This window comes from Larimichthys crocea, chromosome X (assembly GCF_000972845.2).
Source record: "Larimichthys crocea isolate SSNF chromosome X, L_crocea_2.0, whole genome shotgun sequence".
In the NCBI taxonomy this organism is placed as follows: domain Eukaryota; kingdom Metazoa; phylum Chordata; class Actinopteri; family Sciaenidae; genus Larimichthys; species Larimichthys crocea.
In genome coordinates this window covers 27076403-27148491 of record NC_040020.1, presented here as the reverse complement: position 1 = coordinate 27148491, position 72089 = coordinate 27076403, and the positions used below count along the sequence as shown (strand labels likewise).

At 37.1% G+C, this 72089-nt stretch overlaps 1 long non-coding RNA gene across 1 annotated transcript; it reads right to left on the bottom strand.

Annotated features, from left to right (window-relative positions):
* Positions 1–44171: 44171 nt before the first annotated feature.
* LOC113746553 (uncharacterized) lies at positions 44172–46244 on the bottom strand. Its single transcript, XR_003462953.1, has 3 exons — positions 46148–46244; positions 44916–45065; positions 44172–44335 (listed from the first exon to the last, which is right to left on the bottom strand). It is a non-coding gene; the product is annotated as an uncharacterized LOC113746553 (long non-coding RNA).
* Positions 46245–72089: the final 25845 nt, after the last annotated feature.

The window sequence follows — 72089 nt, the reverse complement described above, 5'->3', positions numbered from 1 at the left end:
TCTTCCGTCAGTGTGATTGACAGTAAACAGAGCACAACATACAACACTGTGCAGGCAGTTAAATAACTCCAGCATGGCAAAATGAAAGAGAAGCAAAGCCAGACTTTCTGCTTATTGTGATGCATTATATAAGCTCTGGCAGTATTAAAGTCATAAGAAGGTTCTTGCACCAGACTTAGAGAGAGCAGGCCCTGATTCGTCTGCTCAATACTGACAGTGTGCAAACACAGCTGGGAATAGTATGAAGGAGAGGAGCAACCTAGATGACTAAGCAAAATCTCCAGCAATTTAAGAACAAGTTTAAGTTCAAATTCATGTGTCAGTCCAAAAATAAAATGACAGTTAGAGTTCAGTTCAATGTTGTTTCTTCAGGACAAAACTGACAAAACAAAAGACGAATCATCAAGACAAAAACATTAAAAGTTCTTGGATTGCATAAAACCCGATGTTCAAAGTGTATATAACAGACAGAACAGAGAAAAGTTACAAGATGCAGAATATATACACATATATAAAGATCATCTGCAAAGCATACATATGTACTACAATGTGTTTTCCTACTCTACAGTTTTCCCCTTATTAAAACATGATCATACACAAATGTATTCCAAACCTTTTAAACAGACAGATAATAAGTCATTACAGATGCTGGTAAGACAACGTGTTAGAAAAGCAGGCAGCTTACTGGATCAAAGCTGTGTGTCTGCACTACACCCAGTATTATACTGAATGTCACTGCTCACATCTTCAACACCATAAACATTGATGAGACTACGCTAAAAATCATTTCACAGTTTGCAGTTTCCATCAAACCCTTTCTGTAATTTGCCCCCAGTCATGTACATCTCCATCAGGATAATGTGTTAATCTACTCTACAGGGAGGACGGACTCTCTGGAGATCACTTGTCTATTTCATGGGTAGTTTCCCACCGAAACTAAAAGGGAAGCACAGTAACTTAATTATTCTCAACACTTCAAGTTAGATATCACATGACTCTATATACAGTATGTAATAAAACATATTGTCAAATCAAAAAGTAGTGGTGTGTTATAGATACAAAGTGATCCAGTATGAGCATCTAAATAAAACCAAATCTAAAGCAATACTACATGAAAACTACAGATTCTTGTTATGGCTAAATAAGATGTAGAGATATGAGACAAACTATCACTGATTTGTCTTTCAAAAGCTGACTCTTTCAATATCACACTACTCGTGCATTAGTATTCAATTGTAACTCCAAGGCCTGCTGTCTTTTTGATGGGGCTATGTTCACACATGTTCACTGTGATGATTAAGCAAGACTGCATCATCAAACACAAACAAAATATAAACCTAAATACTATTGCTGATATGGACGATTAGTCTTAAAGAAAGTCTGTATACAATAAAAGGGTAGAAGGCCAAGTTTTGAGCCTTGGGGAACACCACATGTAATAAAAAAAATAAAGCAATAAATCTCGTTCGTAGGAGAAGCTACATTGCATCTTGATCTAGATTTATATATGTTACTATTGAAGGAGACTGTAATGTCAGTAGTGTCACTTGAAGTCTTTCAGTTTAGTAGAAACAAGCAAAAGCTCTCTCGTTAGGATATCATCTTGTTTTCATTCGTTTATAATCACCTGAAAATAAGAATCGTTATGTTTTTATTACCTTAGAATGAGCCTTTTATATTTACAGTCACAGGTCGTCATCCACAGTGTCCGCCATGTTGCACTGCCATGTTTCTACAGTAGCCCAGAAAAGACAAACCAAATGCTGGGTCTGGATAGGGCATTTTGCATTTTCCACCATAGTTTCTTCCTCCTTTACTTCACATACATAATTTGGGGACCTCACAGAAACTTCATTAACTTTATGTAAGACTTTAGATGGACCATCTCTGAATAAAACAAACGTTGATTACATAACCTCGCTCACTGCAGCCCTTAGAGTCCCCATATTCCTTTGGTTCCTAAGTCTCGGCAGCATAGCTTAACCAAACATATTTTATCAGTAGCTTTACTGTCCTTTTTTTGTTGTGCAGCATAAACAGGTTCAAGAATGCAAAGGATGTTTACCACCACCATCCTGCCCCTGCTGGGATTTATTTAAGAGGATTAACTCTTCAGTGGTTGATCAGGTTTACAAATTTGAAAAACTGGCAAAAAGTACATAAATCAGTTAATGTAACTGAATGATGTATAAAAACACAGAATGTGGACCTAAGAGATATGGGATATGAAGAAGGGTTGAACAGAGGAATAGATAAATGAGAGTGCAAAGAATAAAAAGGAGAGTCGGTTTGTTAGCGGTGGTGACTGCATGTCTCTGGACTTGTGTATTCTCCACTTTGGGGATTTGGCTGGGAAGTGGAGCGAAAAAGACAATAATGAAGAAAAGCAATGAGGAATGGTACGGTACTCTTCTGAAATTTCAACCAACTGACGACCATGCATTTGTCTGCAGTCACAGAGAGAAACAATATATTTAGAAACCAGAGTCCGATTATATTAAATCTGATTTATGTCATTTTATGGTCTGTTTACATTTAGTCAGTTTATTTTAATTTGTGTTCTCCCTGTTCATGCCTACTTACAGTTTCTTTGCAGAGAAGAGTGACATTATGGTATAAGAAACAAAGAGTTTCTGTTTTTCATACTCTTTTTGTCTCCCCTGGGATGTTTTTGTGGGATCATATTGTCACACTGCTGTGTTCATCCCTGGGTACTTTAGTTTTAGAGTGACAGCTCAATGCCTTATTCTTCAAACTGCAAAACAGTCAATCGTAAACAGTGACTGTGGAGGTTCACAAATGCCTCCACCTGAATGGTTTGTGTTCTACACAACTACTTTCTTACAGTGTGTTTATACCAAACACACTCCACAAGTATTTGTGATAAATATAATGAACACAAGCTCCACTTACAGCGATTTCAAGAGCTTTCACCAAATCCTGAGGCCTTTTTCAGCAAATGGAACTGGCTCAGGTGTCATCACACAGCATGAGGACAGGATGTTTTCACATGTTGAAGAGGTGAGCACATTATGTGAGGAGAGAAAAGGAAAGGAGTTTGTTACCTCAGATCTTGTGCACCTCAAGGAAAGAATCGTTCTCCCCAAGAGGAAAACAGGGGGTTACATCACAAAGACACTGAGAAAAGGAAACAATACTAAAAGCACATCAGCTGTGTGTGAACACCGGAGACTGATCACACCACCAACTGGGAAGGGGTCAAGGTAATCAATCAGGAGTATATATTTACATCGCAGGTTATGATCTCTTCTCGCATATACAACCACCTCTTAACATGTGACAAAGGCTCCATCCTTAGATAAGAGTCTTCAAGGTTGGGTATGAGTCTATACCAGAAGTGCTAAGTCAAATGCAACGGGGCTTATTTTAATTTTAAAAAGCATTTCTCTTCTCATCTAAGAGGCTTCTTCATTTAACCTCTGTAGAGTTTTAAATGAATCCAGTTGCCTTTGAGCTTTTCTAGATATACCATGACCATAATGATGAGCCAGTTCTTTTTTTCTGTGACGGTTGAAAGGACACAGAAAGGAGACTCCAGTTTCTGGTCAATGCCAATCACTCTGTATGCCCTTGCATCCCATCTTTCAACACTGACTTTGTATGTCGTCAATCTGCACATGCTTATATTTTAAATCAATACAGCTGTCTACACTGGCCACTTAGTGGACTGATTGACATTTACTGGGAAGGTGTGCAAGTTTCAGAATCAGAATCAGAAATACTTTAATAATCCCAGGGGGAAATTATTAAATAATTAAGTTATTATAATTATTTATTTATTTATGCATCAAAACATGTTTACAGTTGATGTGAAAAAAGTTTTTGATGCAGCTAGTGCAGAGGGTCAGATTTTTGCAGCAGCATAACAACATGTGGGTGGTTTCACACTTATTGTAGAAATAGTCTTTTTGCTGCATGCTCTTTCCATTGGCCTTACATGCAATCATTGAGAAACTGGAATTTTTTCTGATACGGTATGTTTTTCCACAAGGTCATATGCATACAGTAGTAGCAACTTAAAAGTTCCCGTTCAAGCTGAACGCTTGCATCTCTCTTAATCCAGATTTTTAGACATATATTTCCCTGTGGACTGTTTTTCTACCATTTGTTACAGCCAAGCTACTATCTTAAGTCTTTTTTTCTTTGTGTATTCCTTTCTCTCACTATATACCTTTTGTTTTGTACGCAATCCACAGATAATATGAAATTAGTGTACATTAGGTAGCAGGTGCTTTGAGATTCTGAAATAAACTGAGAAAATATGTGAGTGATAAAAAAGGTTTGGAGCAAAAAGGAAGTGTAGTAATTTAAACAAGGCAAAGTACTTTTTTATTCTGTTGTGTTCAACAGCTTCCTTATTTTCAGCTTCATAAAGGTCAGTGATAATTAATCATTGATATCTTCACATAAATCTCATGAATTTCTTTGATATGCCATGATTTACATGAAACTCAGACAAACAGAAATGTGTCCAGAACTCATTAAAATTGGATAGACATTATGTTAAAATTAAAGTGAGTGCATTATGTATAATTCATTACAGTATTTTCTGGTAGAAAATATTATTATAATTCACAAATAATATAATTTATGAACCTCTAAACTTAAGTTATGGCTGAATATTGGCTTTGAATACTTTGTTTCAGTGTTTAAATGCATTTCTGGTATTGTTGGAGAGATTTCCAGTGTAACAAAATGCTTATGGACACTTCAGACATCCAATGTTACATACGACCTAATGCTGGCTGCCTCTTGTCCTTTCCCTGAAAATGAACATGTACGGTATAAAGATAAAAGATGGAACATCATAATCTCTTGTACCATAATCAAAATGGGCATTCAAACAGAAAGTCAGTTCAGATGTCAAAAGGATGATGTACTAAACCCATAAATGGAGACCAGAGCGGAGATTAGATTCTAGGATGCAATGAATCTACAGGACCATCAGATCAGCAGCACAGAGGCCACCAAATGTAAATATTACTTTTGAGTGTAAGAACGCAGGTATGTCACTGGGGTTATCAACTGGACTGAACTGTTAAATTGAAAAATGCCCACATCAGATCAACCTTAATGCTCTCCTCAGAGGGCTTGATGGTAACTATTCTGCCACCAGGAGTTAGTTTCTGTTGAGCATTTTGTTGTTGTCGCAACCACTACTGACACAGCGCCATGACACTCTGACATCAGATCTTGGAAGAAGCAGATTAGTCCACAAATGCTACCTAGCTGTTTGCTATCTAAGACTAATGTGTTGCTCATACAACATTCTTAGTGACTTGTTAATTTAAGGTTAAAAAGTATGTGAATTCAGTTTTCTCGTTGTACAAACTCATTGTATCCATGCAATGGTTGTGCCCCAATGGATGGCCATGTCATTCTGTCAGTTAATTAGTTAAGGACATCACTAATATGTCAACAGGATTTATGTTACCTCAGGTATAGCTTCAATGATCCCCCAACCTTTATGGTGTCACTGCAGTATATTGTTCAATACATTTGTTAATAACCAAATACCTGACATCAATCTCAGCCATACTTTGTGTTTAGCCACTGCCACTGTAGGCTGTTAAAACCTTTGGTCTAACTCTTGTTTATGGTTTTATTGTTTTTCTTATTTGTAATCACTATCATTGAATGTGCTGTCCAGTATTATTTACACAAAAACTGTAGTAAAATTATACTTTACTACATTCATGTTTTTCAAACACGCATATGCTTGACAAACGTTTTTCTCCTGGCATCCTTCTCCTCTGAAGCTGGAAGAATTTTCTGCCTCCACCATTTTTTGGCAAATGAAACACTGCATAGTCTTCCACCTCCTTGTTGTGCTATGACTCAACAGACCTACTTTTCTTGTTAGTAATGTATTCCTCATTCCCACAAGTGCTTTCCTCAACCTCACTACTGGACTCCTCTTCAACTTGGTGATCTGCACCACATTGTGCTTGGTACAGCATTTTCTCAGTCAGTAGCAGCTTTAAAAGCAACATACTGCAACCTCTTCTTTGCAGGTCTCTGGTTTAGACCTGTACTAGATTTGGCTGTTTGTGGCAGTCAGATCAAAGAAATGCAGGCTGCTGTGGACAGGCCACTTCTTTGTGTTGCTTGACCTTGGATATAGGCTGATCATGTGGTCACACAGATCAAAATCTTTTCAGTCTCACTCGGTGCTCTGTTTCTATGGACAAAATGAGAAGATCCCACTGTCCAGACAGACCATGATGTGCTTTTCACAGTACATTAGGACTCAAATAGACTGCATACATAGTGTTTGAAATAAAGGTCTCAGTGTCATGTCCCCCCAGAGGAATAATAGGAATTTCCACTGTGCAATTAGCTGTGCACCTACACAGATGAGGGCATGTGCCTTCATCACAGAACCATACCCCTCTTTTTCGAAATAAAATTATATCATCTGGATATCTATATCACACAGTGAATAGTGTCTATCTCAGTTGTGATACAGTGCCAGCCAAAGCAGTCATGCTGACAGGCAATATAACATGAAGCAAGTCAACAAATGCTGACAAACAAACATATTAACAGGTTAATAGATCAATAAAAGACATGCTCTGATGGCAAACAATGCACCAGCGAGTTTCACACAGCCATTCATACTTAATAACTGTTCAGGGTATCTACCTGAGCAACTTTGTGCCCCAGTTAGAGAATCTCCTCCTCAGTTAATCTGTCCCACACCGCTGCTGCTGAATGCCCAATCCACCTTCTAGTGTTAATGTGGACTACGGATCTATTGAAACTGGCTCCCACAGGGCCCAGCCGGGCCTTTCAAGTGAGCCAATCCAACCCCAGCAACGACTCAGCATACTAAAGTGTTTTCCTTTCATATGCCTTATCTATCGCACTCCTTATCACTCACACTCCCATATTAAAACATAGCCTACAAACTGCTAAGCCGCTGACCACAAGCTTGCTTCATGAATTAAATCATGAAGTAAATGACTGTAAGATACAGTAAGTCCAGCTTGGTGATGAAGCTTGCTTTGCGATATACCCCAAGTGGAGGTCAGTGGTGTTGAAAGTTTGTGTAGTTTAGTAGTTAGAGCAAAGATTTAGGCGGTTAAACACTAAGCGTGTGTTTATAGACTATAACTCTGATCTAGTGTACGACTGGTCAGACAGTCTGGCAGTCTGCTGGCAGTGACGTATAGTTTTAAATGAAGTTCAATAATCTCTGATGTTTTTCCTTTATTCGTCTAAGGGTGAATATCTACTGTTTCTATCTGCACTAATCTTCTCCATCACTTCCCCTTCCACTCTGTCCCCTCAACCAAAATGGACTAATGATTTCTCTGTCTGCATTGTTTTGGCCGATCGTTTGAGATTGTATGCTCATGCTGCGTGCTGCCAGCTTGTTTGCTGTTGTCTTAAAAGTTTAAAACAAAACTTTTCTTTCAGTGTTTTATCTAGTATTATCAAGTATTTATCTGTTGGATTAAATATATGACACATAAGCAACAATTGACGTTATCCATAGTTATAGTATAACACTCAAGTCAGTAGCCTGGAAACATAACTCCACTATTATTACTTTTTTTTAATTATCTATCATGACTGACATCTTTTTCCAACTGGGCTCCACCCTCTTCAATCCATTGAGAAGAATACAGAGATACAGAAATCTTGTATACAATAGCTGCTCCAACTTTGGGAGAATATTATGTGTTCATGTACTGTAGCACCACATTGCCCATAATAAGAAATATAGAAAAAATATATATAATAGGGTCTTTTAATCACCACAAACCTGTCTTTTAGACCCAACCAATTGACAGGATTTTCCACATGGGGATCCTCTCTCCTCGTGTGTTCATTAGCCTTCATCTAATAAAGCGGCTTTCCTTGATGAGGTCTAATTGCCCAAGTCTTTCTCTGTTGCTAACCTCTAAAAATATTGTTATACACTTTCAAATGATAGTCTTTATCCTGCTGTTAATTACAGAATTAAAATGGTGCTGTAACCTTACTGTAATTCAAATCTTTGGATAATCAGATTGGAGGAGTTTAATAGTAATGTAATGTAGTCATTTAACTAATGGGAGCTTCATTAGTGCTGCACTGGTCAGGGAATATTTTATTAAACAAGATTAGAGATGCAGTACCTGTGAATTTAATTTTGCTGAATGATGATGAAACATGTTTGATTATTTAAACCAAATTTAAAACAACCTTTAGGAACTTGTGTGTGCTAACTATTTCTAAAACTGAACCAAGGAAAAAATATTATCATCACATCTGCAAGACAAGAGAATTAAAGACTATAACTGGGCTCACATCTCTATACACTACATCTCATAATAGCTTGTCTGTGTATTATTAAGGAATGTCATTTAAATCTGAATTTGTCATTTTGACATTAAGATAAACACAATGTATTACTGACTATGTATGCAAAACGTCACTTCAGAGGGCAGAGTGTGTGGCCATTAGAGGTTTGAAAATTACTGGTGGGCTGAACCACTTTGAACACAGTGTGAGTCTATTGTTGCTGGTAATTGTCTTGATGCTCCACATCCTGTATGGAGTTACTGTATTGCAGGTGGTCGCTTTTAATTTGACATGTAAATCAACTTGTCAATGGCATTGTTCTGCTTAATTGCTACATGTTATTATGTGATTAACAAGCAGCTCTGTGTGCAGAACAATCACTTATGGCTTTCTTATGACTAAGAATTCATTGTTTGATGTGAATATTTTGCATTCCAACATTTTCTGTTGTGAAATTCTTCCGGTGACATAATTCAGCATTTTAACGAGGAACGCATAAAGTATTCATCTAGCGTGTGCATATGTACTGTCAGATTTTTTTTCAGTGTATCTGGTTGAAAAGGACAGCGAGAGTGTGCCGAAAAGATAAGGATTGACCTCATAGGGCTGACGTGAACGAGCTCTGTCAAAGAGCCAACCATGTGGAGAAGAAAGTTGCTACTATTTCTAGGTCACAGAGACCATGTGAGTGTGCTCCAAGCTTCTTAAACTGGACTGAATGATTTATTACTCAGTCAAGAGTCAAGAACAGAGAGAAAGGAGGGAAGCAAAGGAAAAAAATGTGGGAGGAAATAAAGAAAATGGAAAAAGGGAAGATAAAAATAAATGAAATTTATTCATATACAGTAATATCTTTAATACATGTTATAATGTGGTGTGCAGAAAGGGGATTAAAATGAAAGAAAATTCAATAACAACAAAATGTGTGTGTGTGTACGTGTGTGAAAGAGAGAGAGAGAGAGAGAGAGAGAGACATCACAAAAGAGCATAAATTGGCCAATCAGAGCAATAAAATAAAGGAAATAAAACAGATAAAAACTTCAAAGTAAGACAAAACAAACAAAATCCCAAACAGAAAAGGAATTAATGAAATAGTGCAAAAATAACACGTAACATACTTTCAAATTAAAGCTTTAATAAACTTGATGCCATGTTTAACTGTTACTTATAGCGATTCAGGTATAATCTTAGTTAAATTGCTGTGAGCTCTTAATAAAGAAGAGAAAACATAGGAAATAAAAATGGTTATATATAATTAGGTTAAAAATGCCAACTGCTCGATTTAATCTGCCTTCCACTGACTCACATCTAGCGGAGGTGGACAGCATTTTGTTTTATCTTCAAGTGTAAAATGCAAAAGCAGTTCAAAAAAACTGCATAAAACAGAATGAAGTATTTGAAAGTAAAACTCAAAGTGTCTGATTCCTTTTATAACAAGCATTAAAGCCCACCATGTGGGTGGTTTTGTCAAAATGCCCAGAAATAATTGCATTAACACTCACCCTGCAGGCTAAACCTATTAAACCAGTCAGGACCATAGCATTATTTTATTAATCCAATGTAATATATTTCATAAAAACACTTAGTGTACATGATTATACACACTGACAAAAACAAATAATATTCTCCAATAAATCTGATCAAGAGACAAGCGTACTTACTACCACTTGCTAAAAATATAACTTCAGTCTTGATGAGTTGCATTCTGCTGATGCATCTCTGTCAACATAGCTCATGGACAAGCCATGACAAGTACCTATTCATTTTGATGTGCTTCCATGTTTCATTAAACTGTTCTCATTCCTTATATTATCATTATAATATTTTATTAATTAAAACTAGCTTTCTTTAATTTGTTCTGTCAAAATTGTCGAATTGTATGATTTCAGTTAATTTTCTTTCATTTTTTGGTATGTAAATGCTCTTCAGTGATATATATTATTATTATTTTTGTATTTATTTAAAAGTCCACACTTGATTTAAGAAGTAGGAAAAGCATAATTGCAATGACCTATATGGATTGAAAGGTATAAGTAAGTCTCTTGAACCCCCAACTTTCATCATTGAAGTTGGGTCTGGTTACGTGTGGTCTGTGGTATTTGTAACCAAGCGTACGTAGCATGGTCCACTGGTGCCACACTGCTGCACAAGATGTGGAAAAAAACAACAACTTACTAGCAGCTTAGTCACATTGTTGGATAAATTACGTGGATATACCTGGTGAAATGAATGCCAACACTCTGTAAACGTGTTGTTATACTTTGACTGCATTGTTATAGGACCAGGCCTCTGAAATGGGACACAGCTTTACACCTTGAACACCTTCTTAGTGAACAGAATAAGCACTAGATGTTTTCTTAGATATTTCCAGCTGGGTAATTTATGTTTTTTTATTTCAACTAGTCCCTGTAAGTCCAGAGCCATAAATACACAGAGTTGGCAATTAAATATATAAGTGACTGTCAGAGTATCTGTTGCTAGGTAACCAGTAGCCAAACTTTGTCAGACTACTTTTAATACATAAGTGACTGCCTTATCCGAATGACATCATTTAGTATCTCATTAATTTTTATAATTATTTTCTCCTCCAATTATTTGTTCCATAAATACATCTTGGCAAGGGCTGAGTCATGTGACTCTAACCACATTATAGATATACTGGGAGCAGACTTGCAGAACAATTAACCCAGTGTTAATTAGAACACACCTCTAAATTGAATGGGCCAAAGATAAAAAGGCACTGGAGTGGATGGACGGGCTTAGTAACAACACAGACCGGACTATAACACAGCTCTTTATTCAAAAACAAAAACATCAAACCATATCTACCTATCACTGATAGTACTGGTCTCTTTTTTTTTGAGAGTTCCTCATCCATGTAGTTCATTTATCAGTGAAATGAACCACATCCAATTAATGAATCAGATTTTTAGCTAAGATCCACTTGAGTATCATTGGAACATACACACAAAAACACACACAGAATATATAGGGGGGAAAAAGGCAATTAATTCATCACAAAGTCGAAATATTTTGAGACTATGAGGTTAAAAACTACATGTAAAATTCTGCATGTACTCAAAGTGTAAAAACGTCAAAACTTTGTTGGCAGACTGACACGTTTTTCACTTGTGGTCATTTAAGTTCTTCTTCATACTACAGTACAAATAGAGTTTTTGACCTTTGCAAACTTTTTTCTCTTCTCCTTGCACCTTGGAAATGGGTGAAGTTGTGCTAGAAATCCTTGCTCTGCTATTATGGTGCTTAAAGTGTACATACTTTCAGAGACAGCTCCTTGCACTTTTGCCCTTACTTTATTTTCAGGTATTTTGTCTGCTCTAGTTTCTAATAATGTCATAATTCATCCTTTGCTGGTTTAGTTCAAGGCCTAAAACCCTTTTTAAAGACATTTTTTAGGACGTTTTAAAACCTGCATTGTTTGGTTCTCATTGCTTGATACACAGCAAATGTAGTTAGGGCTGTACTAAACCGAATGCACCAAAACCCTTTAAAGGATTTGGTCTTGGTGTGGTCACAAACAATCCTAGTTCAGTTCATTCATACAGTTCATTTTGTGGTGGAAATGTGATCCAACCCAGTCTAATCCTAACTACAGGATATACACTGCAAGTCAGAGCTGAACAGCTCTTGTTGATAAAACCATTGTCAGGACCTTCTTCCTGTGTTTTCCTTCTCTTTCCTTATTCAGACACATCTAACCAATGCTTACTCTCATGTGTTTGCTTGCCTATAAACAAAGAGACAAAATAGAATTACCGGTAGTTGGAAACTCTACATCATGCATTAGGCTATAGACAATTTTTACATTCAGAAAAACACATTATTCTATTTTTATGCTGAATGTAGCTCGGATCTCCATTCATTTGGCAAAATCCAACTAAATGATTATCTCCAAACATCCTGTCCCTGCTTTTTATTAAGCACAATAGCCAGTTACCCAAAAAGCCCCATTGGAGTGGTTAAGTAATGTCTGTAATTTCGTTAATTATTAAGCACAGTGTGTACTCATGCCGGAAAAAAAATATTGGCTAGAGCTCCATTTATACATTACCCAGTGATTTCATCTTGTGTGGTGAAGGTATGTCTCCACTTTTTGTCGCCATACTCCAAAAGAATAGCCTCAGGCTTTCTGATAATTCATGTCCAGGTAGACATTTTGTGTATATTTCAATAAAGAGCTTCAGTCACTGCATTTCAACTGCATTTTCACAGACCATGAAAAATAAAAAAATAAAAAACTTATGGCCAGTGTGACCACCACCTCTCCTGAAAGAGTTATTTGGGCAGAAGAGGTATCTGGAACCATGTTGCCCACCCTGAACTTGGATTATACTGTGAAAGATGAAATTTCTATGCACCATTCTGCCTTAAATGCATCTGCATGGAGGAAAGAGATGCACTTCAATGACTTGATGCAAGGTGTGCATCAGCTGACAGCCAAACTAGCTTCCAGGTTGGTGCTCCTGTTTTATAAATAACATAGGTCTCTAGGTGCAAGATACATCTGAAAGGAGGTAAGACAGGTTTAGTGAATCTGATCCTCTGTGTTCTTTCTCACCCTGCCTCCTTTGTTCCTTCCTCATTTAGTGCTTTTGTTGCCACCCACCACATCTCCCCTCTCATTCATTTAAAAAAAAAAATCCTTTTCATTACCTGTGTTTCCCCAACATATGACATCCTTACTGGCTTTGGTCTCTGTCAGATCACCCTGTCAGATCTTTTTTTTTTCTTGCAAAGGCTACTGCTGCAGAATTAAGGCAGTTGGGACTATAGGGGGTCTGTACACTAACATATCATCCATATAGCCTCTGCGTGTATAGTCTCATGACACATAACTGTTGCAGCAATTGTCTGGGGATTTCTAAATGAGAGGTAGTTGTTTGAATGGTGGACAGTTCGGCCACTAACAAACCTAACAAACCTATGTGCCTTCGGGCCTATCAATTGGGGCTTATCATACCCCAGAGGGTTAAGGACAAGAAATAATGTTCTCCTCCCATTTTGTCTTCATAGTTACAAGCACACAACTTCTGCATGTCATAGCTCCAATATGAAGGGCCAACCTAAAGATTTTAGATTGGTTCTGCAAAGTTGTTTTTTCTCTAATTATTATTATTTTTTACCCAGTTTTAACAATGAAAGCTGCGAGTTTGTCCACAGTCTCTACTGAGTCTACTCATACAGTTGACGAATCTTGAATCTATAAACTGTCTGTGTCCACAATATGTGTCCATGCTTTATATTTGTTTGCAGTGACTCATGTATAAGCCTTGACGATTTTTCAAATCTAGCCAGTAATAACTGTTGTGGTTTGGGGAACACAGCTTTCATTTAGACTAAATCACAGTTTGCACAGAACTGAAGAGAGAGAGAGAGAACTGAAGAGAACAAGAACAAATCCTTCAAGTATAAGGTGATAGAAATCCATTCTTGACCTTGGAAATAGCTTCTCCAGAGCTTTTCTACAGCCTAATGTAAAGGGGACGCAGAGCTTGAAAAAACTTGGCATAAACAAATAAATAAGAGGCTTATGAATGTGGAAGACCTCATTTGCAGTAATATGAGTTACACAGGGTTTATAAGTTGAAACAGCCACCAGTGCTATCACTTTATGTGGTGCAGCACGAGGCTGGTCTCCAACACTTTGACGTCAACACCGCTCTCTTTCTCCGACTTCCATCTGTACTGCCGGAGGAAAATAAATAGGTACAGAATACAGAGCAGAGGAAGTAAGGTAATAAAAACTGGCGAACACTGATAAGACACATCTGTGGGATTAAACAAGACTTTTTCCCGCTGCTAAATGAGCACCCTCACCCCCATTAGTGGAGTTCACCAAAACATTTCTGAGTTGGCTGGGACGCGCGTCAGGTTGTTAAACACAGACACACAAACTCATACATGTTCCTTTCAATGCTCCCAATAGATTCAGACACCAAAACAAAAATGTATTTAATATGTAATAACATTACTGTGGTTAAGTTTTTTAAAAGTGGAAACAATCCGTCCCATGTGTTTCCAAGTAGTATTATTATTTGTGGCGCTGTTACAAAGATTGGCTTACTTTTATTATTCCTTTAAGCCAAGCTTTGTGCAGAAATGATCAACACCACTTTGGAAATGAGAAGAAATTGTCACAGTTTTATACTGAAGTTTTAAATAATGATGTGCATTGCATAGTATTATCTCATAACATCTGAGTAACGTTATTGCTTCACACAAACAAGTAAGCAGGCATGGCATTCGGGTGGAGGAGAGAGTTAATGTTAGAATTAAAACATTAGGAAAAAAAGTTTGTTCATTCGTTTATTCCATGTCTGATTATATGTGTTAATTAAACCGAAATATAATTGAAATTTAATTCATGAAAATCAAAACCTTCATTCAACATCATGTCTGGTGGCAAACAGAAAGCAAGGCTTATGTGGAAAAAATCCAAACTTGGATGGTGTCATAAGTTCTTGGCCATTTCTTCTTGATGATAAGTCTGAGCAAAAAAACATTGTCCATTTTAATTTGAAAGCGATACATGCAATCATTATTACAGTTATAACCTCTGGTAATACAAGTGATTAAATATGCAGCTCTTTGATGTGAACACTGGCACATACAGGATTAAAACGTTTTAGTGAATTAGTGAATTAGTGATGCTGGGTAACTGGGTAAGCCTGAGATAAGTAATAGTTTGACATTTTGGAAAATAAACTTAAGTAAATTAGCTTATAGCACACAGAGTGGAAACAGCTAGTTTGCTGTTTTCCAAAGTTTATTTTTACTGTACAGACGTGAAGGTGGTATTAATCTAGAAAATTAGTGCATTGGGGAACCATCTGGATGTCCAAGCACAAGCTTCTTTAAAATGGCTGTGAAAAAAAGTTAAAACAGCAAAAGTTTGCAAGACAAAAAGCCCTTAGTATGCCACCCAACATAGTTTTTTTTTTATGTTGGTGAAAGCAAGAAGAAGAATCTGAGTCAGACCAAAATAATTTAAACTAACGCTGAGTCAGCCATTTTTCTCCAAGACAGGTGAACATAATTTATGTGACACTTCTTAGTCTTTTGATCAATTGCTAATGGAAAAACTAGTCAACCCCTGCTTTTGTAGAACTTCACTTCTTTGGGGCTTACAGTATGTGCATTGTATAATAATGTTCTCTGTTTGTTATGTACTGTATTATATATGATTAAAAAAGGGCCTTGTGGTGGTCAGTGTGGTCATCCCCTCAAGCTATCACACCTCTCACTTAACTACAAGACAGTCAATCATTAATCTCCACCCCTTTATCAGTCCAATTAGTTGCACCTGGGTCACACCACTTTCCGCTTCGGACCCTGACATAAGCGGCCAACCATCAGCAACATCAAGGCATAACATCAGAGTGGAGGTGTTATACTGACCCTAAATTTGATTATAATTTATATCTGTCAGTAAATTAGTCTATCCTGAGTATTAGTTTAACATTTTGGAAAACAAAAAGCAATACCAATCTAATTGGTGAAGCTCACCATAAAGATCAGGCTTCTATTCACTGTTACAAACTCTGCTCCCCAGCACCTCTAAAGCTAGGAAACATATCATTTCTCTTTTATTTATACCCATACAGCAACGAAGTAACAACAATTCACCATTTTATGCGGCTTTATTTGCCAGACTATTACTGATTGGAAGCATATCCACCTGAACAATGAAGTAAGTGCAGAAAAAGCATCCCCATTAATAAAACAGGGGGAGCAAAGTTATGTTTTTGCTACTCCACTTTGTCTAAAAAAGAAACAAACTAAACAAACCTCACACATCTGACAGATTACTGATTACAGATTGAGTGAGATACAATGAATAAATGACAGATAAGTCTGCTTTAGAGTGAAAGTATCACCTCTGTTTACTATACAGTATGATGAACATCTGACCTTTTGGACCCAAGGCCTTACTAATTCATAGGAATATATAGTGTGACTTTGTGCAAAGTGCTCACTGATGCATTTTTCTGGGACAGAAACGCTGAAGATTTGCAAATGCTTAACTGAAACAGTTCTAACTCTTTAATCTAAATCCTTTTAAAAATTGCATTTCTCTTTTTTTCGCTGATAATGGGACAATTTCTTATCCAAACGCAGTAAAAATTTCATAAGTGGAATTACATTCACTTGAAACACATATCCATTTTCTGTATGTAGAGCTGCTTCAAGTGAGAGTGATTTAAATTCAGACCGATGTGACAAAACGTCCCTATGAATTCTAATAGACTTGTGGGCTGTGATGTAATTATAACTGTGTATGAAGTTTTTATATTTTTAAATTTTCTCTATTATTTCTGTTAAGATTAGAACACACATCTTTTTGGACGTGTTCTCCTCTTGACAGATACAGTAAATCACTTCCCCTCAAAACTTAAAATAACCACTTCAACTCAAGTTTCTGTTCATTTATAGCATCTTTTATAAGTTCTTACATCCTAGACCTCGTGACATCGAGTAATGGTGGCTGCTTCACAGCCGGTACTGATTACAGCTCAGCATGACTGCAAAAATTGCTCAGGTTTTGTAAGACTCCTACACGTTTCTGGCTGATCATTGCCGCTGATCTACACTAAACTCTGCCTTGATATAAAATATAACTGTCAGCAAAAAAATCGAAAACTGCCCTAGGGCACTGAAGTGACTCTGAAAGGACACTTCCTGCTGAGAGACCCACTTCAAAGACCATTTCAACCTTAAATCAAATATAAAAAGAAAGACAGCTGGATCAGTGAAGAAAAAGCAACAAACTTAGCAAGCACTTCAGAAACTTCCCCCTTTAATGAAGGGAACAAGTGTACAAGAGATGCGTGAAACCAGCACTTGAATTTGATTAGCTGAAGTAAAAGGAATTTCTCTACTCTAGATTACTTTTGCTTAGTGGCTATATAGGATCTTCAGCTATAATAACTGTAGTCATCATACCGTTTGAGGCTGGAAGCTGTTTGTTCAGTTTCTGGTAGAATCTTCTAATCAATGTTCAAAGGAATAGTAAGATAAAGCCGTAAGGAGGAGAGTCTTCAAATAGGCTATTCCAGTATCAGCTCCACGAGGATATGGAGAGAGGTTTAGAGTTATGACCTGATAGCTTAACACTTGGAAGCTTGAGATCTGTTTTTTTTAGAGCTGTTAAAATCAATATTTTTATATTAGCAATTGAACAAATGTGTATGGAAGGGTCACTCATAGTAACAAACCCACAGAGAACTAACTCTGCAGTTCCCCTCAGGCTTACAGAGCTTTCTTTCAGCTCATTGTTTTGGTTTTATGACCGCAACTTTACTGTTTTGATCTAGTCTCAGTGCTCTCATCAGCCGCTTCCAGATGCAGCAGGGACTGTAGCAAAAAAGCTCTGAAAAATCCACTGTACGCTACCTGCCCAGCAACATGACAGACACAGTTAGTGACTAACTGGTAACATAGTGACAGAAACAGATCCAGAAAGAGTGAGTATTGCATTTGCATTTATGCAGTAGCCAGAAACAAGAGTCCAAATGTTGCTCTGCATCTGCTGGATGTTTTGTCTTGCAAGGGGAAGGCTAGGTCACTTATGTGAAGCCCCTTAGGTCTGATTATGTATTCAAAGATAAATGATCGTGTAAGGGAAATTATCACTCCCTAATTGTTTACTGTTCATGGCTTTATTATTTTCTTAAAGAAAAATTCAGGACTTGTAACATACCTGTAACAACATAACACTGTACCATGTCTGAAATGCAAAATCCAAAAGGTGTTTGGTGCAGGTTGTGATATAGGTTTGTGTTATTAACTTAAAAGGTGATAATACAGTCAGTGTTTTATTCCAAGCTTCTTTCTGCTGCCGCCTGCAAGTTTAAAGTTAAGAAACTATCATGGACATGGTTTCAAAGAGTTGTGTTGACTATTGGTAGGAAACAGGAAGTGAACAGCTCCCTCCTGCTGTCAAAGTCTGAGATTTTGTTGACCCATCCCACCCTGTGCATTTAGTGGCTCTATGACATGACACCGTTTCCTCTTTTGCTCTCATCGGACAGGAATCTAATGAGAGCTGCTTGAGGGCTTTTTCATTTAAATGTAAACACACTACATGGTTGTAAACATTTACATTTACCATAGGCCTATTTCTGGCAGAATCTTAAAAGAAAATCATTACACATCACTAGTTTAAAGGTCCACAGGGATGAAAAAACAGAATTCTTCAATATGACACTTGTATATTTAGAGATCAAGAACATGTAATCTTTAAATACAAATCACGAAGCAATAAAAATATATGATCTTGGTGCTTTGTTCACATGGAATTTGCTTAATAAAGAGCTGTATCTGTTGAGCAGCCACATTCATTCCAACAACTCCATTAGGGAGCGTTTTAACGGTGCATACAGCATGTATAATTACCAGCTTTTTGCAAAACTTCACATGTTCACAGCCAATATGCTAATGTGTCACTTTTACATTCAATACTAACATCTATATTTTTTTGCATAAACGCGTGTCCTCTTACATCTAACGTATCTAACATCAACACATATTTCCCTCACACTAATAAAACACACTCTCTCAGCATTTGATTCAGGAGTGAAAATTAGTTGGTTGCTATTTTAGGTCCAATAAAATTTCTTTTGCATTATGCATTATGCATTATGCATTTGGATTAAGTTAATAATTGAAAAACATGAAGCATTTGATTTGCACCCATGCAAACCGATATTTTACCTTTCGAAAACAAAAATGAAAAGGATAGGTTTAAAAAAATAATATAAAAATAAAAAAATAAAAAAAGTTAAAAACATCTTTAAAGCTTTGTAACCAGGAGGACATTTTTGCACAAGGCGCTGGCAGTCAATTTGGTTAAAACAAACAAACCTTTTCACTGGAAACTGACAGTCCAGTATTTTAAGGATTATATTAATGTCCTTTCAGTGTACATCCATTGCCAACCTTAAAGGAGACTGCAGGAGGTAGTGAACCCTTTATGTTGTGAGGTAGAAAATAATGTGAGATATAACATAGAAATGAGTGATTATTTTGTTTTAGAGGCAGTCTGGGTGGCTGCTTCTCCATTTCCAGTCTTCATGCAGTGACTATCAGTCTTCTCATGTAACTCTCTGCCAGAAATGTTTAGCATCAAAGATCATATTTGATCTTTGGGATCTTTGTCTTCTTCAGGGAATGGAAGCAACTCAAGAGATCACCTCTGACAGACTGTAAATATGATTTGGCTTTCCTGATAATATTAACTGACGCCTCCCAACCAATCCAATCAAACACTTATAACTGGAAAGGACAGAGAACGGCATTATTTTGACAGGTAACAAGGAGTAATCAACAATAAGAGTGCCACAGTCTCCCTGTTGACTGTATCATTAAATGAGCCCAGGAGTCTTTTTAACAGCTTCAGGGTTAATCAAAGAGAACATGGACCTCCCATTTCTCATAGTTCATCAGTCCATCACCTGTGAAAAAGCATACAAGCTTTGGTAGGACTCTGTATTCCCATGGCTTCACTTGACTGACACTTTGTGGAGGCCAGGCAAAGATCACTGTTGGCTAAATCAAGCTGTGTTTTCACTCCATTTCACATAAAAACACTCTACAAAGGGACTGCTGGGAGGTTGTGGTTAATGGGTTAGACATGAGACAAGGAAGTCGAGGAATTCCACTTGAAATCACGCCTGTAATTTTCTGTTACTCTGATGTTTTAAGTAGGGGCATGAACAGCTATGCAGTTTAATACTTTAGGGTGATGCACATATTGTATGTACTCATTATGTGAACAATTAAATATGTCATTGTGTCACATTCCAGATTTTATTAAAAAGGAGCAAGAATTATGGGTGCAAAAAACAAAAACATGAACTATGAACCTAATTTACATATACACTACCACAATAACAAGCAAAGAAAAAACTCCCAAACAAATGAATGAAATGTACAGTACCTCAAAATTTTACATGAATACAGTTTCTGACTAAATTATTACTTCTACCCGTGTGGTCATGGTTTTGGTTCTGCTTGTCTGTCTGTTACTGTACGAAACAAGATATCTTAATTACATATAATTACTTAAATAATTGGAAGATTTGAATAAAAATATGGTGCAGCATTAAAACCGAGGCCAAAAGGAAAAAAAAAACATATAGCTGCAGATCTGGATCGGGGACATGCAATCCATGATCACTACATGTATTGATGATACAGATCATGCTGTCTTTACGATTTCTAGATATTTTTAGAGCAGGTATGTATTCTGGTTCTCCTTCTGCTGTCTACACTCAGTTAAGCAATTTCATTTTGTAATTTAATTTAAGCATCAAGTATGTTTTGTTGTTAGGAACAGGCAGTCCTAAAATGTGGCAGCATAATGTCACCAAACACCTTTGCTCCTGTGGGGAAGTGAAGCACCAGGTTGGAGAGAATGACATTTCATGGTCCAGTAGCATTATTGAAATCTAAAAACAAAACACCCTTGACTTTTGTGAGAGAAGTGAAGGCGTCATGGAGCGATGGAGGCAGAAAGAGAGCCAGCTGCTGTCTCAAATTCTTAACAGTTCATTGAAATCAGTAAATGTGGTAGGAAGAAATATGATTGAAGTAATGAATGTACATGTGATTGTTGGATAGAAAATAAATGTGTCACCTAGTGAATTGTTTAGTGACTATTAATTATAAATATTTACCTATAATCATTCCATACATCTTGAATAGTCACATGAAATAAAGCAAAGATATGTGTTTAACTAAATTCCCATAGCAGAGGTTTTCAAAATCATGTTGCATTTCCTGTAGCAAGCTATTTTCTCCACTAAGTAGAGGTGTAGCACAAACACCCTTTAATTAATTTAATGACATACTGATGCTTAAAAGTAATTTAACTGGCTTGAAAGGGAGAAAGAGAGAAAGAAAGGAGCATGTGATTACAGACAGAAGGAGTAAAAAACGAAACTTGACAATTCCATGCAATTTATTGATTGCCAAAGTGAATGGAAACACACTGCAGGCTTGAGTTACACCACAAAGTATTGAGTGGATTTGTTCATCAGTAGCCTGGTTTTGATATGAATTACCTTGAATGTGAAAGCCTGTAGGGTAGCTTTAAATAAATAATAATCAATAAAATACAGACGAAGGGTAACATCTCGAGCTCCAGTTTCAAAGTAGTGTCCCGAATGTTAAATTCAGAATATTACATGATTCTGTAATATAGGTGAGGTGAGAAACTCTGCAACCAAACATCCTTTGATAAATGTATGTATGCAGAGAAATAAAAACACAGCAAGTTCAGCCAGCGGCTGCCTTAGCTTAGCATAAAAAGTGAAAGCAGCAGGAAACAGCTGGCCTGTCCAAAACAAAAATCCACCTCCCAGCACATCTAAAGCTGCCCAAGTAGAGCTTCATATGCTGTTTGTTTGATGTATAAAAACTGAAATATAAGAAATGACAGGTTGTGGTTTCATAGTGAGTTACGTGCTATTTCCTGACTGGAAGCTGTGACGTCCTAATGTCATCGTTGCTGCTAGGCAACCAGCAGAACCCCCCCATGTTTCCAGTCTATATGTGAAGCCTCTTGGCTGTAGCTCCACATTTAATGGACAGACAAGAGAGTGGTATCAATCTTCTTACCTAACTCTTGGCATGAAAGCAAAATTTTCTCAAAATCAAACTATTTATTAACTATTCCTTTAAGGAGAGGCCCCGTGAGGAAAAGTGGAACGAAATAAACTATGATGACGTTTAAAAAAAAAGGTTTACATATAGAAAAACATGGGTAGAAAAGAGAAACTCTCTAATAACCAAACCCCATCCAGACCACATTCTTCCTAGGAAGCAGACTGCCCAGTTCTCTGCCTCTGTGGTGAACGATTTATGACTGTGGCACTGAAGTGGGTGGCACAGCATGGTGGCAGATGCAGAGAGTTTAATTTAGACTCACCAGATCAAAGTCAGTGAGGAGCACAGGAAGGTGTAGAAAAAAGCAGTGGAAGAATGGGCTGAGTGTACCTTTACTTCACCAAGCACAATATCTCATAGCTGCTTTTTGTCTTGTTTTTGGACCCCCCTCTTTGTTTCCACTCTGCTGCTAGCGCTGACTTTAAATTACATCATTCTGACCTGTTCTTGCCTATTTGTAATTGACAAGACTTCGTGTATTAATCATGTTGTGTGGTTAGGTGAGTTCCAAATTAAACAGACCCACTGTTTGCTGTGATTTTATTGAAAGGAGTGTGGGATGCTGGAAATCTATCTTTCCAGCCAACTGAGCTAAGCCATTGGGAGACAGTCTGGGGTTGGCTGCTCCCACTTCCTCTTGGTAATGGAAAAACCCACATTGAGAGTCAAGATAAAGAATGGGGAGCAGACTTCACATACTGTATCTCAATCCCTGCTGGATTTGGGCCCCAGTGTACATGAGGCATTTTTTGGTGCATGCATATCTATTTAATTTTCAGGGAATGTATTAATTTAATTTACAATACTTTTGAAAGTGTAAGAGCTTTTTTTGATCTTTCATCCAATCCATATTAGCTGCATGTTCTCATTGCTATTTGTCTTCAAAGCAAACTGATTGAAACATCTTAATGCCAGTGTAGTTTGCCTTGAATAAGAAAGAGGAAGGCTTCAATCTTCCACACGTTGTCAAGAGAAAAGGGGAGGAAATGGGATTCCTCTGGGACTTCAATGCATTATTCTAGTCAATATATTGATGTATGTTTGAGAAGGATCCAAGGGTAAAATCCCCTCAGAGACAAAAGGTAAGAAGAGAAGGAGAGATGGTGATGTTTATATTCATTTGTCCTCTACTTGGTGAGACGTGCACACTTCCTCTCACCCACTCATGAATAATAAATGCTCACACCAGCCTAAACTGACCTCTTTGCTATTACGTCAGATGATGGATTTGTTTGAAAGCCATTTGACCTTGTCTTAAACATCATCATTTTGCTGTGTCACTGATACTTAAGTACAAGGGTGCCAAGTCACAGCCTGGCAGCAGCAGCTGGGTTGCAGGGACTGTGTGTCCTGCAGGTCAAACAGATATTTAGTGATAACCTTTTTGTCTGATTTGTTTGCTTTCTGCCAAATGTCATACTTTGTTTACAGCAATTTAACTGAAGATGTCTTAATTATTTCTCAAACGTCTCTTCACCAATCTCTTTTGTTTGTATCTAATTAACAGAAATCTGAGGGCGACTAATTTAAATACAGTGAATGCAATTTTCTAAATTAATTGTTGACTGACTTTTTCCCCAGTGCTGCTACATGCACTTAATTAAACCTGCTGTGTGTGCACAGGTACGTGTATAGAAAGCATTCATAGTTGCCGTATGCTGCTTTAATGTATGCCTCTTCAAGAAAAATCTCCACAGTGATAAATTTGTATGTTGGTCCTGTTTCACACAGGCTCATGTGAAAACAACTGCCAAGACAGCAGTATGTAAAACATACAAACCATACGAATGTTGTTGATTTAAACCTCCTGTGAGGCGATGGAGGCAACATCTCAACTGCAACTGAACAAAGCATTTAAAAGCTCTTGACGTCAAGGTTGACCTTAACTGTTTTATTTCACAAAGGTTTTGTGCTCTAATGAGGCCCTGCTGGATTTTGCCAATCATGTCCACATCACTGGGCACTGAAATTTAAATGTGCGTGCTATGATTGAATTAATAAACCTCTTGCACACTTTAGGGCATGTGTAGATGAATATTTCGATGTATGAAAAGATAGTTATATATACTACATTTATATAATTGTACAAATATAAAAATACAATTTTACCACCAAATAAACAGACACTAATCTGGAGAAATACCTTCAACCAATGAAGCTCAGGCACCTGCAGTTACCTATATCAACAGAAAATGTTATTAACTATTGTTACTATAACTATATGTGTTATGTCATTACAGCATAATACGAGTAAATCTTTTTCCTGAAAATAAAACTGGGTAATGTATGACTCTACAATATAATTGGGGACAGATTGAGCATGGACAGTTACGGGAGTGATGGATATGAAGCACCTGAGAATAACAGAGCACACAAGGATAAATCTGTCATGCTAGAAGGGGTGAACATCATGGATAAAAGATGGTACAAAACACACCATGCTGTCATTGCTAGAGGATTACTAGGCAACCAATGCAGTGACTTTAAAATAGGAGTTATATGTACTCTCTGCCTGATCTGTCAGTAATTGGGCAGCAAAGTGTAATCCAATTGAATTATACTGAAAAATAAATTGTAACATCCCTGATGAACCAATACGTGACAGTTAACAGAAGGATATATTGAAATAATGAACAAAAAATCTTGACCTCTCTCTCTCTCACACACACACACACACACACACACACACACACACACACACACACACACACAGTTATTTGAGATTTGTTTTGAAATATCAACTGTGCACAAAACTATCTCACTGGGGGTGAACATGAACAAACAAATCAGTCAAAGTTTGACATTTACTTTATACTTGGTGAGTCAGTAAAGCAGCTGTGAAGAGTTTTTACTGTTAATTTACCAGTCATTGCCTGTAAGGATGGTGTCGACAGTTGTGGTCTGGATGAATGGAAATGGGAAAAAAAAACCACATAACAAAAGCACTACTTGGCAGTGGGTGGAAATCATTTTGATTGACCGGAAGATGTGGATTAACTTTTAGCAACCAGACAGTATAACTGAGCTGGACGCCTATGATATACTGTAGGTGTCAGGTTGTTTGCAGTTCTAAATTATTAATGTAGGTATGGACAAAAAAACAACATAAATAGCTTCTCATTGAGAGCCACATAAATCTAATTCACGCAGATGTGAAGATGAACATCCAAATCAACAAGAAGAAAGAGACTTACTTTTGAAGTAACTTTAAATGTACAGGGGCTGTGAGCCGAGCAGGCTGCTACAGTGAAAACATGAAAAAGACAAGAGAGGACATCTGAACAAAAGTGAACGGAAAATAAACGCATGAGGGGAAGTCTTAGTCAAAAGTGTGAGCGAAGAAGAGAAACAGTGGTAAAAGACTGAAGTATCAGTGTGTCTGTGATAGAGAGAGTAAAAAGAGAGAGGCGGGCCTGAATCCCGAGACACACAGCAGGCGGAAGCGCCGTGATACGTCAACTCTCACGTGACACTGCTCTTGTTACTGTTCCTCTGCTAATCACACATAGCTAATAACCTCAAGAACCTCATGGATTTTGCAGTAATGAAGTTAAAAGGACCATTGCCTTGTCTGCTGCATGTGTCTGCGTGTCTCTCTTTTGCTCTCTGTTTAGACAAAACTGACAAATAGGTGGAATAAGTATGTCATTTAACAAACACAATCACAAACAGCAGCGATAATGTATTAAATGAATATAGTGGATGGTCGGATTTTAATGGTGCGTGGGGGAAAACAGCAGAGAATAGCAGGTTGCGACATCAAAAGGGTTGGCAAGCATGGGATACATATTTAATCAATTATCCGAAACAGATCATTTATATCATATATAATATATCATATTGTTTATCAGTGTGTTTTCTTGGCAGATTGTCTCAGGGCGCATTTTAAAAGTCCTGCCTCAGCCTTCCTGTCTAGTTAGTTTGTCTAACAAGCAGGAACCCTAGAGCCCAGGAAGGTATTTTATTTATTTAGAGCAGAAAAGAGAAATCAAAATTTGTATATGAGTAAGTGAACAATTTAACACTAGATTTGTTACGTAGTATGTACATATTTTGCTGGCAAATGCTCAACAAAATACCATACCTGTGCCATCCTGGCAATTGCAGGTCAAGACAGGTCTCTGGCATCATCAGTGTTTTGTTCAGCACAGAATGTAAAACATCGAGAGAGGTAAACAATCCTCCTCACTGGGGCTGTCTACTTTCTTACAGTATCACCTGGGGAAAAAAAGGAAAGCACTTTTGCAATAGTGACCACAAAGCCAAATTGACCTATCACGCAGACTTGATGGACAGCTGAAGTGAAGGAAAGTGGCAAGAACGTGGCAAGGTAATGTATCCTCCAAAATGCAGCTTTCAGACAAAGGGAGAAGTTGGGGAAAACTCATATTAGGAAGAGTGAATGTGTGTGTGTGTGTGTGTGAGAGAGAGAGAGAGTGTGTCTGTGTGGGAGAGAGAGGCTGACAGAAATGAAGAGATGAGTGCGTACGTGACAGAGAAAGCTAAGTGTGTTATGTAGTCGCCTCTGGCAAGATCTTAATAATGTGTAGTGTGTCATGCGCTGTTATTTCTTAATCTTGTATGAGAATGTTTGTGATTAGATGGGAGATAATCTGTGAAACTGTGTGTGATGCATCCTGATTTTAAACTTAGTATGGGCGTTGTGCAAAGATCTACACGGGATAATTAAGGCTTGGTCTGTAGTTGGATTATATCTCTATAGGGTTTGATTGACAAATACTGAAACCAGATTTCCTCTGCGATAGGTAATTTTATAAAAGTGATGAAAGTGATGATAAATGTTCGTGTCTGACAAACACAATGAGTTTCATTTGTTCAGATAGTTAAGGGGTTACAACTGTCATCTCTGGAGCCATATGTATCTCTTTTGGCAAAAATAATAAAATACCATGATACTGCAACTCGCAGCCAGAAATCCACAAGCCACCAGAGTATGACTTGCAAATACTCGACTTGTTTGTAATACCTGTGGGTGAGATGAAATGCATGAGATAACAGAAAATAGTTGAACAACAAAATTTCAGAGCAAGCTAAATCAGAACGCTGTCATTTATAATATACTGCTGAGATTTTCATTCCCACCTGACAATGTGGAATACAGATGATTTCATCTGATTAAGATTCAAAACAATACAGTAGAATGTCATTATTAGGGGAGTCTTCAGGGAACTCTATATTTAGAGTTATATTCAAACTTACACTTTAGCAAGCAGATATAATTATGTTTCTTTCTGACAGCAGAAAAGTAGATCTGAATTTCTGAAGGTTCATTTTTTTTGCCTGAATGTTTTTGTGGATGTTTTTCATGGCGTTAGCATGACATCTCAACCACAAACACGAGTGTAAATCTTCAGGGAGACGAGCCTAAAAATACCGCATGGTTTTCCACAAATTATTTATCCTTTAATTATTAATCAGGTGTCTTCTTAAAATCATCAAACTGTTAGAGATGTTGACTCACATATTACATTCACTGAAACTTAACGAATGCAGAAAATGATTTTTTTTTTGTTTTGCTTTGTTTTGTTTTGTTTTTTTAATTCCACATTTACTTGTCCTCAATTTTCCTTGTCTGTCTGCCTCTAATTGCCAACCAGAGAGACAGGAGGAGGGATTGGAGGAGGTAATTGCATAAAATTTATGAAATTGTAGAGAAAGTACATTAAAAATTAGAGATGTTTGAAATAAAGTAAAATGCAAGAACAGAGGAAAATTCAGACTACACAGAAACAAGTAAAACAAAACAATACTGTGTGTGTATTGGGGGCAGTTCAAGGGTGATCCTTTTCTGCTAGGGGAGCAGTTCAACCAGCTTGTTTTGCTTGTAAAAATGTTCAATCAACCATAGGGTGACAGTGACATAATGTGAAACGCTGCCAAAGCTGAGCCGTGTTCAAGTTGAAGTTCCTCAGAGAGCAGATCAATATGTGCCATTTCCCCAGTGTGAACTCGTTTGGAGACTCATGTTTTCAAACCCATTACAAAGGAACACAAGGAAAGCACTGGGTGTTCAAAAAGGGCTCCCTGTGTGATCCTGACTGTATGAACGTCCACTCAGCACTGGCGAAGCCAACGCTCATTTAGTTCAGATGGTCAAATCAATATAAACTTCATATATTTTATAACCAACATCAGTAAGTCTTTTATTTATAGTCTTGTCATTTCCTGTTTTATTTTGAATTTGTGATCTTCACTTTGACTGCCATTTGGACATACTGTAGATGAACTGGACTGCTGTTTTACAGAGCTCTGTTCTGGCTGAAAAGACCTTTTTAGATGACATTCAATTCAAATATGTAAATGGGATTGCTACTCAAGAGTTAAGACACTTTCTTAAAGAATTCTCTCTACTAAAATAAATAATGTTTATATTTAACTCAATTGCAAAAGCAAATAGGTTTAGAGAAATATTAATTTGGTCAACATAATGAGGACACATGTTTAATAAACATATATGCCCAGTACAGACAGTGAACTGAATCCAAGATCTTTCCTAACATGAGCTAGAGTTCTTGAGAACCCTGGTCTCCTAGAAATTCTCTTTATATAATGCTCACCTGTTTTCCCAGTTGTGTTGTGTTGACAAATGCAGTTGCTGCTTGGATTATGTTCATGTTTTTTTTTCTTCTTTTTTTTTGTTCGTGTGAATGAAGCACTACATTTATCTACTAAACCAGAGTCCAGGGATGTGGTAGAGGTGGATGGTGAGGATACAAAGCAGCTGTGACACGATAGACTGGAGTTCACATCCTTCGTTAGGTTCGGCAAGGGAAGATAAAGGTTTCAGTTAAATGTCAACCAAGTAAATACACTGAGTCACAAAGGGGAAACATTGTGTCTTTGGTTGATAGTCACATTGATAAACCAAGACTATACTCTTTCAATTTTAATCAAGTGTTGCATGACCACAAAAAGAGTTTAGAAATACTGTTATCACCACAAGCAGACCTTGAAGGTCGATAGATAGATTTGATATTTTAAGATCTGATATTTTGGCTGAAATTAAATTAAGATATGTTGTCAGTGAACATTTTACAGATGCATTCAGTACGAATATTTTGCCACTTGCCAGATATCCTAATTAATCACATTTCCTCATTATAGAGACAATCCGGGAGCATTACATTTCCTTGAATGTGATTTTTAGGAGAGAGGGTTGCTACAAATATAGCACATCCTTGTGCTTAAAACAAAACAAAACAAAGAAACATTAATGCTGAACATTAATCCAGTCAGAAAAAACACTTAGTAGCACAGAGTAGTAGGCTATAAGACAGGGTTGTCTCAAGCAGGCTTACATTATTCTGCTAAAGAAATGCACATCTATTTCTAAATTACAACTACTGTATATGATTTATTTTAACCCCTTTAAGTAGAATCAATCTAACTGCTTTGTAGGACAAGATAAATGTTTTTGAATGAAGTGTTAGCTGAGGTTTATCATGTTGTGGGTGTACAGGCCCATGTGTTCTTTAGATTTTGTTCCCACCAAACATTTCAGCAGGTGATTTCACTGAGGAGATCTCCTCTGTGGTTGAAGGTATTTTAATTAGCTGCAGAAGTGTTTGGTTGTGATGACAACCTGCATGCACGTCCCCTGATGCCTCATGGTTTGAGAGGCTGTGGTGTAGAACAATGAAAGGCTATACCTCTTTGTGTTCCAACACACTACCAGCTGCCAGATTAAATCAAAGAGCAACAATGTTCAAAGGAAGGGCACGCCCCAGTCAAACCAATCCATCATCTGATGCAACAATGGAAGTCAGGTTTATGTTGGCTAAACATTTATTATTCATGCACCATTCATAAGTAAGGCAAGTGAAGGGGAAATGAACATAAATCTTTCCATTTCTTTCGGTTTATTTCTCTCTTAGGGAGAAAGAAATCTCTCCCCGGCCCCTCTCTCACACACTTAGAAACATACACAAACACAGAACACACATACTGTCTCTCTCTTCATGAAGTCTCAGGATTCATCAGTATATTGACCTGCACAGGAAAAAAACCCTCAGGAGTTCCTGCTTCCTTTTTTTCTTCTGAGCAGCATTTTATTATATTGGATTATAACAGTTAAACTACTGCTGCATTTCATTATTCTTGACTTTGACAGCAATAATTGAAACATGATGATGATAATGATGATGATGATGATGATTAAGATGATTAAATATATTAATTCAAGGCAGATGTGCTGTTGCCTTTGAGATAGCTCATGTCTCAGTCCAAATTATGTACTAACAAAGCATCTGGTTTGGATCGTATTTCAGTCGCATTCTTGAGGGATAGAGCCACCGTCATCTGTGGTTTCATTAACCATAATCTCAGTCAGTCAGTATGTCATAAATCAGGGTAAATTCCCAAAGTGAAATGAAAATGTCTGGAAATATTATATACACTCTTTCAGAAGAATACAGGTCATTGATTTGTGTAGCTTTATGGTGTTTTGTGTATGTGGTAGCTCAACTGTGCTATGACCTGAAGAAAGAGGTTTCCCCAGGGTTAGTAATTTATATCATATTAGACAAAAAAAGTATTTCAATGATATTTCAGTATTTATTTTAATAATTCTGGTTGGTGTCTGTTGGACTGAGGTATATTCAAATGACCCGACTAATACTTTACTTTAAGTTGCCATTCAAAACAGTAGAATGTTCTCAACGCTACTGTGCAAAGGTCTCAAACATAATTCAGCTAAAGTATATGATTTTTAAGGCAGCATACCAGAACCAGAACCTAAGATTATAACCTGTGGGGTGCCACAAGGCTCCATTTTAGGTCCTCATATTTTTTTTCTCAACTATGTTAATGATAGGCTGGCAGCTGCAATGGCTGAGTGAAAATGTTAGTATTTAGTTGTTTTCTGGATTGTTAATAAAACAAAGTCAGCTAGTCTGTTTTCAGGAAGACTATCCACTACAGGGGTAATACCATAAATCTGTTTAAACATAATGCAGTTTGGTGTCCTAGTTGCCTATGGGTCTGATAATGCAAACATGCATTTAGTTTTTCTTTATCACCATGGAAAAATGACAATATATTATTAATATAAAAATACATTGGGTACTTAAACTATATAAGGAGCTATAGTGAACTCACCTTTAGCTGCTTTTATGACATTACTACATTGCTATTAAATGTACTATTAAGAGTTCTCAATTTAAAGGGTCTTACATTTTTGACCCGGCTTGGCATATTATGAATGTAAGGCAGGTTTTATGAGTCAATTACTCAAACACACAAACCAATAATCAATCAATCAATACAGTACTCTGTGTTTTGATAATCTTGTCACCAGACATTTCTAATGGATGTTTAAACAACCTTCATTGACAGGCACACTATGTGGCTACTTGTTGACGCTGAAGGAGCACTTATTGTTGCATTTATTATGAGTCACTCTGTATAACAGCATCTGTTTAATGGCCAAGTTGGAAGTTGGATCTCAACTTTAATGAAATAGTTTACTTGTCTCTAATGTGACAGTGTGTAAATTACAGACCACCATAACTCAAAGGGCAAAGAGTGCCAGCTGTGAGTGGGCTACAATTTCATGAATCTACATGGCACATGGAGCACTCCCATATGCATTCATTGCTTTCCACTCTCCAGCAAATGGACAACAAGAATGGTAGCACTAAGTGACAAATGGGACAACAGTGGGACAGGCTACCATTATATCAAAAAAAGAGAACAGAAAGCTTCGAAGCAGTGTTTCGTTCTGTGATGATTTATTACATTTTTCAGCATAAATAATTAGCATGTCTGCTTGACTATGGTTACCAAAGATTACAACAATATTGTCTCATATAAGTACTAATTCTGTCATATGATTCTTAATAGGCTGCAACATATTCCCATTATTGCAGTCCCTGGTAACAAGACTTTCTAGTTATGTTTAGACAATTAATATTTGAAAAGTAGTATGTCAACGTACCTGAATGACAAGCAGTGAAAACCCTGTTTATCAACTATTTTACTTACCTTTGTATTGTTGACTGGAGCACCACTTTATTCTGACAATGTTATTATGCTTTTCAAATACTGTAGAGACACAACAGACTGATCTGCTGCATCTACATCAGGCGTCTGATTGTTTTATGTATTTTTCTGATAGCATTATTGTCATTGTTGTTGTTGTTGGTGTTAACTCTCACATGCATCCACACACACAAAATGATTGCAAACATTTGCTAAGGCTTGAAAAGATCACATAGACATATTGTTCATTTTTTCCTCTTTTCCTTTATAATGTTCAACATACTGTAAAATATGTTATAGTTAATGTCAGTATTCATATTGTGCTTTGGCAAGAGTCTGTCTGAATTTGGTCGAGCCAATAAAGCCCTTTGAAATTGAATGTGTCAGTACATTTATTGTAATCGTTAGTTATTGATGTATGTACTAGTAGTTGGCTGAAGAGTGACTCAGGAGAAATAGCCTTTTAGCTTGAGGAAAAGTGGCTATTATTGAAGGCCAGAAAGATCAGTCTGAGATATGGAGTTTTGGCAAAAGCAATATATTGTACTCTACTAGTTTTAGTCTGATTCTCCACTCACTATAGACCAGTTTTGGCAATATGAATGTGTACACTTCAACTTTGCGAGTTCATGTGATTAGTATGTGTAGGAAAGATCACAACATACACATGCATACTAAACTTCATAAATAATTAGGTGTTCAGGAATGATTAACATATCAACCAGAAGAAGCTTAAGAAACTTATTGTGTTTGATATTTTAAACACCAGTGTTTTTTTGTTTGTTTTTTTGTTGTTTTATGTTATTATGTACCAATTTCCCATCCTTTATACTATTATTAAAGAATTTTATCATGCAGAAACTCTGTTAAGTAGTCAGTGAAAGTAAGTCCCATACTTCAAGCTGTTTATTCTCTACCTAAACAACTGAATAAATCTGCCAATACAGTATCTCACACAGTGGTGTACTTCACAGACAGCATTGATTTATTGCTCTCATTATGCCACGTTAACCAGTGTTAAACAATGACAAAAGAGCTAAATGAGAGGGAGAGAGACATGCCTGAATGGAAAGTTTAACAAGTAATGTATCATTAATCTCAACCTGCTCTTTACATTTCACATCTCTGTTTCCTGTTGACACGTGTGACTCTTTAATCTGGAGGGACTAAATTAAAAGCGGTGCATGTCCCACAAAGGTCTGTGCCACCCAAAGTCTTTACCACAGTCAGGAGGTAGGAACCGGGCATCCTGGCAGCATGTGCTCTGCAGACTTTATTACCATTATTTGAAGAAGAGAAGAAAAACAACCAAAACAGAAAACTAGCTTTAACTGTTTTTTAAAAAATGTTAAAATCTTTAGCAAAGGCTTTCCAAGTAACCCTACAATCAGTCAGAGAAGGTGTGATGTAGCACCAATATAATGATTTATGGACTGACAAAAAAAAGAAAAAGAAAAAGATAATTGATACGTTTTTCTTGCATCAGACATGTGAAGTGGGTTGCAGGTTATTTTTTTCTGTACAGTGTATTTGCAACATCACACATATGAGCCATGAGTGAAAGTGTACAAGACTAACAAGTTTTACAGTTTCACAGTCAAAAACTGTCTTGGAAATGTTGATCAGTCTCTTAGATGTCTAATATTCTCTGGGGAAACATGCAGCTTTTAAAACAGTGGTTGGATGAGCCTTACTTTGAATAAGCCTCTGGTATATCAGCCAGATGTTACCTATTCTTGTAAGTGACTCTCAAATAAGCCACAGCTTACATTTTTTTAGGGAATTGTCTGTCTACAATAATCACATAATAACAATAATCCATTATCAAGTACATGAAGATTTGAAATGTAATATGTACATTACTGCTCAAACATGATAAACATCTTATGTTGTAGTTCTATTTTAATCAGTATAATCCAGTAATTGTTTATAATTATACTAACACCATCTTTACTGTTATATTATAAATGCCATTGATACATTTAATGAGGCACTCATTCCAGAAACAGCTGTGTGTTAAAGATCTTTTCGCACCCTGTCTCATCAGCACTGTATCATCAGCTAGCTCCTTTCTTATCAGTGTATTTTATCCACATCTGCCAGCCTGAAGATAAGAATTGTCATTTTCAGTCCATTAGAGGTCTTGACACAAGCTGTCTGATGGGAGCCACTTGCTGGCCAGACATTACCTCACGGCTACTATGTGTTTGTCGAGTGACCTTCATCAAGATCTTACAGCTAAAACAGTGATGGTACGTCCTGCATTTTAAAATTTAAAATGACTTTACTTTTGTCCAGCAAGACAAAAATCTAATAACATGATTTAGCCTTAATTATTTCCTTAAAAAATGAAGCTAGAACATGCAGTGAAAGTTATTCAGAGATCTTTATCAAGAAGACACCATTCACCAGATCTGCTAAGATGAGATTTAATATTATTACATTCTACAGCAGCATAATAGACTTTATCAAGTTGAAAATTGAGTGTTAAGTGTAATACATATGAGAGCTACTTGTTCTTCATTAATCATTATTCCTACATTATTAAAGGTTAATTGAAACATCCCTCCCATAACATTGACTAATCTCACTTTATACCTTAATTTAGTGGACGGATCATTAATGAGTAGTACTTTGGAAGATCTTTTCCTCTGTCTTTTGGCCCTATACATGAAAGTACAAAATTGGCAAAATTAAAGTAAGTAGAGCCTCACAATGCCTCACCCTCCCCTTCCAAGTATGCAGGATAAATTACAATGACTGCAGAACTTGCTTCACAAAAAGCCCTATCCTGAGACAGTGTTTAGTTTGTCTCTTTTGGGCTACTGTAGAAACACGGTGGAGCCGTATTATTGAAAATACATTTATATATCATATTGTACTTCTGCAATTTTCTGCCAAAAGATCCACCTGCATCTTAATTGACTTTTAATATATGTCAATAAAGCTACACAAGACTCTCATCTCTGGGAAACACTGAAATGCTTTGAATTAAATACATATCAACATGCAAATATGTGCACAGTGACAATCTGGATGTTGAGGTAACTTTAACCAGGTTTACTTACAGTAGTTTGGCGTAGTTCAAGTGAGGCTGACAGAAATGCCCTTATTTATACAAACCAAAGAGAAACTTGCTGGAGAAAGAAAAGTTAGGGGATCAAAAGAGTCAACAGGATATATTGTTCAGGAACATAACTGTCTGTATAATATTTATTTACAATAGCTGGATAGCTGTGTGTGGCTCTATGTAATCATGAAACTGAAATACCGAACCTTCTTTGTTTTCTATCCATTCGATACATTTTAGTTTACAAACACCACAGCTCATTATTGCAAAAATAAGAGACAATTTTGCCCGGAGCTCTAAATTAGCTTATCACAAAGACAAAGTGCACCACTGAAAATTAATTAGAAAATGTGGAACAGGTGATTGGAAAGCCTAAGGTGTGAACGTTCTGGCATTAGGGTCATTTTTCTCATTTAGAATGGTCATCGCTACAATAGAAAATACTTTTCTTGAGTTCACAAGTTCACATTGAAGATTAGAGTGTAGGTTTGATCATGCTTTTAAACATTAATTACACGGCTGCAGGCCAGAGGAAAACAATGCCTGTAAAAATCTAAATGGCATTCTTTCAAAAGTCTTTTTTATTGTCTTTTTGTCTGACAAAAACAAGAACCATGGGCACAATTCAATACTGAATAAACATAACTAAAACCCATCAGTGATGTTATGAGATAGGAGTAAAATAGATATGAGAGGGAGAGTGGCTGAGGCAGTAATTGCTTAAGGTCTGTTATTAAAATAAGTAAAGAGAGCAGCATAACCATTATGGTTGGATGTCATAAATGTTTCCATCCCAACGGCATGCTCTGTTGCATTAGAAGCTTGATCTAATGTGCAGTCATTAATGGACACATTAGTGAAGGGGAAGCAGAAACATTGTCCCCTTTTTGTTCGTTAACTGAGCTGTGTCAGTGTGATAGTTACTCTGTCTTGTATGCAAACTTTGTCTTTGTTTTTGTCTACTAGAGATATTGGCAGTGTACTGTATGTGCATAATTCAGTGTTTAAAAAGGTGGCAGAGGGAGATCCTCTCCCCTGTTTAAAATTAATGAATCATGGCGAGACTACCTATATGCATGTTAATAAGGACACCTGGTCATTTTATTGTGAGCTGATAATTACAAACTGGCTCATAAAATTCCAACACAGAGCACAATCAGGTAGCTTATGTTTGGGCCTAAGACTTTTGAAACATCATGAATGGTAAGTTCTTGCAAGATTGACTTACCTTTGCCAGCCACAATATATAACTAAAATTAATCCACTTGATGAGATATGACAACTGAAGAAATAATAATAATAATGTGTCATCTGTGGCCTTCAAGATGAATTCCGTCTCATCTCATAGAAAACACCCACACAATCTGTCTGCGCACAAAGACCACCAAAACCACCAAGTGGGCAGTAATAGTCTATAGCTGACATATAGCTGGAATATCTTTATCAGAAAATGTCAACCTGCTTCTCATAAACCAATGGTTTATAATGTCTATGTCTAATGTCTAATCATTTTATATTATCATATACAAGTATTAGAATTTTGCAAATATAATATCTACCTTGTGTGTCAATTATTTTTCCTCCTGTGTGTAATCATTTCTTACCTTTTTTTTTCTGGTCCCTAATGCACACGGTGATGGCAGCTCACCAGGTGTTACATTACTTTTGTCTCCACTGTTTCACTGTAGTTTGTTTTCTACTATAGTAAACCAATATACTTAGTATACCCCTGTGGCCCCTGCAGAGTTTTTGGATGGTTGGTCAAATACCTTTGGGAAAAGTTTTAAAGAGAGTCGCCACTTTTTAGCAATTCGAGGAAAATTTAGAGATAATATCTTTGTGGATGCTGTTTGTGAAGTTTTGCTTTTTGTGGAATTAACACTGATGAAGTTTTTGGAGCGTGTTGTGCTTTTTGTCATCTGTTCCTCTCACATCAAGTCACGTTTAGTCTAGTCTAGCAGCTGCTGTATTCTATTTTATTTTTTTAATTAAAATTTCTGTGTAATTATATTGTGTATTGAAAGTTCTTGCTGTTGACTGTTTTATCAGGCAAAGGTTTGTGTGATGAAGTCTACTGCAAGCTGTAGTTCAAATTTATTGTGGATTCACTCTTTACTGAATCGATGGTCGGTGTAAGCTTCTTTGGTAGCTTCTACTATTATGGAGCAGCACTGCATACTGAACCATAGATGATGTCTTTGTCTTTAGATAAAATCAAAACAATGAGCTGAAAGATGCTAAAATGTAATAGGTCTGAGGGAAACAGCACAGCTGTGTGATGATTCTCTGTGGGTCTGTGTTTTCCTTTGGAGGTGTACCACGCTCCACTGACTGGAAGGAGACTTTGAGGCAGACACAACAGATGGCAGGAAAATAGCGAGATAGATGCTTTGCATGGATTGCATCTCGTAGTACAAGACGAAAAAACAGATGTGGTGTCAAGAAAGAGCGAAGCAGAGGTAGTGAGATTAAGACAAGTTCAAATGGGTCATGATATAAGCTTCTCAAGATAGGGGTGAGATGGAGGGATTATCCTTGAGAGCGGCTAATCAAAGAAACCGTCTGAAGACATCATTGTAGGAATTTTAACAGGAGCTGAACATTTAGAGGTTTGATAGACAGTAATCCTTGAGGCTAAATTTAGAACCATATGTATTTAAATTATTATGCTATTGCCCCTCAGCATCATTTATTTGACAGTGGAGACACTGTACGTTATGCTGTACTATGCTATATTAGATACTGGAAAGGGTGAATTGTGTTGTGATCTACTTCACTTACTTCACATCAAACTGCTGTTAGTTAAATGAAATGTCACCATGTGACCCTGAAAAAAGTAGGACAAAAGAAAAATGAGTATAGCAGCAGCATCTTCCATGATTATCAGTGGTGAAGAGCAGGTAATTCAGAGTATTACAGCTGGAGGTAATACAGCTCAAGTAGAACTGATAGAAATGCGCCTACTTGTCTTGTATTTGAACCTTGATGGGGACATGTACTGGGACTTAACATTCTGACCTGAACGGTGTATTCAAAAAGAACATAATTGTTTTAAATGTGGCTTTAATGCTATCTGTCTAGCTATGAGCTGTTGTAAGTAAGTAATTGATGTTACTCCTGCACAAATAAACTGATCTAGATATCAGGGTTGTGCTGAATGCTGTCTTTATACAAAAACATTGAGGTTTCTGGTTTGTTACATAGATCTAGTGAAGAAAAAGTCTTTTCATATAAGTGGCAATTTGTATGTTTATTGATAGAGATAGATGAAAAGAGAGAGCGAGCGAAAGAAAGAAAGAAAGAAAGAGATGTCTTCCTGTCTTAGACTTGAACATTTCCAAAGTTACAAATTCACTAAATTTCATGAAATGAGTTTCCAAACAATCAAATTATTTCATGATTTCTTTCTCCATCACGAGCATTTCTTTTCTTGCTGAAACATACAAATGTTCCATTAAGAAGTGATGTGCCTGACTCAAACAGATGACAAGATTTTGAAGTAAGAGCTGAGAGAATCGACACATGATTACAGATGGCATTTAGAATCTTTTTGCAATCAATTTCCATCCCCGTCAAAAAAAAAAGAATAAAAAAAAGGTATATAAAGCCTGTGGGGGAATTCAAGGTACATTTGAAAGATGCTGCCACTTATCTTTCCATTAGCTTCATTTGGCCTGCTGCTTTCAGATATACACCGTATAACAAACGATTTCACATACTTAGCAATCATTACCATCTTAGACTAAAAGCTTCTGCCCTATAAAAAATCATGTAAGGATAAAAAAAAAAGAAGAACATAGCAAGAAGACATATTAGCTGTTGAGAAAATATATAGCTCTGTATTTACTTTTAAAGTTACTTAATTCATCAGTTTGCAATACTTTTATTTTTCTTAGAAACCTTGTTGTTTGGTCACATTCTTTGTTAACTAACAGTTTTTCAGTACAGTACTTCTTTCCGATGTTGTGCCCAACACGTCCGACCATTGTCCACCCACAGAAACAGACCATTGTCCACCCAAACAGTTGTTCTCACTTATGTTGCCTGATGAGACCTCTTCTCAAGAACTTGCAGAACGGATTGTACTTTATCTGCACCTCCTTCATTATCATGTTAGTATGCTACACCTGTTACTGTTGGGGTTTTCAATGCATTGGTGACATTAGGCTCATTCAAGAGGAACTGAATACACCTGGAAAGTAAAAAGAAATTAAATGTTTTCACCAAATCAATCTATTCATCTTGTACTTATCTGTAGTAATTGTTCTTTTAATTATGCTTATTTGCAGGACAGGGTAGCCTATTAAAATGTAATATACACTATCTGTGATCATCGTGACAGTGTTTGTGGTTTAATCTCCACTTAATCAGAACTTATTTTACATGTTGGACTTGATTCCTCTTGTAAGGCATTGATCTCTTTGCAAGTAAATCTCAATAAAATGGCTGCCCAGATATGACTGCTGGATCTATCCCTATGAAAACTGTAATGTAAGCTGAATGTATTCAGGATCTCACAAAGGGGGAAAAATTGTGTCAAGAAGAAAAATGTGTTCAGTTAAATATGAAAGGTTTCTGTGATGAATCTGTCATGTTGTTGATCAAGTTTTGCAGTTGTTGCAGAGAAACTGTGTGGGTGTTCATGGCCTTTAAATGCTGCAGGAAGCCTGCAGAAAGTGGTAAAGGTGAAAATATTTTAGAAGCACCACTTCGGGTGCTTAAAAAACTGTACCCGCCACTTTATGTTACCCCTCGTGTAAATGTGGACAATTGGTGAACATTCATGTAACAACAAATGGCTCGTCAAGGCCTTTTGAGACTTACATTTTTAGGCTTTAGCACTTTTGCAAGGAAGGTTTCAATTTTATTTCACCTTGGTTCCTAACAGTTGTTCTTAATGAGATTACCATATGTTGAGGTAGGGAAATATGCAATAATTTTTCTTGTACAGAAATACTGTGGGGACTGAACAAATTTGCAACCTCTAGCAAATAATGTTGGTGTTACTAATTTGTTGAGGGACAGTTTTTTTTAAATACATCAGTTCAATGCTTGTGATTTTCTAATAATCTGAGCTACATTTCAAAAAGTATACTAATAATTATTTTATCTTACTGCAATTACAGTTTTTCAACCGTCCATGTATGAGCTCTCCTGTTCTCTCAGATTTGTTGCAGTATCTCACAGGGATACTGACTCTAAATGGGATGCAAGCTATTTATGAGCCATTCGAAGTGATCTATATTCAAGCTTTCATGGTCTCTTATGTCAGGCTGTCCTGGCTGTGCTCAGTTTGGTATAGGAGAAAAGGGAATTACATCAGTTTGGAAATATGGAAGGACCCCTGATGAAGGATTTCCAAAAGAAAGGGATTATCCTTTTATGCTCCATTTGAAACCTTGGAGGAAGTACAGCGTATTGACCGGGGCTCCAACACACACACATTTCCTCTTTCATTCATACAATCCATGATGCCAAATTTATGAAGAGAAATGTGTTTTAGAAAACAGACCAGCTGGAGGCAACATAAACGTAAAGTCAATACACCACCTGCAGCCATCCCAGCAGATATATAAAATGAATAATGTGGCTCATAATGTGCTAAAAAAATCACAGCCTAAAATCCAGTTTTTTATTCTTGGCGAAAAACAGAGATATGTTTTGAATATCATTTTGTGCTTTTGTGACCACACAGGATACTAAAAAAAGTTCTTAACAAGAATTTACAGCTTTTTCTTTGAGACTGTTCTATTTTGTTACAATCTTAGTGTTACTGAATATATTTACATGTGAATAGTCTTAAATAGCAGACAGCGCTCCAAACGCTTTTTCTTGTTCGTATTTCTTGAAATCAACCACAATTGTTTTGGGCTGTGCTAAGCCTGGGACACAGCGATGGTGCTGTTTCAAAATAGTCGGTGTCGGGGGCAGAAGTTGTTTTGGTGGGACATTTGCACCTTGAGAGGTGAGTCGTGGCATTAAAATGACAAATTCAAAGGTAACAGCAGCTAGGTTTACATGACTACCATTAACGACCAGGCAGGATAATTTGCTATTTTTATTGTGTTGCCCAGAGGTTGTTGTTGTTAGATGATGCGATAGGGATTTTGAAAACAGCAACACAAAGATAGAGGAAGGTAAGGAGAGTGAAATATTCATTCAATGGCAGACTTATACCAACAGCATACTTTCTGTGAGCCAGACAAAAATGTGTAATTAATGACAGATTACCCACTTACTGTAGCCTTGAATATATTGATTAGAAATGTGCAGCCTTCTATAGGTTTCCACCCACATTATCTTCATCATGACTCAGTTCTGCAGCAAGGCAGAAATCTTTCTTGGGAAAAAACGAAAAACATGTGCTCATGCACACACACACTGGGGGTTGGTTGGAGTCCTGAACACCTATTTAAGCATGAGGTAATTTAATTTTAATGTTAAATTACTAATCTGTTATCATTAGTAATAATATTTATGAACACTTTATGTGAAGGGTCAGCCTCTAGCCTATAATATTTGTAATAACCAAGATGCTTTTGTGCAATATCAGAAAATGATGCTGACTAATTAACGTTACCAATATTCTATTAATGATTATAGGTTAATAGATGTTAAAAATACCATCTGGTTTTCAAAACTGGAAATTAACCTCTTATTTTTTTTCCATACTGAAATAAGCTTCTTTTGTTCCTCCAAAATTAGTTACTTAATATCTTCACAGATAATTCTCAGTATTTACATTTTGCTCCTCATTTAGCTGACATTTCATCAATGCAGGAAAAGTGCTTCATACTAAATCAGTAGGTGTGCTGAATGACAGGTCAGTAGACATAATTGCAGGTAATCTGTGGAAATTTGTGTTTTATCATTATAAAAAAAAGAAAAGGTGATCCTATACAATCACTACACTATAATTATGTTTTATACATTATTTTCCACGTAATGATTATTGTATGAAACAAAGAAAGCCTATAGTCTGTACTGGATGATGGACAGTTTGAAGCATTGAGTATTAAAGTGCCTGAATCTGATTTTATTTATGTCAGTTCATATTGATTTAGTTATATTTAAGCTATTCATAATGGTAAAAGGATTTTTCATTCATTCATTCACATATTAAATTACTTTCAGACCATAAAAGATGGCCTCGAGCACATTTCTTATAGAGGGTATCAGTCTTGCTTCAAACTTTTTCTTATGTTTCTTGTCTTATTGTATTTTATAATTGTGTGGTCTAATTTTATTTATGTATGATCTATTCTGCTGGGTTCTATTCATTGTTGTCTATTTCTGTTTTTATTTGCTCTGTGAAGAACTTTTGGCTGCATGTTTGCATGAAATGGTGCTATATAAATAAATAAAGTTTGAGTTTGGTTACAGCAATTGCGCAGGGTTGGCATGTGGTCCAATGTGATACCTATTCATGGGGTCCAAATGCTTGGCAGCCACTCTGCACACACACATACAGACATGCACCTACACACTGAGACATAGTTTCTTCAGAGGCCCAAACCATCTGTTCATGCTTCTAAACACCTGTGTTGGCGACCACCTGTGTTGGAAACATCCTGGATGGACAAGTTTCGTATTAAGTCTGTAATTGACTGTGCCCTTTGTAAAAATCTGGAGCAATTTGGAACTCTTCCCTTCACATCTGGGAGGTGGTTAATGAGTTTCCGCCGTGGAACAACTGAAACCTGCTCTACTCTGTTATTATGAGATTTTGTGTAATCTCCATTTTTTAACCTTGTAACTATAATATGTTTAGCTGAGGTTAGAGATTTTCAGCCAGTAAGATACAGAATCGATTAACTACAGTAGCTGAATGGTTCAGATAAGATGTCAGAATTCCTCTTTGTTATTTTTATGACCAGGAGAATAACTTCAATCCAGGCTTTTAGAATTAAAACACCACAGCACTCTTTAATGTCATGCAGATTTGAACATTAGAATCTCATTTGATAGTGACTGTCATTCAAATATTTAATTTTGTCTTAAACAAAGAGAATAAAATATAAAAGATCCTTGCCTTCTGTATTCAAAAGCAGAAAATTAGTGAGTGTTATTCAGTGTTTTCACTTTGAAGGAGCTAATCTGATTAACAAGCAAACTAAAGCCACCAAACAACATTTGAGTGGGTACTTGTTTTAGTCATTTGTTTTCTGCTTTAGAATAACCAGCAAAAAATGAGAACTTGATATTGGTTTTTATAGAAATACAGAAACCAGATGCCAAATTGAAATCTTCCTGCTCCATTTATTATCACAAATGCAAAATATCATTGATTTTCTATGGAAATAGGAATGGTATAGCATCTGACAAACAGTCTGCAAAGTAGGAGGAGCTATTTTTGGGCCCCTCTGTTCCTTGAAGTAAAAGTTCATTTTTCCAAAGACCATATTACATCACTTAAAGTTGGAATACTCCTACCCCGAAACCCCACCGGGCACATCTCTGTCACTTTGCTGCTGCAACGCTGTTTTGGTCCATCCTGCACACGACTTCAAATCCCACCGGGAGTGTTTTAGAAGTGTAGCGTTTAGCCTGCCAGACTTTGTTTACTTGGTCATTTTTGTTAATTTTCCTTGGTTTATGACCTTCTAAATATGCTTCTACATGTGTAAATATGCTACATAGTTAATTTGTTTTTGTCTGTTTTTACAACCGGCAGTTTGCACAGGGTATTTTATTTAGAAAATCTACTGGATTCTTCATGCTGTTTCTGTCTGGTTTCCGCCAGCTCGAGGTGCTCTGTGTACATTGATGCGGGCTGCTCGCAGCGTCCGTCAAAAAATGGAACAGCTGCATTTTTCACGCGGAGACCCACTTCTAGGATGCCTCTGAACCGGACCACGGTGGACCCAGTGGGGTTTGAAACATTGACGAGAATAGCCTGGTGGAATTTGGGGGTTAGAGCTTGGATCAGCATAAATCTCTAATTAATTCTTAATTCTTGAGTAGAAAAGAAAAAACACCTGCATTAGGATATATGGTTATTTGACAAGGGTATGTGTACACTAATATGTAAGGAGAGAAGTTTCTCCCAAGATGCATTTTGGAAAGAAACATACAACCACGGAGTTTAAAAGTGGGCAGATGTAAATTGATTTTATAATCTCCATCTTAAATGAATTAAAGTTGAGATTGTTAATCAAATTGTGTGTAACAGTTGCACCATGGTACTTCTGACTGGCTTCTTCTCCATTTCATTGGTGGATGAGGATCATGGAGTATTTAGATTACTGTGGAGCACTTCTCTCCCTGTTAAAAAAGACAAAGCTCAACATCATGTCATATTTTGCTTGGTGATGAATGATAAACTTCTGTATTTAATCTGCACAGAATGTTAAGATTTCTCTGAGAATGATATTTTATATTTTTCTTTTTTTCTTCTACAAAGTTTGCCGTGTTGAACGGCTATCTCTACAGTAACCCAGAATGGACAAATTAAACATTGCTACAGTGTTTCACAGCCATTGTAGTTTCTCACGCTAGGAAGGACTTAGTGAAACGAGAGGGTTGCAATTCGCAACTAGATACCAATAAATCCTACACACTGATCCTTTAAGACCTGTATCAGTTCAGAGCTGTCTCATTGTCGCGGCTTGATTACATTTTTTTTTATCTCACCTGTTGTATAGAAAATTACTAAATGAAAATATAATGAAAATATATGCACATTACTAATCTATTGTACATTCACTTAGGAGATGTAATCCTGCTTTCTCTCTTGTCATTCCCTGCTGGTGCACTTAACATACTATGCTGTCATGAACTGACCAAGCATCTTTTGTAAATCCCTGCAATAAATTCCATTCTAATTCATATTGGACATGGATACTTGAGAATCGCTGTGGGTGTTGCAGTTGACAATGCAGGGCTGTCGTCTGGCACACTTGTCCCGGTAATGTCTGTGGCTGTCATCCCGAGGATTAGAGGATGAATAGAATGATGAAGGATACATGCTGTTTCCCAGATTAGGATTGACCTGCTTTAAAACATAATGGTGATTTCTTCTTATCCGATTACAGCCACCAACTGACCTAAATTATTTAGCTCTGTCTGCAATACATTTTTGAAAATATCTGCAACAGTAGCATGAGAAACAATTAGATTTTCATTCATCTAAGAAGCCTTTGTTTCGTTCAACTCAGGATCTAAATCTGAACCTTTTTATCAAGAGCTTGTAGGCTGCATTTGTTCTGCACGTGTTGAATTGTGAGCTGTTTGTTCGGCTGCCCGTCTGTCACAAAGAACATCTGAACCACACAAATCAAATCCTCAGACTGACTTCAGTGATGTTTGGATCCCTTTTATCTACCCTTTTCCTCAGTAAATACTAGTTCCACTGTTTCTGTGCTGTTCCTACTGTATATTAGACTTAAATATTTCATAATCTGCTTTATAGAAGAGGCAAACATTGTACTACCAGAAATAGTTTTACAGTATTACTATATGTTTTAGTATTAGTGTGATTTATAGTGTATGTTCTAAATAACAACAGCCTAGAAATACAGCTGAGATCGGTATAATTGAATTTTTCTAAATGTCTAAAAAAAAAGAAGTCATAACCATCTGTGTGAGAATAGACATAATTTTCAGTTGTGTTTCAAGGCAATGCATGAATTGCAGGCAATTAGCAACTCATGACACTATAGTATTCTCATAACAATAAACCATCTGCACCACCTGTTAGTCAATATCTAGCTCAAATTAATAATTTCCCAGCACTGGCCAGATAAAAGTGGCTGGTAATCTCATCTCCTGTCCTCTGCCGGACAAATTTGAGTGTTCAAACTACTAATGTCCAAAACAAAAGTCCAGCCATGACCACAGGTCACACAAAGTCATACAATGTTCCCACGCTTCTTGTGATCATTTGGGATTTCAGATAGCTCCCAGTTCTTCATGCTGTATTCCCCCTAAAACCACCATTTGCTTGGCTGATGCACACTATAGGCTACATTCTTGTCTTGTCACTATGCACTGTCTGTGTTATTTGCAATACATCCCACAGAAGAACCCCAAAACATTGCTTCGAGCAATTTCTTCAAAAAGTTACATTTAAATTACCTGAATCCAAAACGAAACCAGATACTTTGTCCTGACCTGCTTGGTTTGGGTCATGTAGCAAAACTCTAGACTGGAGAGGAGTGTACAGTATGGCTTGTGTGGGCTGTGTAATTTCTATGGAGACCAAAAAACAAAAAACAACAAAAAAAAAAGTGTTTGTGCTGCATAGGGATACACACAACTTATATCCTTCTTACTGTAGTGGAAGTTTGACCAATGCACTGAATTATAAAAAGTTCCTGAAAACGTATTTTCTCACTAAGTTTCTCTTCTATTGATTCTACACAAGACACTGTGCTTTCTGCCAGCGTTTCTTATTTATTTATTAAATGATTTTGTTTTTTTTATCTATCCTCGTACAGAGCAGGACTTGGGTGAAAAAGTTGATGACATGTATTTCTTTGTACCAATCAGGATTTAGTAACATTTGAATCGAAATTTATGGGCTTGTTTGCTGATGCTCACAGGCCATTGCCAATGAAATGACACCCACACAGAAGAAGAAGGCGAATTTTCGGAATTTTTGAGTGTCAAACTATTAATTAACATTAACTAACAATGTTTTTCTAAATTAAAATTTTAACTACTGCACATTATATAATTAATATTAATGTTATATAAAGAAATACTACCATGTTGGGATTTTAGATACCACTATGAGGCACCATTGTTTGCACTATAGCCCCAGTATGTATTCTTTGCACAACTTACTACTAGACTATGAGACTACAGAGTAGCAGAAGTCCATTCCACTCATCTGATGAACATGTTAACAGATAAAGGACAAGAAAAAGAGTTATGAAGTTGCCATAATCCATAACAAATGTTTTGTTCAAAATGTACCACCAAGTCACACCCATCCAGATTGCCTCTAAATTTATGTTTGCAAGAAAATCTGCATACATTATTCAGCATTTAATATCTGACCTATGTTCATTGATGTTACATTTTAAAGAGATGTGTGTCAGCCCAAAACAAAAGGGGTGGTTTTGGTGAGCATCTGTTAATAGAACAAAAAAGATAGGATGGCCAGACACTATTCATTACACTTGGAATGATTAGAATAGTAGTTAAAGCAATTGGATGATAGTAGCTTGCAATTTGCACCCCTGCATTTATGTGCTCATGTTTGTAAGCAGTCATTAAAGGCGACGGCATAGCGCAGCACACAAAGGGTGCCAAGAGTTAATGCAAATGTGCTGAGCAGACACTGTGTGCATCCAGTGTAACTTTATGGTTGGAGCCTTGATCACTGAGCCACACCTCCTGCCTGGGTATATGTCATTACATGATAAATGGAAGAAAGAAGAGAGGGGGCGAAAAAAAAGTGTGTGAAAACCATTTTAGAATGGATTACCTCCTCCTGGGACGGTCCGGTAATTTAATTTTTACAGCACCAAATGTTAATCCTGTCTGAATCAGAGAGGTCTGTTGCCTCTACCAAAGAGAACATGTCAGACATGGTGTTGAGGTTTTCCCGTACTAAATGGTGATCTGATACCAGACCTAACTGGCTATCTAAAAGTAGTCAGCACTATGAAGAACTGAACTGCTATCATGATGGTTAGATCTGTATTTAGAAATTGCCTCACGTCTTCAGCCCTGTAAGCAGCTCTGTGAGCCTGTACTGTTATAGGCGCATACATTAGCATTCTAGTCATAATGACTATGCCAACATATCGATGTATGCATCGTTTACTATGTACACAGTCTTAGTTTAGCATGCTACCATTCTAATATTTGTTAATTAGCACTGCAGACTGATGGGGATGTCATTCGCAGGTATTTAGTGTCAGAAGATCAAGTCATTACTATTCATCTTGTGGGGAACATGGATGTCCAAAGTGGACCACAGCGATGGATGGACAAACAGACTGAAATTGCCATCTAGAGAGCCACATAAACATTTACCAAAGCACCAAAATTAGTGGTTTCAGAGCTAGCTGCCATCCAGCATGAAGTTGTGTAAAAAATGAAACCTTTAAAACTAATATGACATTTCAACTAAATAAAAACACGTTTTCTTTGGTATTTGTAAGAAGCATTTTGCAGAATAATTCAAGTATTAATAGTTCTCCAGCTTCTCAATTGGGCACATTCAATTAGCAATAACGTCAACCTTAGTATCACCATAGCAACTGCACAAGTCACCATGGAGATTTAGATACAATTTGTAATTCTGATTTCTGCTGGAGCCACTGTTTGTCAAACTATGTGATTATGTGAAGATGAGTGTATAAGTACTACATACATTCAGATCTATGCTTTTTTTTTTTTTTAGCTGTTGGATTGTATCACCGATATAAAACAGTGGCTGGCACAGAACTGCATCCGAATGCATTTTGTTTGGTTCACCATTTATGTCAATTGTTTTCACCACAAACTCCGGCACTCTGGCCCCTCTGTTTAAAACACATGTCAAAAACCTTGGGGTAACATTTGACAATAGGCAAAAATTCAACAAACAGATTAGCTCTGTTGTCAGCACAAGCTTTTTGCAGCTCCGTCTATTGGCAAAAGTAAAGTCTTTTCTCAGTCGGCAGGATCGTGAGAGGGCAATCCATGCTTTTATTAGCTCCAGACTGGACTACTGCAACACCCTTTATGTTGGATTCAGTCAGTCCTCTATTGTTCGTCTCCAACTTGTGCAGAACGCCGCTGCCCGATTTTTAGTGGGCACGTCCACACGTACATATTACCCCTGTGCTGGAGTCACTCCACTGGCTCCCAATCCATTTTAGAATTGATTTTTAACTTATGTTGTTTGTTTTTAACACCATTAATGGCTTGGCCCCACCTACTTGGCAGAAATTTTAACTTTTTTGCAATTGTGGCTTGTGACTTTCCTTCAGGTGTACTCACTGCTTCTTATGTATTTCTGGAAGGTTTTTAACAGTACAGCACTTTTAATTTTAATTGTATTTTAATTTAATTGTATTTATCTTTGTACCTGTTATATATTGTTTTTACGGCTTTGTTGTAAAGCACTTTGGGTACCGTCTGGCTATTGTAAAGGGCTATATAAACTTGATTGATTGGTATATAATGGCTGAAGTTATAAGTGATGTGATGAATTTCAAGGCCGAAGATCTCACTGACATGGTTTGGCAAATTCAACAGTGAATTTTGCAGAGGATGTAGGAACAACCCTATTTATGACTACCATTAGACCCAACCGGGATTGCCCAGACTAAAGAACTGTACCTGAACATGCATTAACTGTAATTTAAATTAGAATATACATTGTAGCATTGATCTGCAGTCTAATCATCCACTTAAAAGCATGAACAAATGTTGATAATTTCCCTCTGCGGATACTAATGAGACCCCAGCTGAGCACTGCTGTGTTGTAGTTTTCCCCAGAGAACAAGAGGTTCACCTCTATGCAGCTGAAAGGAATGCTTTGGCTGTTATCTTTGTATATGCATATGTTGAACAGAGTATCTGTACAGGGTCCCAGAGAGGGCAATATTTATTGGTTCAAATTTGGCTAGGAGACTTCAGTGCTAAGAAAAATGGGCTGCCTGATCTGAATCTATATGGCATCTTGTTGTTGGAAATCCTTGTCAGTAACTGATTGTCCAAAATAAACATTATGTTTTAGCAGGTAGTCTAAAAGCCTAACTCATACCAGAACATCAGGAGATTATCATGTTGTATGTTTGTAGTCATATTATCTTTTCTGGTACTTCCAGAAGCAAAGTGGTTATTTAGAATTTTGTTACAGTATGTGATTTTAAATAAATAACTCACAGTACTGTAATACTTACTTAATTTAATACTTAATGAATTTGCCAAATGTATATGAGCTGTCAGATATTTCTTGAAGTAGGCATTTGCAAGTGCAGATATCTGAAGTTTCTAAGAAGCTAAGTAAATGCTGATACCTTAAATAGCATAGATATGCATATGTATGTCAAGTATAGTGCAGACACTCCAGATAGACACTGAAAGTACTGTTTCTTGAGGGTATTGGTAGAAATCCAGCTACACACACACACACACACCTTAGGAATTCTTTAATCCTATGATATGGAGGGGAGGATTTAAGCAATAAGAATCCTAAAAATAACACCAAAGTGCAAATATATAGGGCACTGATATGATACACTATTACCTCATAGTCATCTAAGGTGACAGGTTTTATTCTAAAGTAACTTCTGCCAGTCTTATCTCAAAAGCACCACCACACACATACCTTTTATAAGCATTCATGTCACACTAAGCTATAGATAAATGACACCATTAATAAATCCAGTGCGGCATATCTCTCAGACCTGGTGAGAAATGGTCGAGGGATAATTGTTATCCATTACATGTACACTGGTTTTAGTGAAGAGCCAGGTTGGGTTATTTTTCAGATGGATAATTGGAGTCTCCTTTCTTACTTTCAGAGTTCACTCTGAGTCACCTGCATGGGTGAACAGCTGATAAGCGACTCAAACACTATCTCTCTAGCTGCGTGATAATTGAGCTGCCAACAGACATCCAACCCACCGGTGGTTACTTGTGTGACAGTCCAACTCCGTATCTGCACTGGGTCTCAGATGTGGAGGTCATAACATGAAAATCAAATGGAGGCAACTGGAATCCTTCAGGTCTACTGTATGTGTAAAATCTTTGCTTCTATCACACTTCAGTTGTTGGTGACATAAAAAATGATTGTGAGTATAAGTAAATATCATGTGGTCTTCCACCTTTTGGGAGCATTAAGCTAATGTGACTAACTGCTGCCAGTACAATCAAATAGCTGGCATGACTGTCTGGTATGCTCAAAGTAAATCAATGTACCACATCTCTTTTGCTGAAGAGTATTTTCTTCTTATGCCTTAACTTAGATTTTTCAGTGTGTTGTGGACTACTCAGTTCCTACCAAGAAAAAAAAAATATTGTTAGAAATGCTCTAAATAAAATGATGATTGTAGATTGTTGCTATGGTGTGCTGCACGTCACAGTTGTAGTAAGATTAGTGCTAAAAGTAGCAAAACAACAGCAGTAGTACTAGAACATACACCATTCACCTTTCATCCATGTCTTTTTCAGTTCTACATCCGATGGAACAGATACGCTTCCAATATAACCAATGCAGCTGTCTGCATATTACGGCTCACACTTCATATCAAATGTACATGTAAGTATATGATTGTATGTTGAGCTGTGAGCGCTGTCAAAATGCTTTAGATTGCATAGCATTTCTGTGGCTGAAATGATCCAGTGACACTGACTGAGGACTGCAGCTGCTGCTGTTTTATGCTGCACAGCCAGCGTGGGCATGATGTGCATAGCAGCAATGGCAGAGATCCACTGGGAGAGATGAAGAGCTGTATGTGCATCTGTGCATGTCCATGTGAAAAAAAACTGCTGACTCACAGCCAGTTTAAACCAGTTAGTTCAGAGTGAAGGAACCAAAGTTTTACCCCTCAAACTAACAACAGTCATAACTCAGAAAAATGACAGTTTTCATCTGGATTTGAACTCTGTGAGTGACAGACAGTGACAGGTAAGCATGTTACTATAAACTACAGCATCTGGACACAGTTTATATACTACAATATGAATGCTCTCAATAAAGGATTTTAAATTCAGTTCAGTTTTAATGGGAGAGGATGCTACAATGAGACTCACTCCTTGCATGATCATATTGCACACAAAGTATCAAAACTGCTGAAGAGAGCTTAACATTTCCAATTAAAGGAGCCATAGTGCAGGTTATTTCTGGTCGAGGAAGCTACATCAGGACTTGATATCATTAAGTCTGGATTACCAAGCAGGAAGCTCCAGACCTACTGTGTATCAACTGATTACTAATGACAACTAAAGCACATATCAGCTGTCATGATTTGTGCCTTAAGCTGGATGGGCTTTGCCACATTACCAGATCTTGAAGGGCCACTGTGTGAAAATCTAGTTTTAAGATCTCCATTATTTCAGTTTCTGATTGTATGTTTAATAAAGAATATTGACTGACAAGGTGTCTATTTTATTTGTAGACGACAGGGAGGCATGACCATCTGACATGCAGTGAGGGGTCTATTAATTCCTTATAAGGAACACCTCAAAGGGTCTAAGAAAAAAATAAGACTTGACTAATACCTTTGGCTAATACCTGGAACAATGATTACCATCCCAAAAAGTTCATGCAATGGAAACATTGTTCACTACCTTAGATAGGACTTGGTAGCAGAAGATATTTCAGCTCTGTTCGGCATGTAGAGTCCACTGATGCAAACGCAGTTAGACAGAAATCATGCTAGGAATAGTCAAAGTCAATAAAATTGCGTATGGTTGTAGTTATAATTTCTATATATTTTGACAGTATTACACAACAAAACTGTCTGGCTAGCCAGCCATGTCATTGTCTTCAAATCAATCCAGGTTCTCTGGATATCAAGTCACAAGTTAAATAGTGAATGGAGATGGTTGCTCAGAGGGTTAGTGTAGTTGCTGCTGAGTCTTAGAGTTGCCATCCTGTAGCGTCCGAGAATGAGGCAATGAAGGACTACACTCGGTGTTATAAATAAGATATTCAGATTTTTCATGCCATCTATTTCAGCGCATTAATTTAGCAGACAGTTTCAGTGGAACTACTTAGTAGGTGTCCTATATCCGGAAATAATGGACACCCTGCAGCCAATCAGAATCAAGTATTCACCCAGACTTCTTTTAAATTAATGTGTTTTACCACACAGCAGAACTTGGGTCAATTAGTATTCTTTCACAGAAAAACCATTTACAAAAAAACAGGAGGAATGGGTGGTTAATGGGGGTCCAACAACTCATTTTTGCATCAGGGCCCCCAAGCAAGGGAACAAGTTTTGAAGTAAATGAGCTTTTTCTGAAAGCACGCCAATCTTCATTTATAAAATGACACCAAAAAATGTTGGAGGACCTGTGGGACCAAAAGAAAAGGACGATTGTTTACACAAATGTAATCAGCATGTGTTCCCCGACAAGCAAATTGTGTTGTGAAAAAGTAATTCAAGATTTTGATTTAGCCCATGGCACCTGCATATTTTCAGCCACTTTTAGTGTATACAAGTTTTCCTACAAACGCTCAGAACTAGCTGGTAGATGGTTGACAGGCATGTCTATTTATATAAAATGTTTATACAAAGATATAGTATATTCATGGACAGGAAAATGTTTGACATTTACATTCTCCTCACTTATTAACCTTGCTTGAAATATGTCAGATAAAAGCCTTCTTTGTAGAGTAAAGATTTCAAAGAGCTGGCCATTGTAAATCACGTTCAACTAAGCAATGCCCCTGAATACTCTGAGGTGTTTAAAACTGCTTCAGAACTGTTTAAACTAGGACTCTACAAGCATACTGAATAGCTCAAGAAGGATGGGTTTGGGAGATATATATTCAGTGGGTAAACACAGTTAAATCATAAAGCCGTGGTGGGCAATTTCTGTGAAGCAAATGAAGGTGTGATTAATTCAAGTATCCTGGTTCCTGCTCTTGTGTGATTACCAGTGGGCCATGAATCATCCACTGTACCATCCTGCACCTCAGCCTCATCCAACTGAATTACAGAAGGGGAAATTTTTTAATTAACTGTGGGTTAATTGCTCCAGCAGTTGATGCTAGGAGAAGGATGTGCATCATGTGGTAGTACATTTTCTTTTAACTTTAGAAGGGCTTCAGCTCACCAGCTTTGCTGATGTAACATTCAGAGTGCAGAACTTGCTTTTAAAGTTTAAGGACAACCTGGAAATCATTTAATATAATTGTGGAGTGCGTCTGGTTTCAGTTTTATCCTGGAAAAACAGATGAGGGAAATGGTGTTTTTGCTTTTTATTTTTATTGACAGTATTACTCTACACTCGGATAGGTAACTTGACTGTGCCAGAGGGTTTGTTACATAGATGATTGAACTGCCACACACACACACACACATACCTCATGTTATATCACACCTGAGGGAAATGCATTCAATAAATTTGCCAGGACCATAGACAGTATAAATAATGATAATCACAGATTTCTGGAGAGGCGTGTGGGCTGAATGACACCTGGGTGCTCAAACAAGCCACCTGTGACAGCACCTACCTGTCAATCAAAGCATCCATGCTGTTGTGTATAATTTGAAGCCTATTTTTCCTTATTCCTGTGTTTTATTTAATCTCTTCGTAAAGCACTTTGGTCAAGATTTTTAAGTGTGCTCTATGAATAAACTTGACATATGTTGACCTCATCTTATGTTAACTTTGGATAAATTCAAATTTCAAATTGTGTTTGTTTTCAAAAAGGAAAGAAAAGCCCTATTTGTGTAACTGGAAAGACTTCATAGAGAGATGTGCCATGGCTCTGTGTGAGCTGATGTTGAGATCTGGGCAGCCGAAGATAACAAACAACAACTGGCAATCTGGCTCTTGCTTTCTCTGTATGATTTCACTGGACTGACGCATACTGCAGCTCTAACAGCAAATCAGTAGACACAGGGTATATTTTACATTTTACTGTAAATGAATATCTAATGAAACTATACATGCAATGATGCATTTTTTCTTTTTATTTTCATTTCAGAATTGTATTGTATGGCCTGTACAACATGGGAACATAAGTACAACACATTCTATACCACTAACACTATAGAAGGCTTTTCTATCTAAATTCAATCAAAGGCTGTTCCATATCACTTCTGATATGGAAATGCATCATTCTGAGAATGTTTCAGGTGATGAAAACAGAGATATCTCTGTGAGTGAGTGTGTGGGCATGTTCAGGCAGACATTTGAGTGCAGCTCGTAGGCAGCATTACATTTTATGACTGACGAACCTGATAGATTGCCATATATTGGAATTCCGCTGGTCTCCTAACATCCTGTAATAACAAGCACAAAACCCTTCGGAGACAGATGTCTCGTCTTTCTGGTGATTTCAATCTTGTTTCCACCTCTGCCCATCTCCTTTCCAACACTGATGCACACATCACAGCCTCAGCATGGTAAATTAAAAATAACAATACAGTGATTCTGTGTAGCTGTCTCATTATATGCAAAAATTATGTCTCAACCCAATCCATTATGGGTCTAATTTACCTTTGTCTATGTGGTTCTTGAGTTGCAGAGGAAAGGCAAACAAATGTGCTTAAGGGACTTTAGTTCTTGATTAAATTTCTGTTTAGTTTTTTGGAGTGAGCACCTTGAGTCCAACAAATATACTCTGGTCGAAATAATTTAAACAGGCTATGAATACAACACAACTTTTGTGCATTATCCAGTGCACTGTGACTTTTAGTTTAAATGCATTGGTTCAATTCAAGCTGCTTATTTATAATCTTGGGCTGCTTTAACTTGTTTTGCTTTGCACTCCAGTCAATTATCTCCTTCTTGCGGGACGCAGTCATCAATAGAAGAATACATTTAAATGGCTTACCAATATAATTTAGAAGTAAGCCATTTACAGTTATTATTATCAACTAGTACAAGACATGCTCATCATTAGAGAATGCTGTCACAGTTCATCAATTCCAGAAATATTTCATTCATGGTGGATTGATTGTATTTTCATATAACCAGATGCTCAGATTTAAAGCTGAGCAGTGCATCATAACTTACTGGCTGTATAGACTTACAATACGCCACGCACTGGTGTCCCAAAGGTTATGCATTGCCATGGCACAGATGGTATTCTCATCTCAAATACGAATGCATTAACATTCTTCTGTTTTCACCTACACTGCTGGGAAAGATAAGGTCCTGTGTTTGCACACTGAATACTGAATACATTTAGAGCAAATGCACTGCGGTGCAATGCAATGAGAGCATACGAATTCTGTTCAAGTGCAGTAGCATGTTCATGCAATCATACAACACATTAATAGTTTTTCTAGTAACATTCTTTGTGTATTAAGGTATACACAAAAGAAAATGTTAGCAGAGAATACTGCCATTGTCATTGTTGTTACTAGTTTGCTGTATTCTGGAGTGAAGTTTTCATATTCTTCTGCAGTTCATGGGTCGTGTGAATGAAAGTGTGAATGGCTGTCTGATTATGTGTTTTAGACATGATAGACTGGTGATCTCTCACTTGCTGTAATGTGTACTCTAACAGGCCCCAGCCCTGTGTGACCCTGAACAGGACAGGCAGACAAATCATGGACGGATGAATGATTTAGAAACAGCTAAATATCTGAAATGGCATAATGAGTCTTATATAGGTAATAATTTCACCTGCCTGTAGACTGCCACTGGTGAAGTAAATCAAGGTGGAATGAGTGATGTTGTCGTGCATTCACTTAATAGCACTGTCTTTGACAGTTGACATTATCAGCAGCAAATTAAACTGAGGTTTAATGTTTCCCTTCATGGAAAGCTGAACACCCCATCATATAATAGGTTATAAGAAAGCACATGACTGTGCTAAACGTGCTCTATAAATAAACTTGACTTGGCTCAAGTTGAGCTACAACAACAATTTGGAACCTGGCTTTTCCTCACTGAATAATTTAACTAGTCTCATTTAATGAAATGGGTTATAAATGTGGTGAAAACTGCATTTTTCTAACATCCAAATGTCCAAATTGTGGTATCCATCTGTTACAGTAATGTGGCATTCGTCAGCTGCTCAGAGCAGCTGCAAATTGACTAATAAACATCTCACTTATGTAGTCCCAAAACTTTACGTAAAAGGCTATCAGAAAAAGTTGAAAATATAAAAGGATACATCAATAAATAACATTTTTAAGCGTATTTCCATTCTGCACAGGGGGACTATTGTAATGTTTTAGATTCATTATATTCAGATCTCACTTATTTCACCTGGCTGTTACACAAGGTACAGTATGTCTTCATTTTGTACATCATTTCCACTACAAACCACCTGCTGACAAGAAAGAGGTGTGTCAAAGGCTATAACGAATCCCTCTAAAACTCATTACAGGAGATTCTATTGAGAACTGTCTTGATGAGGAACTGACAGGAATTTCATTAACATCAGTTCTCTTTGACACTGACTTACTGGAATATAAAATTGTCAGTGAGTCTTTAGGTGTGTGTGCCATCATGAGGGCTGAGTAGGGAGGATGGAGTGGATGATAACCAATTAAATAGAGAAATTGGTGGTGAATGTGGATGAACTGATGTAATTCTGGTGAAATATTGTAGTGATACTAAAATATTCCAGCAAGCAGAAGATACAATAACCAGAAGTAGAGCAATATCTGCCCAGTTTGCGAAACAGACGTCCAGACAATTAAATCACTTTCCAAACCAATTACAGATAGTGACACTGATGGAAGTATGTGGGTGTACAGACTCTGGCTACTATTGTGACTGTATACACAAGGTACACGATAACTGGCTGCTGACATATATATGGTTAGATATATCTAGATTTTCATGAACAGAACAGAACAGGAGTAGACCTGAAAAGAATTCAAGTGGAGTGGAACAGAAAAGTCCAACACAGTCCAAATCCAACTGCACAGGTTTCACAAAAATAAATAACTGACTATAAAATGAGCATGTACATTTTTTTCAGATCATGTTTAGAACCACACTCCACAACAGATCCAACAGATCGACAGAAATAGTGATTTAAAATAATGATTATTTGAATGCAGCAAAAAGTTTTTCTGCCACAAATAGCACTGTAAAATGAGTCATGTATTATTTACAATGTAGTACTGTGCATTGGTGAAAGAATATTTAAAAATCAATGTTATATATTACATTCAAGGAATAAATTAGGTTTTGGCATTAAAGAGTTTCAAATATTCATGGCTACCAGAACTTAAATCCTACTGACTTGTGATTCTGTGACTTTCCCTCTTGCACCACCATTATGTCGACTTTTTAAAAATTTTTCTATATGTCTAATAGAAACGATTCCCAGAAAAGTAATGCACATGCATTCATGGTCCCGGATAAATCTGTGTTTATTTTCTCGGCATATTTAGCAACTTTTAATATCTCATTAACAGCTCTTTGTTTTTTAAAAACAAAGTGACAAATAGTGACTTATTGGGCAGATCATAAAAAACACTGAATGTATTCTGTGACTCTTTGGACTGACTATGATCAGGTGAAAGCAGCAACACATTCAGTTAATCAATCAATTTTCATTTATACAGTAAAGGATTTCTACGTTTGGATAGGTTGGCTCAACATTTTGTACATTCATAGTTCCCAGAAGACGTATCCTAATCCTACTGGTAATCCACAGATTTTCCTCTAGCACCACCATGAGGTCGACATTTTGAGCAAAATTTCTGGAATGCTGTTGGATAACCATTTAACAATGGTTCAAACCAGTCATGTTACCCAGAGGAAGAATTGTAATAACTTTGGTGATTCCTGAAAAGCTAGTGACATTTCCATCATCCTAACATACACTTTATGCTAAGTGGCAAATATTAGCATGCTAACACACTTAATTAAAATGGGTACCAAGGCTAACATAATCATCGTGAGCATGTTAACATGCTGAAATGAGCCTTTAGCTCAAAGCAATGATGTACAGGCTCACCTTAGTCTTGTTACTACGTGTTTGGTCCACTTTAAAATGCCCATGTTTGTGTTCACGGCTTTGATGGGACTTGTCCCAGAGCCAGCCAGTGCTTTCTATTCTGCCACAAATGATCAGTCAACTCCCTCTTCTAGCTCATGCCTGTAATGACCATCCTCAATCCCATTAGAACATCAGTCAGTCTCTATCTTGAGTCACAGAATGAGAAGCTTCCCCTTCAAGGAGAACCTCACATTGACCCATTTTAATGGAATAATTTCCAATCTCTGCCTCTGTTTGGTCTTTATGAAAAATACCTTTTATCTCTTTTCATTTATTTCTTTATTTCCTGTCTTGTCTTTTATCCTCCTAATGTTAGAGTTAAATAATGGACCAACAAAGATGAGATGGTGGTTGAAAACAGTACGTAGGCACACGAGAGCATATGGGTATACCAAGAGGAAGAGGTGAGTGGGGTGGTTACGCTTGCCAGAGAAGGCCAGGACCTCAACCTTCTGCTACTGTTTCTCCAGCAAGCCCAAGCATGAAGACTGATTTGCCATTTTAGTTGAACAATCAAGGTTCGCAAGTAATGTCTTCTTCGGAGTAGATAAAAATCAAAGAATGATAACAAGGGTGGGAATCAGAAATGCTCTACAATCAACATCAAAGCCATCTTCTTTTTTCCATTTATCTTGATGCTCCTCACCACACTCCCCAAACGGTTATCAAGTCCAGCCAATGAATGGAAAGCATCTGAAGTAAGTGTGAGCAGTGGTGATAAAGTGAGCTCTCTACACTTCATTGGGTTTAATGCAAAATGTATGGAAAATGTATTCTTCATACGCTAAAGACCCAATCTGTCTTACCTTTGCTTTATATTATGTTCATGAGAAACACAGCTTACCTTACACTGTGATAAATGCTGTTTGACTGTCAAGAACATTAAATTCTTATCTTTAATTGAAATATCTATTTCTAAATATACTAGTCTCTATGGGTGTTTCTCTTAAAGGATATCAGCTTTGATCAGCTTTGTCAACCATACAACTGATGCACCATATTGGACAATGAAAGTATTCTGCTGACACTTCTGCTGGCCAGTGTTATTGTCACCTGTGCTGACAGTTTAGACAGGAGCCCAGTAAGTGAAGACAGGAAGGACTTGTAAGGTATTGGCATTTTATCGCTGAACAACAACAGCTGGCTCCATGTTTCTTTGAAGTCTGACAGTCATTGAGACTTTCACCTCAGAGCAGTGAGAGCTAAAATACAGGTTTGTCCATTCCAGAAATAACAACATTAAACACCAAAATTTTGCTATTTGGTAAATTATTTAATAGATATTATTTTTGTGGAGTAATTTGTTCGTTCTGTGAACAAAATAAGTATTGTCTTGCATTGCCATTCAACAGCAGCATGAATTACTATAGTAAATAAAAACAAAATAAAACATAATGGATGAGAATATTAGTTGATGCTGGTGCAATTCGTATCATGCAAGAATATCTCAAATGTTGTTCACACCAGCCCTGTAGAATAACATGATATCACAAATGCTACCTTTTGTCCATTAATCTCACTTACAGATCTACCAGCAAACACATTTCATGGATGAATGCTTTGCGCAGCAGCTCCTGTCAGATTTCTGCTACTGGGGCATAGATACCTGACTCAGTAGATAGTCATGGACTCTAATCTACCAACTGAACCAGAAACCATAAGCCATGTTTTGCCCTCATGTAACTGTAGAAAACTTTGTAATACTTCCAGGAAATGCAATGATAAAATTGTTGGCAGGATTCACATCATCATATAAAGCAGAAATGTAAAGTTGCGTGTGATCTGCCAAACCAAATGGAAATGTATGTTTACAAAAAAGTGAACTTAGTGGCGTTATCTCTGAACAGAACTCTGACTGTGTTCACCATTAAAAAAACAAATGAAAAAACAGAAGGGCTTGCTGAAAAGCAATTGTCTAACTTTGGGGGAATGTTGTGAATATGGAACGCTAATAAACTACGTTATACCCCTCTCTTTCTGTCCATTACATAGAGAATATTTCGAGATAGGCTTTTTCAACCGACTTGTATTTCCATATATATCATTTCCATGGCCACATTGTTGTCTAAACAGAGAGTAATATAAAAGGTAAAGTGTGGGTGGGATTCATAATGGCCCAAACAAATCAGCTCTCCTCATCCTCTTTTAAAGCAGCAATCATTTTCCTGATGGGCCTGAAGGAGAACCCAGGCCACCTTCTCCAAAGAGAAAATTGTTATTCAAAAAGCACAGAGCCCCATTACACAAACACACAGCGTCTCAAATATGAAAACACAGCAACTCAAATAATAAAAGCAGTCCAAATGATGTCCAAAGGCACATGATGTCCACCTTAAAAAAAAAAGAAAGAAGCTGAGACACTGAAATTCCCTTTGTTTTATTCACTGTGTGTCAAGGGGCAGACAAGCATATTTTGGATGACAATAGTAGGTTATAGCTACAGCTTAAAGAGGTCTGTGTGTGTGCCTCCACCACCTTTAACCACTAAAACTGCATTTGCGTTTGCCATCAGGGTGGTCTAAAGAGTCCAAATGAAAGCATGATTTCATACCACAATTGCACTGTGTTACCTTACCTGCATATACAAAAACTCAGACGTCCTACTCCACCAACATTGGTGCAAGGGAGTTCCTTTGTAGCCATAAAATTACAAAACAAGCACATAAAAAAAGATTTGCGCAAGACTACATTAGTGTCCTCTGCCAATGTATCGGGCTCCAAAGTTATTCTTTAAAAATCTGAATCTTGAGAAGAACACATAACATAAAAAAACACAAACAAAACAAGGTTTTTGTAAGTGATATGACTTTGATCTCTCTGAAACAGCTTCTTCAACAGCTTTGCCGAAGAACACAAAAATGCAGTGGTGACATCCTGTCAGGAAACAACAACAAATAAACACCCAAAGACAAACATGGATGTGTGGGCTTCTCTAGTGGCTTTGTACGAGAGCTACAATAGAGGTATGAGCTGACATTCTTACAGTGTTTCTCTTTGGGGAATCAGCTAATGAATCCCTCCATAACTCTACAATGTGGAGTTGAAGCCATTGTGTATAGCATCATAAAAGCTCGCTGAAAAGACAGAGCAGGTTAGAGCCGAATCAATCGGCGCGCGCAAAGACACGCGCGCACGCACACACATAGTGAAACTCTTAACAATGCTGTTGTGACAAACTGTGGTTTTTAGTGTAAATACAGTGCAGAAGAGATACCCAGAGGAATAGGCTGAGAGGCTTAAGCATTTTTGTGGAACAAAGATGGTGTAACCAAATAAATGCAGACGTGACAGACACAACAGCCTGTGTACAATATTCTCACTGACAGCAGAAACCTTAGACGATGTCCTTATTTGTCTGTGTATTAATTGTAATTTTATTCAATTTGGCTGCACAGAGTTTTAACAGATGTAAAGATGTTTTCGAGAACTGGACAGAAAATGCATATGCACACGCATATAGTCCACCCACATTGGTGTTTTCACTCATACCTGATTACACCTCAAGAATGCGTGGGTGTGTCCAATCTGTACTTGATTGACAGCTCCTTCATTCTTCTGTTAGTTTTGTTGAACCATTGAGATTTTTTTTTATTTGGTCAAAATTACACAACATCATGAAGCATAAACAAGTCCTGTGTTTGTCAGTGTAATGCTTCAGAGTAATGCCTAGTGTCATACCTGAACTGGTGTATGTGGATTTACCTATGAGATATATCAAACTTGGCATTAAACATGACAATTTGTTGCTATTATTGTTATTCTTTTATAAGTTAAATGATTCCCAGTACAACAAAGTATTCAGAAAGAAAGCACAACGTCATTTCTATTTCCTGCTGAGAGGAGCTTACCTACCACCCCCGATTTTTTCCAAGACAGCTTAAAGGACCATCAAGGTCTCTCTCCCCTCTGTCATGGACATCTCCAACATGCCCTGCCTGCCCAAGGCCAGAAGCATTATAGATGATCCATCACACCCCTCCCATGCACTCTTCTCCCTGCTGCCGTCTGGCAGAAGGTTTCACAGTTTAAGATCCAATACTGCCCAGGATGGGAAAGAGTTCCTTCCCACAGGCAATCAGACTGCTAAACTACAGCAAAACATAGAAAATAGTATTTGGACTGTTAATACGACAAACATAAAACATAAAAATAAACATAGCACCTATGATAAAGGCATTGCATCTTTGCTGCTAATATGATTCTATATCTATCTCTATACTGTGTATAGCCACAGTATATAACCACATGTAGCACAGCTCCGAATCTGTCATGCTTGGTCTGTCTGTTGTTTCTTCAAACTGTGCTGTCTAAACGCACTGCACTTCGCTCAACCAACCAACTTCTAATTACTACTCTGTTCTACTCTACTCCAAACAAGTTTGGCTGAGGTAAATGTTACAATTATAACAACTGAAAACATCTATTACAGTTTATAGACCAAATTCCTTGTTCAACTTTGACCTACAGTGCATATTTAGCATAATTATGCACACACACACTCAGAGAGACATTGTCACCTACATTTCTAGTGTGCCCATTCTTGGTTTCATCTTAGATTAAAGTGGTTTAATCTGGCTGAACTGGCATGTCTGCAACCTGTCTGATCATATTACCTCTCGTTTCTTGCTGCCTCAGACTTTGCATAAGCAATGCCACCATGTTCCTAGATAAGAATGCTGGCCGTGAATTAATCTACTAATCTAGTTAATCTAAATAGATAAATTAGAAACAAGAATGCATACAAATAATTATTTGGGTAATGGTTTTACTCATGAGGAATGCGGTTTTATTCAATGTTTCTGTAAAGAACTATAGAAACTGATTTATCTTCATTTTGCGTCATTATTCTATTGCCCTACATTTTGCAGTGTCGGGGTCTAGACCTTTTGCTGACTTGCTTCCTGTACACATCTACTTAGCATAAAGACTGCAGAAGAGGTCGTGGTCTTGTGAGTGTCTGGCATTGTTTTCAATACTCTCTGTGTCTATGTCTAAAAAGAGACCTGTGGGTGGAAGAGATCACTGTGCAGTCCACTTCAGTCTTGGTTTACTTCTCACCTTAGCAGGCTGTAGGTGTGGGAGACCACTGTGCAACAGTCCTCCACTACTGGCATGTGTTAATACCATGGCCCTCCACCTTCTGTTTAGCAGTCTGGATAGATGGTTTGTGCCCCAGGTCTTTCCTTCTGCCTTTTTGCCACGTCTATTTTTAACCTTTGATACTGGGCTTGGCCACAATTAACATGTGCTGGTGGTCTTGTGCCTCCAACCGTCTCCATAGCAGTTGGGTAGTGCTTTGCATTCTTTCACCTGCTGACCCATAGAACAGCACCCAGTGGGTCGTTTGTGTGGTACTGCCCACCCTCCAGCCTTCTGCTTTTGCAGTCTGCTTGTGGTAACATTTGGTGTGATGCTTTGTTCTGTTCTGACCTATTACAAGTCTCAACATCATGTTGTCCTCTCACATTCACAGAAGGGGTTGCACTTATCCAGCCCTGTTAAAGAGTGAATTATATATAATTTATATGATGTACATAAACCAAGATCTCCCACACAAGAAAAGCCTTCTAATGAGGCCCCTTTCAGTTTGATTTGTTACTGAAGCCTCAGTGAACGAAGAGTAGCAAGGTTGCTGCAGTTTTATAAGGGCAAACCCCAAAGAGATCAATAAGCTAATTTTATTTGGATGAGTAGATCCATAAATACATGTGTATCCTGTTTAGGGTCTTTGTAGCTGATATGCCACCAGTTTGGGCAAAAAAAATGCACTTATTAACTGGAGACTACAGTAAGAAACCATGTCTGGCCAAGAAACCGTCTGGAAGACACATAAAACTGAGATATAATTTGTTAATTAGTGAGATTTAGTGGAAGTTTATTTTTTAACTTTGGACAGTGCCAAGCTTGACGGTTTTTTTCCCCTTTTCTAGTCTTTACACTAAGCTATGCTAAGATAAAATAATCAGCTCTAGTTACAGTTTAACAAACAGACATAACAGTAGTATCAATCAAGAGAACATGCCAACTCCACACAGAAAGGTATTACCTTTTACTTTATCTGTACACTTGTGCTGTTGGATTAATAACAGGAGTGTCCAGTTCACATTCATGTGTGTGTGTTTCCAAAACATTTGACATATATTTTAATTTGTCTATATGCACTTCAAAATATTTTGGATCAACTTAAACCAAGTTATGTCTTCATTCATATTCGTTGGCTTTTGTGTCTGTTTTTGTTATTTTCTCAAGCACTTTTACAACTTTGAGTGTTGTTACAGTCCCGAGCCTTTGAGTGGTAACAACAATAGTGCACTACTTGTATGCTATTCCTAGGCTCTCATATTCCACACCATTATCATTGCAGAGGTGGAGTTGCAGTTTTAAAGATATTCGGTATTCGATGTACAAACACAGAGCCTCATATTTCCCAGCAATGTTTGGGAAAACAGAAGAATGTTATTGTGTACTTATCTGAAATGTGAGTACCACCCATGTTATGCTAGTTTGTAACCTTTGGGAAACTTTAGTGTATATGTAAAGTGATTAAATATATGGGCAGAATGTAAACTCAACACAAATAGGCCCCAGCAGGCTTGAAAAATCAAACCAAACATCAATGAGACAACAATGGCAACCACTCTGCTACTGTTCCACCCTTGGGTACGTACAGTTTGTAAATATGTGGTCAGTGTCTAAATCTGTAGAGGCTTGTTAGAGGGATCATAGAGTTATGGTTACAATACATAAGCAGCATTTCAATCCATGCAAAGTCCACTTTTAGAAAATGCAAGAGGATGTCATCTGTTGCAGACAGCTCTGTAGGTTGCAGTAGTCAGACAGTACGAACCCCTTCATGCCATTGAAGAGTCACTGGTCAGGCTGCAGCCTGGCTCAGAATACGATCCCTGACCCATCTCATACCCTCCACCCAGAAAACCAGCTTCTCCCTCAGGCAAACCTTTCAGAGGCACCACGTACAGCCTAGGCTACTAAAATAAATCATTTGTAGTATCCATTTGAAGTTGAACTTTAAATAGACAGAAAATCTTAAGCAATAGACTTGCTGTCTTAATGTCATACAAGATGTTTGTACATGGATGTTATTTGTGTCGTAAGCTTTCCCCGTTGTTTCTTTGACTTACATCATAGATTCGTAAAAAGAAACTCTCCAATGCTCCTGGAGGTTGGTTTTATCTGATCTTAAACATGTAAATTCAAACAAACACAGACATAATCATATGCGTGATTAGGTGTCTTCTCTTTCGCCCTCTCACTCTCCCACACACACGTGCACACACACACACACACTGACAGGCACTGTAAACAGGCAGTGCATGTCGAACAGTGGAGATCATGGAGTGAGGACACTGAATTATTCATCTAGTTCTCTGTCACTGTGTGCTAACACAATACTGAGATCCTGTTCACATGCATTAGCAGCAGCACAGAGTTCACACACTTTGACCGCACACACATACACAACACTGCACGTCTGTGTGATGCCTCTGCAGCTTTCAACCTTGCATTGATGGCAGTCTCGTCACACCTTTCCACACCTCTGTTTATTTTGTCTGATTTTTTCAGCACTTGCTACCCTTTTGCCCTTGTCTTCTCCCTCCGTGTTCTTCGTCGTGGACTCTGACTCCATGTCTCCACCCCGTCTGTTTGTGGGATAGTAGTTATTGATGCAGTGTGCCTTTACTCTAGAAGTGACAGGTGGAATGAGAACACAGGGTTTAAAATTGGTGCGTGGTATATCTACATCTCATTTACCTGGTTGCCTCTGTGCAACTGACACATTCAAGTCTAATAGAGTTGCAGTCTATAACACATCATGCATATCAGTCACAAAGCTTGGATGTGGGTTCCTACCCACTACCTCTCATGTGTAGCTCCACTAACAATATTAAAACCACATGAGTGAAGAAGATAAAACTTCTCGCCTCACTTGGATATATGCAACCGAACCAGTTCCCCCTTCAAAACGTATCAAGGAGATTAAAAACACAGTCTGGTGGCTGCTATTAGCGCACAAGCATGATTTCCATTTGTAATTTAATTAATATTCCATTTTACATTTCCTGAGACACGCTCATTTCATTCTGCTTTAACAAATTAATTACTGGCAGAGAAACAAAAACAAATGCTCATTAAGTTGTGTCCCATGCCTACTCATTTAACTTAAATTGTAACTGAGCTGCGTCGGCTGACAGACAGAGAGAGAAAGAGGTTAAGAAAAAGATACCAGAATATCTTAAAGAGGTTAGCTTTTGTTTGGAGAGAGAATATGGCTGATACTCTAAACGGAGAATTGAATTTAAATCCAGGCGAAAACAGACCGCTTACGCAGTTAGTTGAAGCCCATTCATGTAACTCACTTTATAAGCAGGAGACAAACAAAAGCTTGACAGTTTCTGAATGAGTTTGTTGGTTCAAAGTGTAATATGTGAACATCAACAGTATGATGAATACCTTGCTGAGTGACAAGCGATGTGTCGCTTTGCTACAGTTTATTCCGTTACATTAATTGGATCAGGGAAATTAATTGAAGAGGCTAGAGCAATCTACAAGTGTAATTTCACAAATGACAATACTTTGATACCAATTAATTCTCAAAATTGAATGTGGAAATATGAATAAAATATGAACGTTAATGCACTGATAATAAAAAGTGAAGCATGGCAAAAATGGTTAGGTGGATATATTTTTGAGATTTCTGTCTCTCTCTTTTTACTATATACACAGTAAGCATCACACTATAAAAAAAAATCATTGCTTTATGGAAAATAACTTCTTACAGTAGTTTTCTGTTTTTAAAATTGCACACAAACTCATTCACACAAAACAGTTAATTCTTATTTTTGTACAGAAACTGTACTATATTATTTATGCAGTGTTTTTCCTGCATTCCTAAATTACATGCAGATGCATGCAAAATAAATGATTATGTTGTATCCTCATTGTATTGAAGGATCATATTATTGATAAAATAATGATATTATTTTAAAATAACTGTTTATTTGCAAATCACTGACTGAAAATTTTAGTAAATGTTACATTTTATTTGAATTATGATATTTTTCTTTAATTTTACATTTTTTGTTTAGCAACAGCTGCTGCTAGTTTTGTTTAAGATTTTTTTTTCAGATGCTCATACATGTTTGAGGGTAATTAACAAACTCTGTGTACAGGCTTCACAAGAGCATACACATAAATATATAAGTCAGTTATTGTGTCACAGTTGGTATTATTTCTCCCACATTAAAAACATACATGATGAAATATGCTGACAGCTGAAGTCTTACTCCAAACCCAGAGGGACCTTTTGTAAAACCTCTACATGCATTAGAGAAGACATGAAAAAAATAAGATGACATTTCTTGAGCGTCACATACATTTAAAAATGATTCATGTAATTACAACAATTTGAGGACTTGAAATAGAACATGCTGCCATTTAACACACATAAGTGGCACAATTGATTCATTGAACTGATGGAAACCTTTTCAGCATATGTGCTTGATGAGCAGCTTTAATTGGAACAAATGTTCACCTGAATCAGATTGCTAATTGTTTATTACATCTAACGATTTAAAGTCAAAGTCACATTATCTTCCAGTACATGTTTGGTCTGCAGCTAAACATTCAGAATCTTAATTTATTCTCTGCCCTTGTTTGCTTTTGTTTGGGAATTGTTCTTCAGCCATTATAATGTCAAACATGATGTCTTGGAGGATTTGAGAAAGTGTTGTGGGAGACCCTGAATATTCTGCAGTAATATTGTTTCATATAACAGAAGAAATACAAGGCTTACTTATCACTTATTTGTAACAACTTCATAAGAGTTTTTCACATGTTTCGCAGCCACCACAGTTTGTTTGCTCTCCTTATGGCTTGGAACATGAGGGTGAGTGAAGGGGATTGCAAGTCACAACTACACTGCTAGATTCCATGAAATCCTACACACAGATTATTTAACCTGTGTGAATAATGGACAAAATGTTCAAATAAAAATGTGCAAAGATTGCTTGTTTCCTTGTTTGTTCACTGGCTTGACTTAGTGGCATACATAATCGCATACAGTCTTCCTGTGCTGGGCAGGTAGTGTAAAGTAAGATTACTAAAGCTTGTTTATTTAAACAGCTACCTGGTGCACATGGAAACAGGGTTGATAAGATGCAAGACCAAAGCAAAGATGCTGAAATGGTTTGTGCAGTGTGCAGTCAAAGTCAGATGATAAACCTCTGGGGGTCGGTTGATGATCCATTGTTAATGTAAAAATCTTGATGATTGCAGCTTAAAATATTCTAAAAGGTGTGATACATCATGTATAATTCAACAGATATGACTTTATTTACTAAACAATTTGAATTACATTATAAATAATTCAGCAGTAACTCATTCAGATTTTACTTAACTTAGGTCAGGTCATGCTTGATCTAAAATGCACCAGTAAGACTTCTAATTTAAAATTCTTACACTGCCGCTTCACAGGAGAAAAGAAATGTAAACAGATTTAAGAAAGGAACAGCTCAGGCTATACAATCCAAAAACAATATCCATCAACACAATTTTGATACAAACAAAACCTCATAGTTTGTTTTATCAACGGCATGGTGTTGACATTGAAATATGGCCTTTTTTTTTTTTCTTTTTGATATTTCACCTTATATCATAAACATGCCAGGTTTTGAGTCTATTACCCAGTGACACAAGCTAAGAGGTAACCTTTTTTTTCAGCTTTGACCTTTGTGCAAAGGTGCCATGTGTATCACATACACAAACACTCTGTGGGTTGTCAGATGCCGTAGCATGAAAAAAAAAATCTTTTATTTGTTTATGTTCTTTAAAATGTCATTCCTTTCCTCGCAAACCTATTAACTGGGGTTGCAATGGAACTGAATTCTTATCTGTATAGTCTCTCATGAATGCATCAAAGCCTCAGTGCATTCACTGAATAACAATGAGAGTTTTTACTGGGAGAAAATATTTCATCCAGATCTATGGGGAGAGATAAACAAGTGGATATTATACACACAATAATGCCCTGATGGATGATTATGTGTAGCTTATAATGCGCAGGATAAGCCTTGTGGGGTGCAGGAGACTTCAAGACTTGTTTAAAGCTTCACTTTACATGTTCTGGTGAAATCAATCAATCATGGCTGAAACTATACACACAAATGATAATGCAATTTACCTTTGAATGAATTGAGATTATACCTGACAAAAAATTGACAAATCAAGAGTGAAAACATTTTGTTCCAGAGCAAGGAACGCAAGTCTTTGTTGTTTTGTCAAACTTTTATGTCTAATTTGATTTGATTCAGAAAGAATGGTGTGACACACAGCATGCATAAAAATCTCTTTCTTAATTTCCTCACACTCATCTTCAAACACACTGGAGTGATTAACATTTTATTAAAGTCAATCCATTACACTCTAATGAACACAGACAAAACTGCCTCCTCCATTAAGCCAAACTGGTTTAGATAAACAAAGCTCAAGGCACAACAATTTGATTTTAGGTTTATGTCTTATCCCTCGTGGGTCTAGTGGGCTATTCCTCCATTAGCCTTTACTGCACATTAAAATAATTAAGATTTCAATACATTTAGTTTGAATGCACAAAAGTAGTAAACACCCAGATGATAGAAAACATTCCATCATCATTTAAATTTAATGCTATGATAAAAAAAAAAAGAAAACTCTGCCAAGCTTTAATTATCTCCAGAAAAGGTTCTTATCTACTTTCATCCAAGCAGGACCATCTTTAGCTACTGTGCTAACTGAAATGTTAGAGTCGGAGTCAGATTATACCTTGTTTTGTAGGGTTACAAGACTATTCCTCACTTACTGAAGGATATATCCCTGCACAACAATCATGGTTTCTCTACTTCATTAAAATAGTGAGACATGTTTGTATCCTTCACTGACAACTGTGTCCTACAGTGTTGGTGTCAAATTGATCACAGTCTTTTCTTATTTTCTGACTTGTTTGTTTTAAACAACATGCATTCTTTGTCTGACCGCCTCTGATTGCTTATTTCTTGTCTAATTGTCACAAATTGCACAATGGTGTGCTGCTACATACTACATCCACAAAGTCATGAGCAACCTGCTGTTACTAACTATGTTTGACAGACGTCTGGCTGTGGTGACCATGTTTACAGACATGCACAGTGGATGAAAAGATGAGCAAAGCCAAAGGCAGATTACTGCTGTTTAAAGATACCCTGGAGATTTTCATTTTATTTATTATAAACAAGGTTATGTTTACATTCAATTTGCCTCACCTTGGTGCATTGTGTGTGCTTGCATACCTTGCCTTTGTTGGCACATTCCTACAATTCTTCGTCCATTATGTTATCAGTTAAATAGCATGAAACTTTTAGCAGGAGAGTGTATCGCATGTGCATCTATCTGCTGGGACCCTTATTCAGTGGAGGTGAATGGAAATGTTTTTAGTTTACAGCAGTTGAAAACTAAAATTTTAAAAATTCACTGCGCCACAGTTTCCAAAAAGACTGTTCCTATTCATTTAGATAACTTAGAGAGCAAGAGGAGTACAGGGTCATAGATATTGTTCATCGATTAAAAAAATAGTTTCAGTGTAAACTGTTCTGAGGTCTATAGATTATCCACTTTATTATTACACAATTATTATACTTAAAACTTCATATTCTCACAGAGTATTGCTTTATCCAAACTGGCAGTGGAGTACAGAGTCAGAACTTTTTGATTATGTTTCATTTGTTGGCAGATATCAAGGCCAATACCCAATCACTACATAACTAACTAACATGACTCAGCTGTCTTTGTCTGACAGTTTGTGAACCATGTGTTTGTACACATGGCTGCTCCTCTAGCTCCTCATTAACATGTTTGACATTAACAGTGGTTTTTACCCAGAAGGTGGTGAACAGTAATAATTTCATATTGTCATTCAAATATGCTTACTGCTAACTTAATTAAGGTGCTTTTATAGATTGTCACACATCATGAGCTGAAGTTTTTTTGTTTTTTTTTTACTCCTAGGTGGGGTGACTATGAGTTTAAGGTAATCCAGCATTTAGTAAAATGAGCCCATGTAAAAATTTGTTTGTTTGTGTTAATCATTTTGGACTTGCAAAAGCAAACAGAGTGTCATATTTCAGTTTGCTTCAGGACAAGTAATGGAAATTTTGTCTGACTACTTCAGTTTATTGTGCACTGTAATTAGCCACAGATTTTGACCAAGGCTGTAGGGAATAACAGGAAACCAGGTTTATATTATATAGGAGGAGAATAATGAGAGAGAAAAGTGAAGAGTAAACATCAGAGGGGGTTTAGAGAGATCTTCTTCTTTACTCCAAATTTATTGTTTTAGATTTTATATATAATTTATTTTCTTGATGTGTGGGTATTATTTTGCTTGGTTCC